This window comes from Tetrao urogallus (genome assembly GCF_951394365.1).
Source record: "Tetrao urogallus genome assembly, chromosome: 5".
Classification (NCBI taxonomy): domain Eukaryota; kingdom Metazoa; phylum Chordata; class Aves; order Galliformes; family Phasianidae; genus Tetrao; species Tetrao urogallus.
This window is the reverse complement of record NC_136818.1, coordinates 47,288,155-47,360,243: the sequence shown is the minus strand read 5'-3', so window position 1 is coordinate 47,360,243 and position 72,089 is coordinate 47,288,155. Positions and strand designations below refer to the sequence as shown.

General features: G+C 39.0%; 1 protein-coding gene across 1 annotated transcript; it reads left to right on the top strand.

Moving 5' to 3' along the window:
* Window positions 1–59,792: 59,792 nt before the first annotated feature.
* GDF10 (growth differentiation factor 10) lies at window positions 59,793–71,309 on the top strand (the record flags this gene model as incomplete). The annotated part of the gene is made up of 3 exons (XM_079535604.1): window positions 59,793–60,084; window positions 64,500–65,404; window positions 71,118–71,309. The coding sequence occupies 3 exons, from the start codon at window positions 59,793–59,795 to the stop codon at window positions 71,307–71,309; spliced, it is 1,389 nt and encodes a 462-aa protein (XP_079391730.1).
* Between the last annotated feature and the right edge of the window lie 780 nt (window positions 71,310–72,089).

Below are 72,089 nucleotides of genomic sequence, written 5' to 3'. Positions count from 1 at the left end.
ACCTGACCTATGTGATTATAACAATGGCAAATTCACACTCTTTAGCTTTGATACATTGTTTGACATCATACTTTATTAGTGTCTTCCTGTCTAAAGGCACACAGGGAATTTTCCAATGCAGCTGATGGCATTTGAACCAGGTCCTAACAGTATATATCATGGTATATATGAACTGTACCCCTTTTTCTACATTATTTTTTAAAAGAAAGAAAGCTGTTTAGAAAACATTCAAACTCTGCAGAGCGGAGACCTGTCCAACCACTGCTATTTTTATTGTCATATGTTGTGCTACTTACACCTTTAAATTTCAATTTTTATTTTTACCTCTCAAATTTGTACTGCTATCCATAGATTTATTATACATATCCATGTGAGCTCATTGTTGCCTCACACAGACTACGAAATCTCAAACAATTGTTTAGACTATGAGCTTGTTTATTCTGGTCTACAATGACTAAATACACTCTCTGAAGCTAATGTGATTAACTTGGCCAAGCTGATTAGGAAAGAAGAATGTCAAGAATTCCTTGTCCAGATGTAGCCTGAGCAGCTCAGAACTTTCTCCAGCAGGAGCACAGTTCTCAAGCTCCACCTAACTTCATATAGGTGGAGAAACTTCCAACATATAAAATTAAGGATGCAGAAAGGGGTGAGAGAAGGCAAAGATTGCCTTAGACATGTTCACACTTAATGGAATTAATGTTTACTGATTCAATGAAAGCTAAAGAGGCAGCCACATCATTTAATGTGTTAAACTTACAGACCTTTGACTCTTTTATGGTTAATTAGCCTTTAGCTTAAGAAAGCCCCAGGTCATAGAACTTCCATCAGCTCTGAATTCAAAGCTTTGCCCTCTCTCACCCTGGCAGTTTACAATGTAATGATGATTGATAGCCAGATGAAAGCATTAGCTGAGGCCTGTCTTTTTTGCATTGTGCTGGGAAAGAAGTGTAATGATCAATAGCTGCAATGGTTTCAGAAACCATTTAGGTTGACTGTGACCTTAATTACCCACTTAAGCAGGCTTTGGTCAAATTGATTTTATACTGTGTTATGGTGCAGCAGGTTAAAAATTAACCCTACAATCTAAGATGCATTTTACAAGGGTTCTCCCCGCCTTGTTACCTAAAAAGCCCCTTGTCAGTACTATCTCAAGCTGACATTCATGAGCTTAAGTGTCAGATTTCTACTATAAGAAGATATTGGGCCACATACTTATCTGCTACCAAAGTTCTACTCAAATGTCCAAAGACTTTCTAATATTTGGCTAGTGAGCAGAATGTGAGCTAGATTTCCAACCAAACTAAAGCTTTTTTGCTTAGACCCAGGAATCACAGGCAGCTTTAAAATGCCCCAGGCAAGTAGCAGTAGATGCTGTTGTGATGGGAAACCTGGGCACAGGAGCAAAGTGGCTGACTTTGCTAGAGATCAGCTTGGCAGAGTATTTGGAACACAAAGCGCTAACGTTCTGCTCAAGAAGTCCTGCTTCCCCACATCACTTAAGGAATATCTTGTACAAAATCCATTTAGAGAAAAGAAAGGAACTAAAGGACATTATCCTACCAGAATGAGAGAATCCTCCAGAACAAGCCATGGTGCAAAGGTAGGAAAGATGGGACTTGCTTTGTACTATTTGCATGAAGGGTACCATTCAGAACTTTGCTAAGATTGCTATAACAGGATTGAAACTATGGTCAAGTCCAAAATTGATTTACATCCCCTCTGTGAGGGCAAACTTCTTCTGACAAACAGAATTCCATTCTATAGTTCCTCACCACACAAAGTCCAGAGTGCAGTTGGAGAAGGCATAGTGATCTATTCCAGATCTGTTCTTATAGTTCAACCAGTGAGAGCAGACAACATATCATAGTACCCTTCCGGAAGGAGTCTTACAACTGTCTTTCATAAGAGCTGATCACTATTTGCACAGAATTTGTGCTCCCTCAGGAACACTGTAGAACTCTACCTCTAGATGGTGTGGACTGGGAAGACCATTGAGCTCCATTCCTCAACTAGGAGCCTGTAATTCCCTGCAGACATATGTTAGTTCCTAGGCAGGAGACTACAAAAGCTGATGTCCCCTATAAGTTAATGGTAGCAGTCACTTCTTAGTTTAATGTAATCAATTACTCAAATTTCGGCTTTAAAATGGCTCAGAACATTCTCACTTCCACCAGTGGCATTTCCCAGTTGGCATAGCAGGCTGCCCCAGGTTATAGGCTAAATACTGACTGTCATTTTCATACTCAGCCCTTTGCAGAAAGCTATCAGGGCCTCGTACTTGTCCATGAATAGCTAGAAAGGACAACTCAGGCAGAAAGAATCATACAATGCTCAGCTTACTGATACACAACAAATGGCAACACGTTCCCTGACAACCAGCTTGCACAACAGGGAGCATGGAAGCAAGAGTTAATGTGAAATGAATACATTTTCTAGGTATGGATTTGCAAAGTAGCTGTTGCTCACGGCTGGAGACATGACATGGTTCTGATCCTCCAGTCTCACTCTGCAACAGTGACACACTCCAGCCAGGGCAAATATCTGTACATGCATTTCACTAAAGCCTCGATCAGCTTTGATAGTTGTTCCATAGAACAAAGTATTCTCTTGTCTTGGACACAGCACACTCTGAAAGATGCTTTTGCCACCTGCATTTTAAGGAAAGCACTTTCTGTTCTGTTTTATTCCACCTGACACTGATCTCCACATGGCCCTGCTCTCAGTGAGACAGAACAGCTGCATGGTGTCAAGAAGAGACCTTCCTCAGCCATTATTTTGGTGCAGCTGCATGCCAGCACCTGCAGCTGCTACTACTTTTAACTCCTATCTTACATTTCAATCTACTGATTGTATTCCCAGTCTCTTACTGTATTTTTTTTTGCTTTTAACTTAGAAATTTCCCTTTTGACATGAAGAAGAATTTGCAATTTTGCCTTTGAAATGAAAATGATTCTAGTTATATCATTTGCTATACTGGTAATGAAATTCAGACAGCAATGGTACTAAAAATTTTAGCTTCTCTTACCTGGAGGCACTGCATGGTGCAATGTCTTTGAAGCCTAACATCCTTCGTTGCAAAGCTGATCTAAATAATCCACCCAGATTAGAAAGCTTTTGTTAAAATTATCGTGATCACAGATATTTTGATGTTGTTCTCTTAGACATTTTTAGGCAGCTCAATTCAATGCTTCTGGTCTCCAATGGAAAATGATCACAATCAATAAAAAGCGAAGTCTGTACCATCTTGCCGGTGGAACACCAGTAATATAATGTGCATCTCTGGCCCTCTCTGGTGACCAAGCCACAAAGAGCAGCTCTTGAATGTCATTTCCTCAAAAGGACAGAAATAGCTCGCACCAAAAGAATAGATGTTGACATACTTGGACACTCATTTTAATTTCTTGAAATAACCATGCGTTTCTCTTTGGATCAGCCAGAAGACACTGACATCATCTCACTCTTCTGTTTCTAAGCTAAAAACGATCCACTTAGCACATTTATTTCCTGGAGTCAGTAAGGGACCTTGCAGCAGACACACACAGACTAATCTGCCTTTATATTGGAAATGTTTCTATTTAAAATGCAGTTTTTGGTTAGAGTGTTCTCACATGTGCCATTGCTTCCTCCACATGAAAGAGGGTGCTTTGATATTCCCATTCTTGAAACACATCACCGTGCATTTTAATAATCCCAGCACAAAACTGTTAAAGTTAAACCAGCCCCTGGCCTCTGTATTGTTTGATTATTGACACATGCAGAAATTCTGAACTCCATTTGTGACTTTATCTGGATGCAATGAAGAACAGATTTGCTTAAATTCTCAGTGACAGAAGTAGAAGAAGGATAAAGGAGAAGTTATTTTCCATCACAACTGCTCCTTACTTAAAAGAAAATCTCCCCCAAAGCAAAGTTATAATATGATATCTTGGAAGAACACTACCCCATTCTTCATTCAAACACCGTTTAACTCCACATCAACAAGACAGAATCATATTAACTTGCTAAGGACTCTGAAGATATTGATCAAATCGTTTTAAGTTTCACTGAGACTAGAGCTGGGAAAGGTTAAGATGCACTTCTCTGAAGAAAGCAGAAACAGTTTGCTGCCAGGGCAGCCAGAAAAGTTACCCATGATATTGATAACAGCTATTTTGATGAAGTCACTTCTTTTTTCCTGCAATCCTTTTGCTGTGGGCTGGAAAGGTAATGCCAAAGGAACACATTTGGCAGTTGGAAAAATATTCCATGAACATAGGAACATTCAGCAGAGAGAAAATTGACTGATTGAAACCAGATGAAGCCAGCTCAAGGTCTCAGCTTCCATTGCTGAATTAGTAAGTCCATGTAAAACTGCCAGATTGTTGTCTGATGTTCTCTGCCATGTGAGAAACCCAAGGGAAGACAGGGCCTTTGTCTTCTTCTGACACATACAGAGGTGAGCTTATTATTGACCGACACTAGGTCCACAATTTACATCACTCCCCTTGGTTTTGGTGAATATTAGTATGTCTTGCATATTTCAGTCGTGGACAACTATCAGGAAATCATTATGCTAGAAGCCCCGTTGACTGACAGTCAACAAACCCCTCCAGTGCAATATTATGATGTTCTGTTGTTTCTATACCACATAGAGGAAGTACTGTCAAAAGCTGCAGTGTAAATCAGATGCAATTTGTGCATATGTTTGTCTCTGAACGATCTGATCATATAGAACTATAAGTCTACGTGTATGTAGTTTGATACACAGATTACCTGAGAGAATCTTGGCAGTTTGGGTATTTAACCCGGATTTGTAGGCTTTACGTGGTCTTGCAGGTGTCACCTCCTCTCTCCATGCTTTATCTGCTGCAATAAGAGTACACTGATACAAAACTATCTAGCTGAAAGTTCGGATACCCATGTTCCTACAAGTTGCAGCCTCACCTTTGTCTACAGGCTGGCATTTTAAGACCTGAGGGTTGAAATCTTTTTACTCTGTAGAGCAGTGAAGAATGGCTCATGAGGGATAGTTCTAAATACAATTGTAGCAGAAGTGATAATGATAACAGAATTACCTGCCAGCAGTAATTTAGGGACAACAAAGCAGCTTGTGCCCCTCTTCAAAATACCTGTCTCAGAGAAAGGGTCTTTCAAATTTTCTTCTACAATTGGACAGCCTAGTCAAAATTTTCTAGTCAAAGCCAGAAAATCAGACATCTAGCTGTTTGGAAGATTACAAAATCACGCCAACAAAAATCGCTGTTCTAAACTTTATCCACTAATAACATGAATATCTGAGACAGAAGAAATAGACTGTCCTAATATAAGCTCCTTTACACGGTATTAGAAGGAACATGAAAAGGGAAGAGAAAATGTGATACTTGCCAGAGATATCCAAGAAGGGCCATACTTAAGACATTTCCATCAGTCACACTTATGACTTTTCCATCAGCGAACCGCACTCCACAAAGATTTAGTGCTCCACATGAAGTGCTTTGAATAAGTAGTAATGGTTGGAATGTTCTTCTGTGTCTTTCCCTTTATAAGTCAGTCAAGAAAATTCTCAAATCTTGCTGACTGACTTCCCACTGCAGTTTTAAACAGAAAGGGTATCCTCATAGATGCCAAGCTGATAATTTGGTAAACAAAATATAAGTACAGAGGTTCAGAGTTCTAAATGGAACTGGCACCAACCTCTAATGATGTGTTTTACCCCAGTGTAAGTTCACATGAAAGAGTTACATAAATTATGTCACTGTGTTAAGCAATGCTGATTAGAAATTACCACGTAACTTGATCCATGAATGACATGTAATCAAAACAGCAATTCCAAGGATAGTGAAATGAGGTGGCAGCCCTTTTCATTCCTGCTGTTTCTATCCAGCAAGTTTTCAGCTGAAGAAAATTTCAACATCCACTACTTCACAGCAAGTCTTTGCTGTTTTAGGCTGTATTGAGGGGTTCAAAATACCAGCTAAATTATATCCAGACAAACTGAACAACCTGGCTTAGAAAATGTAATTCATAATGTAGGCCACTCGAGGGAGTATATGAGTGGCAGATGAAAAGGTCAAGATGATAACTTTTCATGAACTATAAACAACTATTTTGCTATTGAAAAAAAAAAAACACAAAACAATAGTACAATTACCAAAGTATTATGTTCTGTGAAGATCAGACAATACATCAGACTTCAAATGATTTCATAATATCTGTTTCTAATAATTAGAAATTGTTTGAAAAGTAGTTACGGTTATGTAGGCAGAGCCAATGGGCTGGAGCCCACCTTCCCCTTGGCCTACAGACATATTCCTTTTGTTGGATGGCTGCTGACATGGAGAACGTGCTGAAAAGACTGCTTGACACATTTGGATTCAAAGTTTTTACTAATAGAAAAGGATGTTTCAATCGATACATCTCTGTGGAATTTCAACTGTGGTCAACATCTTTTTAATTTATTATTTTCTACTTTTCTTTCATTTGTTTACATTTCTCCCTTTGAAAGAAAGGAAGTAAATGAAAAAAATATATATTTCAATCTAACCTGTTCTTTTTCATATATTTTTTTTTAAGAATACAGACAAACAATTTGAGAATGAAACAAAAGCATGTTTCACACTTCTAGATTCTCAAACAAAAAAAAAATCAACTTACCTTTTTCATCTGTTCTGCTAGGAGCAGAAATTACTTGGAGGACATACCTTGGAAGATAAAGGCTTACTCTGCAGGTGCATATGAAAATACCAGCATCTGGGAAGGGCCTAACAGGTGAAGAAGACAGAAGCAAGAGGACAGCAAGAGCAGTAAGGGTAAATATCTTATTCCTGCATCTCCACTTATGGGTAGGGACAGACCCTGTAACTGATAGAGTTCAGTGCTGATTTCACCTGCACATATCATTCTCATCTTTCAAGAGAAGGAGAGAGAAATGGGATCCTCATCCTTACCTTCAGGCTACAGGAGGGAAATAAGATATGCTATCCAAGGAGGAAATATCTCAGAGTTTTCTTTGGTGACACCACCAGCTGCATGTGCATCCAGTCACCATGTGCTGTTGCAGATGCTGGGTATAATAGTACAAAGGAACAAGCTCAGGAGGTGTTCATGGGATTGATGCTGAAAGTTACAGAGTTAACTATACCTGGGCTTTCTGCACTCTCATGTTCTGTTTACGTATTTTTCCTTATTAATCACTGTGGGGGAATGACATCAGTCACTCAAACTCTGCTAAAGATCCCCTCTCCAGTCTCAGAAACATCTGGTTTGCATGCTGCAAAACTTATTTATTTAAAAATAGACAGGATATTGAACCAGCAAGAGTGGGGAAAAGAGATGCAACCAAGCACCTCAAGCTAAATCCCATGAGAGGAACATAATGAATTGGTGCAAACTGGATGAAGCCCATACTCAGCATTTACCTCTTCGGTTTCCAACAGGAAGGACAAAGAATGGTAAACCAGTAGCATGAAAGACAGAGGAAAAGAGACAGACTTTTTGTGAACAGATGCTGTAACATCTCTATCAACTGCAATTTAATACCTTAACTTAGCCTTAGCTGTCACAGGAAAAATAGAGAAACACAAAGATAGTATCTCCTGCCATCTCCTCAACTCCACTAAAAACAAGATACGGGTTGCATGCATGTAGAAACCTCAAAGACCTCTTCTGAAAGTCTCACTCTTAGTTTCTCTGGAACAACCTGTGCAGGTTGGTCATTCTGTTACTAGAGTTTTAGCTGTGAATTCAATATGCATGCTCCATTTCTGTGGTGTGGGATGGTACCACCAGGCAAGGTCACAGATACCACCCCTACAGTCCTGCTTCCTCTGTGACAACAAAAATTTGCACCTGAGGTGCAGTGATGATGGATCCTGCTTTGTTCTATGTCAAAGTTAAAACAGGAAAGAGGAAGTCCTGCCCCATCCATTTTTCCCTTCCTTTTTTTCCTGTTTCTCCCCTGTTTGGAAAACAGTCTAGCTTGCAGGTGGTCTATAACAACTAATTTCTTCCTGCTGATTTTAAGCACTGGAATAATTTCTGAAAGCATAACAAATGGATAAAGCAGATAGTGAGAAAAAAGCACTTACTTGCCTACAATCAGGGGCTGCTGATGTCAATGGTAATATTCACCTTGCCCCTCTGTGGGCAAGTTGATGAGACAAATATCCACCTCCTGCACTCACAGACAGTAAGTTCCAGAGGAAGCAAATACAGTACGTTTCAAAAGCAGAAAGATTAATGAACAAGGCAGCTTTTTCCAAAAGTGACTGGTCTTTCAGAAAGAAGGTGATAGATTTCATGTCAGGACTGGTACTGCTACAACGGAATGATCAAAAAAGAAAAAAAAAAAAAAGCTCTTGCTGATTTAGTCAAAGTCAAATACTCTGCGTACATAGTTCTATTTACAATCTCAGAAGTTTTCCCCAAAGACTCAAAATTATTTAACAGAATTAACATTTAATTTTTTTCTCTATTCTCTAAGCCTGATGAAATCATGAGTCAGGGATTGCAAACCTCACACTGAGCCGGAGAGTCTCAAAAAAGGAGATTAAATACAGAAATTGCTCTTAATTAATGAGGTTCTGAGCACTGAACTACTAGGGTTCAGTTGTGTCAAAGAATTATATTTTTCTCTACTCTCAGAAAAACAAAATATTATTTAAAATAACTAGAGATTACATTTCATATGATTGTGGGAGTAACAAAAAAACATCTTGATACACGTGGAAATAAAAAAGATGCTATTCAATTCCACAGAAATGGGGTGAATCCATAGAGCTGTCAAAGATCAACCGGCATAGCCTTTCTTTTATATTAATTAAATAAAAATGCCATAAAGAGCAAAAGTAATGCCACTTAAAAAATCAGAAGGACATCCTTTAATCACTTACATTGTTTTTACCAGGAGATTTAAGAAAACTTGACCCATTTTGTTGCCTGCCTATCTCTTAGAAATGACAATGACTAAACATGCAGCCATGTCAGAGTGAGAAAGGCAGCAATGCACAAAAAAGTCAACTAAAAAAGAAGGCTGAAGGAATGAGAAGAATTAATTTTCTGACATGCACTGTATTTGGTTCCCTGCCCTGGACTCTAGCAATGACCAGGGGATCATGATTCACAGCCAACAGGGAAACACTCATTGCCTTGAATCTCAGCTCAGGCAAAAACAGCAGAAAACAATCAGGCTTTGGGCTTAAAGAAACCATACCCCAATGCAAATACTGATATTTAGCAGTACAAGTAGCTACAAAGAAATGAATAGCAAAGGGAACAAGTCTGGAGGTCAAGCAAGTTCGTAGACACTGAGGGGAGCTGATTGAACCCCCCCATCATATTGCTACAAGCTCCCTTACTTTCATGGAACTAATTCATAATTCATACCAGACACAGCAGCATTAAAACAGCATTCCAAGCCTGAAGTAATGGGTGAGATGCCTCACAGGCCACCTCCCTAGCAGGTGCACACCACTGCAACCCCAGCAACAAGCAGCCTTCCCAGCTGGTGTAAATCAGCGTGGCAGTTCTGACATCACTGCTGATTTACACTGAAATGGAGGACCTGTGTGTACATACTTCAGATTCCTAATGCCTTCCTTTTACTAAAATGGAATCTGTTCAACTGCAGGATCTTGGAGGACAGAGATGGAGGAAAGCAGTTTAAGCTCTCCCCTGTGCGCCGATGCATTGCACAGAAGTGTCTCTACTAGCTTTATTGGTCTCCAGGGACTTCTTTTTTCTTTTTTCTCAGAACAACAGGCAAGTGTTGGGAGAAGGGCTACATAATTAAAGTAAAACATTAAAATGTCACGTAGCAATTAAGAAATAAAGAGCCGCTGTACTATTTGACAGTATTTTTCCACATATGCAGGCCAGGCAATCATTGGCTTATCCAAGCCTGACCTTTGGAAAAACAGAATCCCCCTCATCTCCTGTGCTGCCTGCAGTGCTGCTAAAAAAAATACTACCAAAAAAATCAAAACAAAATAAAACAAAGAACATGCGACCACCTGCATATGTAAGTAGAGATATTGATCATTCTGAATGCAAAGGCATGCATCTTTTTGTTGTGACAAATTTGGGAGAAGGAAGAAAAATATTTGATTAACTTAGTAATGAGGAGTTTCCACAGCTAAGGTAGTACATGATAATATGGAACGAACAGCAGCTCATTGTTTGGGAGCAAAATGGAGCCCTGTATGGGATCACTGCTGGATTCAGCACACCACAGATGGAAGGGGGGAATTACACCACACAGTTGCTGGGGGGAGGAGAGGGCATGGTTCTTTTATAGTTTTATTGGCCTTGCATACAGGTCAGTAAGTCACGCGCTCAAACACACACACTCACACACACTGACACATGAACACGCTGCAGCACAGAGTATGTCAGGGCTGGGAGGCAGCTGAAGCTGAAAGTTTAATGAGAGCCTGACACTAAGCTAACAAAGATTTCAAACAGTGGCTAACAAAAAACAGGGATCGGGGAGACTTGTTTGGTGCCAAGATATTTGTTTAATATTAACAAGGGCTGAATTCAGGCAATAAAAGACAAGGAGAAAAATAATATCTTCTGAAAGTGCTGAAAGCCAATCTGTTCAATATTTTAAATAACATATGTGTTTAAATGAGAGGTTTTTTTGAGGATAAGAAAGAAAATCCTTGAGCATGATAAAGCAGAAGCAAGCGGTTAGCAACACAAAACTTCTGCAAATACATAACAGCTAAAATCATTTTCTCTCCCACACACCTTTAAAACCTGACATAATCTTAGCTGTGGGATGATTTGTGTACAACAACCCAGATCCCCAAAGAGTCACTCCATATTCCCACAGAGGTCAGGAGAAGATAATTTAATAAGGGCCCCATTCATTGTTGCTGAATATAACATACTCATACTCATCATATGGTTATATATAACCATATAATACTGATTCATTGTCTAGTTAGGTGAAAGACATCATTAAGACCTAAACAATACATCCCAAGATTTTTTTTGAGTATTTTAGGATCCAAACTTAGCCCTTTAAGACATGCCAGTGGCGGATGATCTATGAAGAGATTAGACCAGGGCACTAGTAACAGATATCAACACTGATAACAGGTACAGACAGATTGCTAAGGAGGGAGTATCAGACAACTTTCATGGGTAAAGAAAATATATAGATCAGGACTTTTCAGGTTGGAAAAGATAGGACTGAGGAGAGACATGCTAGAAGTCTATAAAAGCAAAACTGATGTGGAGAAGTCAAACAAAGAATTAGTATTCTAAGAGTTTATAACCCAGAAATTAGAAACCCTTATCACTTATGCACCGATTAGGAGGAGTAGAAGTAGCTCTTCTTTCCAATATACTCCTGACTCTAACCTTAGCAAGTAAGTCTGATACCACGCTGTGATTCCAATGAGTCTGGTGTTAATTGTGACTAATACCAGAATGAGAAAGGTAGCTTGAAGGTTTTCGTTTTGTTTTCTCATGAAATATGCAAGCTCTCCTAAGCATATTTTTCAAAGATAAAGCCTTCAGAAGTACAGCAAATGGACTAGTTTGTTGTTAGAAGAGTTATGAAGCAAAGCACAAAGAATGGTACTAATTTGGCCCACATATGGTTATGTATCAGCTTTAAGAATTCGTGTTATCAGAACCTAGATGAAAATCCTAAAAATTTTCAGGCAGGCAAAGGCAAAAGCGCACAGTAAATTTTTCACCTTGAAGCTGCTCTACTGTTTTTCTGCATATTGCAATACCACAAAAAACATGGAAAACTGCAGAAAACCTTAAAACTTACAAATTCAATGCGTTATTCCATATTTGATTTTATTAAGCCATTTTTTTCAACATCCTGAAGGGCAACTCCAACTAATATTTGAACCAGCATGACCCATGACCCTAAACTCATCTGAAGTATTGTATACCACATCCACTCAAATTTTACTAATTCTGCTTTATTTAATCTGCATCGTGCAATTACAGATTCTCAAATAATTGAAATATTTGTAGCAATGTGACTTACAGTTGTTAAGGATCTGGCCAGCAGATAATCAGAGAATGATCCCCACAAAAATAAATCAAGAAATGGTTACTCAGCTCAAACTGCAGACCGCTAACCTATTAGATTGGCTGAAAAAGTATTCTCTCATACATGGCATGTTTGCTCAGAGACAAATAGAGCATGTTTAACCTGAAGCGCTGTTGTATGCAGTCTTCTGAGTTGTCTTCATTTTACTTCTTTATGATAAAAGACTGATGTGTATGCTTCTGGTGTCTTTTGCTCTGAAGGTGTAAGAAGACAGCAACAGGCTTAGCAGTAGTGATCTGCTGCTGTCTTCCTGATCAGTGGCAGGCTTGTCATTGAAAAATACTTACAGGAATGTAAGAATCAAATATGTTGATCTTGTAAGAAGACCTGCAATATTAACAAAGTCTTATCTATCCAAATCCACATCTTTGGGTTAGGTAATTTCTGAAAGTCCCTTCCAGCTGAACTATTCTGTTCTATATTGAAACCACACCACGCCTAATTTCAGAAACTGCATTGGACTGCACTGCTTTGTAACAGAAAAGACCATCTCCAGTTGCACCTCTGTTTCAATCCATCATGACTTTTTCTCCTGCATCAGAGAAGATGTTAAACTCTTGCCAAAACCACTGATGCATTTTTTAGAATAGTGATTAGTAATTCAGATGTTCAATTCAAACAACTTCATATACCTGACGTGATCAGGGAACCTGAAAGTTAATTCCAGTCCTAGAAAATGTTATCAGTTAATAAGAATAGAATATGTCCCTGCATCCAATTGTGCATAAAGAAATGATACAGCTGTCATCCAAAACTCATCTCAACATAAACCTGAATGGCCAGATAACTGTTCACAGTAGGATCATCTGTAGCAGCATATAAAATCTCCCTGAAATCCAGCCAGTTGTTATGCAGAGACTGTTGTCTGAATTAGTGACCAATATTGTCTCAGTGATTCCCCATGATCCCCCACACTTCCATGCAAGGCAGCCCTCATCATTTTTGGTAACTCAAAGCTGACAAGGCTGTAGCTTCATCCATAATTTAAACAAAATTTGGTTATCCCAAAACTATAATTCAATTTAAAAACTATGTATTTTCTATCTTTTTATATGGATGTGGCAGCTGGAAACTAGCAGAAGTACTGACAGATGTCTGAATGGCTTTGAAAATAAATGCCCTAATAAGTATCAGGGATTAAATGGAATGAATTTAAATCAAATTTTAAATCATATTTTTAGATCAATCTGGTTCAGCAACATTTTCTCTGAAGTTACTCTAAAAAAAATGGAAATATCTAGGATGTGTTATAAGTAAAGATGGAACATTTGCAACAGCTGACATGCCATTAGGCAATGTAAAATGAGATGATTGAAAGAATCCCTTCACCAAACAAGTACAGAAAGAGAAAACTTTAAGGATCTACAATCATGTGAGCAGCAAGCCAGAGAAAAGACAAATGGCAGGGACTTTTTTCTGCCCTTCTGATTACATAGTCTCCAGCAGGAACTGTCGAGATGTTCATGAGTATGGATTTCCCTCCTTTCCTACATGTAATCTTACACAAAGCTCTGGTGCAATAATAATCATCCCTTTTTTTTTTCTTCTGTGCTGACTTTGATGTGGACAAGACCACGTAAGCTGGAAAGTTATGCTACCCAACAGATCTCTAGATGCATTAATTGGAAAACATGGCCACACACAGAGCCTATATGCTCTGTCTTTTCACTACTTACTTGACAATAATAGAAGATGAGAAAAATTTTGAAAAAAAGGTCCTTCAGTCTAGCAAAGACAAATAGAATTGTCAAGTATCAAAAATTTGAGGACAATCAACATCTGTCATTGGACATTTGGTCATTTGAACAAAGTGGCAATCTTATAAACTTAAATATGTAAAACCTAGAACAGAAGTAGCAAAATAGTTCAATTGCTCTATGGACAGAGCCAAGAAGCACCTTGCTTTGTTATCAAATAATGCAGTCATGCTCTGTATCTTCAACAATACTAAGAATAGACAGTTGCTACTTCTTGAAATATCAGTGGTTTGCATTTTGAAAGCAATTTCTTTCTAGCATACTGATCACTCCATCCTCCCTTTCAAATCCAGACATGGAGACAGCTGCTGACAGTAAAGGGCAGGAAATTTCTGAAGCCAGAAATGGAAAGATTTCTGAACAGCATGAAATGACTTGTCAAGACTCACCACCTCAACAGGTCACAGAATGAGATTAACTGTGGCTATGTACTAAAGAAAGGTTGGGATCACTTTATGGCCATTCACATCTTTAGCCACGCTAGGTGGAGATAATTATTTCGGTAATCAGACCAAGCTTCAGGCAACAAACTGTGGGACATATTTGTCAAAATAGAATTCTCTTTCCCTCTCCAACATCAAAGTTTTGAACAATTAGCCTTCCACATTAAGTATCATCCACTTCTTTCTCCAGCAGTGGGCATTATTCAGTGCCAGACATACTGAAACTCTGGACATTTTTCAGAATGTGTGGTTTCTGCAGTTGAGACTATTCAATGTGACATGAAAAACACAAAGCACTGACCTACAGGAAAACAACTCAGCCCAGAATACACTTGAATCCTAAACACAGCTTGCCATGTACATAACATTTGAAACAAATATAGCAGTCTTGCAAAATTATACAAATTTTTTGCCACTGTCAACCGTTAGAATTTCTCTCAGCCTCACCCTTCCTATCCAAGTTTTCATTGGAAACACAACAAAGATGGTGCAGTTTCAGAAAACAGCTACATATCCATTTATCATTGCCTTATGGACCACCAGTTGTCCATAATCCACATTTTAGGAACTTCTGGCCTAAACCATCACAGAAAAGCTAGGAAATAGCAACTGAACTATCTGCATATTTAAGCTATGAGAAAAAGTTATGGCAAATCTCACTCTTCTTTTTTGTCCATATCTTCCAACAAATTGTGACTTAGATTACTTTATTTACTGCTCACAATTGCTGGATAAATAGAATCCACATGTCTTTAGACATTGCTTGATCCCAGCTTCTCTTGTTAACACGAATTGCAGCATCACTTTGTCCTTTCAAGTAGGTAAGAATTCTGCTAAATGCTCTGTGCTGTTGGTCAGTCTGACAGTTTTACAAGAAAATTCTTGTCAGTAGTTATTTTCTGTATTTTACTGCAGGGAAACAGGCAAAATGATTTGATGACTGCCTACTGAACTGGTGAATAATGTGCCAATTAGTTGACTTGCCTACTGGAACTCAATGTCAGACATGAAATTACTGTATATACGATGCTTTTGGTTTTCATTTCTGTGCTTGTACATGTAAGACCATCACCTTGCAACTGTTTATTTTTAAAATTGGTACTCATGGCCACAGTTCCACACTGCACTGGCAGAAAGTAATGTCACACCTGCTTAAAATGATTGTTTTCTTCCTAAGATAACAGCTATGATAATGCTGAACCACTGTAATTACCTAGATAGTGCCAAAATACAAACTGTCATGGTTTTTCCTTGTTTTGCTTTTGCAGTTATACGGTTTAGCTAACGCCTACTCTACTGTCCCTGCAGCTTCTCAGCATACTCAGAATTAGTTTGAACACTTATATGTCTTTTCATTTTAATGGAAATCTGAGTGCCAGTCACTCACAAATGTTTCTATGTGCCAGACTTTTGGCAAAAAAGTCTTCAGCAAAGGAGTGTTATGATGAAATCCCCGCCTCCTGCACTTGTGACATAAATCAGTGCCTCCTAGAAGGCTACTGTACATCTTTTGCAAGGAACAGGAAATTAGGCCAGAAAAAGGAGGAAAATGATCCTAGGAAATGGAAGAACTATTCATTAAGATAGATTTTGCTCCTGTTTTTAGTGGGTCTGTGATAAGAAGCTGCAGTTTTGGCTTCTGTTGCTTTTCATTACAATACTCCCTTCCTCATCCAGTTTGGTATGAATAAACAGCACAGCAAATGGAAAATAGCAGCCTACATGTCATAAAAAAATATTCCAAACATCCCATAATATGTGACCACATAAAAATTGTTGATCATAGCAGAAAAACAGTTCTGTAAATTTTCCATTTTCCACACACTTTCTATAGCACTGGATGGAAAAAAAGAGGGGGGGGGGGGGGGAGGAGAAAGTTCCAATATTGTTGTAATGATTTGTTTTGGTTTCTTTTATTAAATATCATTCTGTAGTTTCCTTTCTGGAAGTGAATTGAACTATGTGAGTTCAGAAGGTTTTAGGTATTTTTCTACAGAACTGAATTATTAATACAAGGAGCAGCTGTGGTGATAAAGTACGGCAAAAATACTGTTTTGTTACTTGAATTCTGATTATAGGATAAACATTTTAATGAAAACTTTTAAGTTGTTCTAGGAGCTAAATCATCACTTTTTGATTTAAGTTTCATACTCTATCTTTGTGACTGAATAACTACTACAAAAAGAGCTGGGAACTGGCCAAAGAGCAAGTGTCAGGTTGAAGTAGAAATGTATTAGTTTACAGTATTGCCAAGTGATATGGAAGCTCTGAAGTACTGAGAATTGCACAGATACATAACAAGAATGCCTGTAGCAAAGAAGGTTGTATGAGGTCCAGAGAAGCTGAAGAACAGAGCAGGGAATCGGGAATTTTATCTTCTAACATCCAGCCCAGTGCCTTTCCTCAGGACTGTCTCAAACAATCCCTTATGATTCCTTTCTCCCATCATCAAAGTTCCTTCTCTGGTTTTCCACAGGAGCACTGCTGCGCTGGAGCAGTCTGGGGTCAAACTAGTGTAACTTCCTGACAGCACTCAGTACCGCGTGTTTCCAGAAGACATTCTGATCTCAAATCTGCTCGTATATTGCAAAAATGGTAAAATGTAATGACTAGATTGTCTTCTGCCAGGCATTCTCATGTGCCTTTTTACTGCCTCTATTATTTTCATTCTTCAAAATAAGCTGGTCTGTTTGAGAACTGACAGAAAAACATAGAAACGCTCAAATACCCTCTGAACATTTCCTAACATGCCTACCTCTTTCTACCTGTATGCACCAATTTCCTGTTACAGAAAGTGGCTGATACAGGGCAGTCCTATTGGCATCCCTACTGCCATTCCCTCACAAACGGGCATTTCTGATGGAAGATTTTGAACAGATTCAAATTTCTGCTTTTTAGCTTCCTTTGGTACTCAAGAAGTTTAGAAGAAAATAGATTTCAGCAGGACTAATAAGCAAAAAGTTACTATGAGATTTATGGCTGTCAAAAGAAATTGAAATTTGTCTGGACTACCTACCTGCACTGCGGCTCATTTAAAAAAGAAAACAAATTAAAAATAGACAAACCATCAACAGATGGTATCAACTTTCAGATAACTCTAACTTTGGATTGGATTGGTGCCAGTAGTTTAGTTTAAAGGCATATTCATTGCAAAGGGGCAAAACCAGGCAATGGAAGTTGATTACTACAGTCTCTCTGAGCCCTTCTGAACCAGACAGCTGCTTGATCACGAAGCTCTAATCAGCTGTGGTCATACAATGCATCGTTCCATTTCAAACTTGAAAAGAACCCTTACTCTGTGCATGCACTCCAGTATCATCACACATGCATTTAAAAGTAATGAAACACTAATTCAGTTAGAAATAATATGTGACCATGTGCTAGGAAATTTCTGTGTTTTCTTGCTTGGCTGCATGTGCAGACATGCATAAATTTCCCTTATAGGCATCTGCTCCCCCACAATGAAATGGAGGTAACAATGCTGTTCTGCCCTCCAGGGCTGCTGGGGTTTGAAAGTACTAGACACACAATGATAGTACAGTAAGATATACAGTAAGATAGTACAGTAAGAGATCAGCCAATTTAGAAGAATTCTTTTTGCTAAAGGGTAACTGAGGTAAAACCATACAACCCTGAATTTGGGGTTGGCCAGGGATCTGAGCCTCATCTCCATTCCAGGGTTAGGGCTGTGCCTGCAGCAGCAGCAGCTGAGCCAAGTCACAGCTCCAAGCTCACTGTAGAGGTTGTGCCTTTTTGGTTTTGATTTGGGTTCCTCTACTGGCCCCAGACCAACTTAAGAAAGCATTGAGAGAAGCACAGTTGTCATAAAAGTGCAGACAGTGTGGTTGCAAGAGCATGAGATAAAACTTGATCTTTCTAGCTTAAAACTCCTTTAGCTTACACAGCTTATAGAACCTGGACTTGGCCAGTAGCTTATCTATATAAACACCAGTCTCCTGCTCTTTTCTATCACTAAACTCCTACTTGGTCAGGTATGATTTTTTCTCTCATCCTGACACTGCACTTCTGAATGCCTCTGCTCTTCTCCCCCAGCACTGCACAACACACAACTCCATGTACAGAGCAGAAATCTCTGTATCATTTTCCCCTCCCTCTAGGAATTACACAAACTCATCTGTGGCTTTTCCGGACGCACCTAAAGCTCTTCTCATTGTAAATAAATAACAACAACAAAAAATCTGCAGACACAGAGCTTTGTGGATTCAATCCGTGCCTCACTAGCACACACATGGCTCCCAGTGTCCTTTGAAAACGTGATGCATGGATTAACTACATCAGCATGCAAAGCCCTTTACATACACTGAAAACAGGAATGAGGTCGTTATTTTGTAAAAGACCTGCATGGTCACTGTCTAGACTTATCAAGCACCCATTTCATTTCAGTGTATCACCGCAAATTTAACTTAATGCACCTTAACAAATAAAAGCTCCCTGAACAATATACCAGCAACAGGGCATCAGAAGTTCAGGCTCAACATTTCTGGGATTATTTGGTGTTGCTGTTCAGCTCATATCCCCAGGCAGAGTGCTGGGAAGTTCCCCTCACTGTATTCAAAATGAAGGTAGATGGGCTATGCTGCTATTTTTTTCTCACTCTGTTTTTATTTTTGGTCCTTTGCCTTCTGGCAGGTTTTGATCGGGAAGGAGAAAAAAATGGAAAGATACTCAAAATATTTATTAAAACATAACAATAACAAGACACTACAGATTCTAAATGAAATACAAACAGAAACAGCAAATTCTTTCCAGTTTGGGGGAAAATATGTGTAGCTATTTATAGTTAAAGTATCCCAGATGTCATTGCAAGGCATGCTATACTTCTGGCACTTCCTGTCATGGGGTCAGGAAAAAGAAAACTGATTGCTATGGGTCCTCAAAAACCAAGGGACATGACACTGATAGCATTCATGCACACATATATTTCCTCACTTCATTCCCTGAAATCCAGCAAAGCAAAGCCCAATTGTTTCAGTAAAAGGGACTCAAACCAGTATTTCTGCTACCTAAGCAATCAGTCATATTCTAGAATCGCTCTATGAATCTTATCACAGTTAGACCAGGATATCTTTTCCCCTGAGTAAAGATACTGTCAAATATTTCTCAAGCAAAAAGTTGTCAGACATTTTTACAAAGGCAAGTATTAATTTCTTGTAGTGATTGAGATTGGTACAGTTGGGCATTGTCATTGCAGTACTCCTTTTAAACACAGCTGTCTGCTCAGGGACTTGAGAAGGTGTGGCATGAAAGATGCCTTTCCAAGACCACCAGAAGCAGCCACACCACCAGGGGCTGCGAGTCCGCATTCAGCCAAGAAGAATTTTGTTGCTTCCTTTTTCTTACTATATCAGAAATATGAAAGTGGTAAAGGGCCCTCTTTTATAGCTCATGTTCAACGATGAACTTCTACCATGCTCAAGAGATGTGCCCGACTAGCATTTCTCAGCAGTTCTGCATTACTTCCACAGTATAAATTGTCCTGTTCTATGAAACTTCATGAAGGCAGCGAAGGAATCCATGCAATACCAGTTTTTTGGAGGACTGCGAAACCTACGGACTAATACTCCCATGCCAGGAGTCTGCAGCAGAAGTGACTTTTCCACTGTTGATACATCATAGTTTTGATATTTTTTTTATGGAATTTGACATCTTTCATGGTAAAACATTTAGAGCCAAACTTTGACTCTAAGTTCTTCTGCTACTCCTTAGCACACGTGCTTGAAAATCAATGCTTTGCTCTTCTTCAGGACCTCCTGATCTGGCTGCACAGATGTACTGGTAGATTTCTGAGACTCCACGTGGACAAGAATTATTCTCCTTTTTCTTAAAATGGCAAAGAGGGTAAGTTTGACCTGCAGCTTTTGAAGCAGATTTGTTTATGGCTGCTGGAAATTCTGTGTGACCTTGAGAAGTCAATTAGACCCGTCAATTTTCAGAAGTGCTGATCTTTAGCTCTGTGGGAAAGGTAACTATCACTGATCCTTAGGAAATCAGTCCCTTAAGGAAGGCAGCCAAAGTCCCAGTTACTTTCAAAAAGTTACTCCTCCATGTTTCTGCTTCCCAACGTTAAGGAAGATCTAAATCATGTGTGTGTTTAATTGAAAACAAATCAATGAGAAATGGGCAACTGGAATCATGTAAGAACTTCAACAGACAGCTAAGCCACAAAGACACTCAATTCTGCTCCCAAGTTACACAAAGCGGAGCAGAAATACAAAATGGCTATCTGCAGTTTACTCGAGTTGCAATTCTCAGTTTTCATTGTTGAATTATGGGCCCTCTGGTACCTTATACTGAAAAGAACTGTGTTTTGACTTTTCCCTTCAGCTATGCTGAGCACTAAATAGAGATGAGCGTGGTTTTGGCTTAACTTTATTGAACTTGGTAAGAAAAAGTGGTATTAAGAACTTAAAGCTAATTATTGATCATTAACTTTCTGCCCAAAAAGAAAAATTAAAAAAAAAAGAAAGAACACAAAGTTTTTTGAAGTAAAGTCTACAATTATCTAACCTTCTATGAGTTTACTAAAGCTAGGAGCTCCTTCTTTGCGTTATTTTCAATACAGAAGAGATGCAAAAATTCCATTTTTAAAATATTTTTATTATCTTTGTGAAGCATGAAGCAGTGAAATCCCCTTTAGCATAGGTCAACCTGACAAAACATCTTACCAAAACAAATAAGAAAACATGAAATTAATTTGTGTTTCTTTGTGTTCTGTCATTTTAGTTTAGCAATTCTATTTTTATTGCTATGCCAAGAAACTAAATAATCAGTTACACTGTCAAACATACTGTGGCTGTTAGTAGCACAATCCATACAACTGGCCACTGAAAAGAACACAGTCCTAAGGCTAACATCCAGATCAAAAGCCTAATAGGGGAACTTCTTGAGTTAAAAAACAAGACTCCTTTGCCTCCAAGAGGAGCTGAGGCTTCTGAAATTCAATGGCTGTTCCCCACATAGTGAGAATATTTTGTACTCAGAAGTCGTTTTGTGGGAGTCACTTTGACTGGATTGCCCAAACTAGCCTGAATTATTCTGTTCTTTCCTGAGATATGGAACTCACCATGCACTGGAGTCACTCATGGCACTTAAGTCTGCATGTGAGGAATACTTAAACATCAGTCTTTCACAGACACAGCGCAGGTATAGCAGTAACTGCACATTGTCCCATTATCAAGTGACAAGACTAAGACTAGACTGAGGCAACAATCTCTTACATACATCATAACAAATCTTTCCTTGGTGACATGGTATTTTCCCATGCTAACATTCAAATAGTTTATCTTTCACAGCTGCATTGGGTACTCTTTCTCACAGGATAACCTGGAAAGAGGTATCTGCCTGAGATTTCATTAAAAAAAAAAAAAAAAAAAGGCTCAGAGGTGTATGAAATGGTCACTTCTTTATAGTGGAAACAATTTTTTCAGTAAGTTTTGCAGCTGCTTTGTTGTTCAGATTACAGCTAGAGTAATAATGCAGTGAATTCAAAGAATCTCTCCCACTGACTTTAATGGAAACATGATTTCACCCTTAATCACTGGGTAGAATAACATATGGACACAGTCTAAAATGTGCAGAATGAGAGAGGTCATCACTGCAGTACCTCTATTTATTATGTTTTGCTAACTATACAGTTTTAAAGCAACAGAACTTACAGAACCTACATACATGTTATTTGCAGAAAGGTGCTATTTTTCTGTCCAAATCCATGTTCATATCTCCCTTCAGGTAAGATATTCTATAAGCTGAGTTAACATTTTCTAAATATAACTAGTTTTAGAACTAGAATCTAAATAACCCAAATGTGGTAAAGCAAGTAGATGTGATCATCTTACACTGGAGAAAAGTTGAAAAATAATAGTACTGCTACATAACATTTGGACACTTTCTTTTGCCACTGCGTTTCCCTCTTTGAATACTGGCAATCCTGTCTTGTGGTTGCTTTAATTTCTGCTTTGAATGTTTCCCTCCCAGCTAAACTGGCTGGCTTTTGATTTTGCTTTGTTTTGTTCTTGGTTAAATTGTGGAATGGAAACCTCCAGATGTCAATATTCTAGTAAAATTTAACCTTGGTACAGTCCTTCCCAACATTCACTTTAAAACCTCATTCCCATTGACCTGGTTTCTTCCATCACTGATTATCCTGCAATCTTCTGGCTGGACAGACCCCCAGAAGAGCACAACCATGCACTGGCTTGTTGCTCTGCTCCTTGCTATTACTGCCACATATCTCTAATAAACAGTAGCTTGCACAGCAAAGGAGGTCACTGTCCCACCTTGCCCAGAACTCTACATTCAGATGTGACTTTTACTTTTAGCCTTGTTCCCCAGTACCTATGATCTTTGCAGACAAGTAATAATGAATAATTTGCATAGATGCTAAGTTTAGTATGAAAATTAAAGCTGATGTCTACAAACTAAGAGTGTTAATGGTGAGCTAAAACAGTGTATCTGTGATTGGTAGAAGTGAAAGTGGAACGATGAGACAGGCTGCATATATGTTCATAGAAAGTTTGTCTTCTCACTGCATTGCTGTACATCCATGGATGAAAAGGGCATCCAAGGCTACATAGAATTCACTTAATGACAAATGAACTTAATGGAAGCATGAGTTTTAATTTGTACACTGTTCATATTCACTGAGCACCCCTGCAGTGTCCCAACATTTACTGACTCCACACATTGGAACCTGGCCATGTTTTTAAAAATGATTATAACTGCAGAGCAGCTGTACATTAGTAGAAAACTGTATTATCAGGTCAGCTGGTAAAAACCAACAAAATATAATTTGCATTGAAATTAATACAATGTATATGAATCAAGGATATGTTCCACTGACTTTATTAGAAAGGTCACTAGTGAGGCCAGCATAGTATATTCACTGCTTCTAGTTAACCATCACACCAGACTGGAATCAGACTGTGCTGCAAGTCCTCTTAGCTGGGAACAAACATATCATGTATTCTGGAAGAGTGGTGAAGGAGTTCCACAGCGTGGGAGACCATTATGTCAGCAAAAATGAGTTTCCAAATTTTAGAAGATGCTGAAGAGTTTGCAAGAGTGCTTTCAACAGACTTCAAGCCCAGCAGAGATGATGGCAAAAAAAATTGTTGTTTGCTTTTTTTTTCAGGCAATATTTTATATAATTGGCAGCCTTCTCTTGCCTAACAGAAAAATAACCAAACAAAAATTCTAAAATATGGCTTAAATGAATTTTCATCAAAGAACTGAAGAAGTAAAAATGGAACTGACCAGAGAGAAGTTGATGCCAGTTGTTATGCTGCAACATAATTTATTTTGAAACATAATTATAGATAAAATAATAAACTGAGTTCCATGCATAAATCACAAATCTGTAACGCATAAATTATAGCTATGAGAAAATAATTAATGTAATGAACTCCATACAAGCCATTCCCTTGCAAAACATGACTTAACGTTTAAGCAATTAGTTACATAAGCAAGTACGTGATTGCTCGTGTATTACAAGTAATCTATTTACACATTTCCCTAAAAAAAAAAAAAAAAAAAAAAGAATTAATTGGAAATAAATAAGTATGCTCTGAATGTAGAAAAACATGGCAAAGAAATGGAATGCCTCCTAACTCATGCTGGTTTGGTAGCTGCACCTTAAAATTACTCCAATATTTATTATCGCTGACGTTAATGCTATAACAATGCATGCAATATAACCTATACCTGCTAAGATAGTGAGCCAGACCCATGGAAAGGATGTACCAAACTTAACAGAGTAGTCCTAAATAGATGCTTTGCAGCAAAAAAACTATAATAACTTTGGCTTTGGAATTGCTCATTCCCAGCTCATGCTTTCCTCAAGTCTTTACCTGCTAACAAGGCTAGTTGGAATCAGTACCTAGAATCCTTGTAAGAATGGTACTTCCTATATGTCTCAAAGGAAAAAGCAGTTCTTTGGATGCTCAGTTGCTTATTCTACATTCACTAAGAGTGACATTGTTTCTATTAAAGAGATGGGATTATCTGTATCTCTATAGCTTCAGTACCTACATGTTCTAACATTAGAGAACTACTAAAAACAGTTTCTGCCCCCATGATTTTACTCCCTAAAGCGTAGAAGACAGGATATTACATCAGATAGAAATAAGCTCAAATTAAAACTGAAGGGAAGTAATTTGATCAACATCATGCACTAGCTCTATCACAAAGCCAGGACTATAAATCCAGTCTTCAGCTAGGCCCAACATATTCCCAGATCAGCACTTAAATGACAAAGCCAGTGTTCTTTCAAGAACACTGATGCAGACCTGGGGGGTTTTCAGACTGACCAGCAGTATCACAATTTTAGCTATTTAAAACCTGTTTTCAAAGAAAGCCAAAGATTTTGATAAAGCATTGCATTGTATGCACCTGCCATTCACAGATGCAAAGGGATGGAGCAGTCAGTGGCATCAAGTTGTACTACAGTATTGCAGCCAAGCTCCCACTCCTAAGACATAATAGGAATGGATCATTTTGAAGAGCACATGCACAACAGTATGTTTTCTGAGCTTTTACTAGCTTTGAACTTCTGAAATGCCAACAGGAGCCTATTTGGATAGGCTCTTCTTCCTCTCTTCTTGCATGAGCAACTGACTGATTTTGTGCCTAAAGTTTACAGACTGGAAAACAGTATTCAATTCTGGTTTCTCGGCACTCTAGAAGGTAAGACTGATTGTGAATGAAACATTTTCCTCCTAAACATGAGGCAGCAGGAGGTTTTAGAGTCATCTATGGCATGACATATCATTAGGTTCCCACTCTTAGGAATCAGGCTGTTGGGAAGTGATTTTTGTCTGCAAAAGCATGTATTATGTCCTTCAGTATATTTTTTATTGCTGTCTGTTATTCTGTTTTCGTACAATTTAGAAGATTTGATGGAAGGAACAAATCATTGCCAGGCAAATGACCAAGATGAAAGCCTCATCACTGTGCTATGCCAACACAACTTAGGCTTTCAAAAGTAGTCAGTTCCCATTGTAATCAAAGGGAGTTATGTGGTGAAAAGCCCGCTGCAATCTATTGGAATTGAGTCCCTAATTGTTTTATAAATGCCTGCAGCCGCTAATAACTTTCTTTCTCAGTACAGTTTGCATCTTTATTCAACAGCCAGCTGTTTTTTGCAACTCAAATCAGTGATCACAGAGGCAGAGTAAGTTCTCTGCAGGCATTCACAGCAGCTAATGCTGGTTAGCACTTCACAAGATTCGCAGTGGCAAAATTTAAAATCTATCAACTATCAGCAACTATAAGCAACTCTGCTTAACCAACTAAGAGGGAAACAGATTTGTTCATGATTATCTTGTGAACTAAGCACAGAACTCAAGCTCTTGTTGGGTTTGAAGCTTTAGAATACGGTCATTAGAATACACTGATATTTTTGAATCATTGCATTAGTAAACATTCATTTTGTAACTCCTGATAGTGTATTTATATCTGAACACTGGCTATGCAGTACACTTGCTGAAGGCCTTCTATTGTGCTTCCAATGCAGCTTCCAAATACCTATCCCACTGCCTTCATGAACTTACCTAATCTCTTTCCTTCATGCTTGCAGCCAGTTGGGCAACATTAGAGAAGAGTGAAAACGAAGATAGGCTTCTTGGACATACTGTTAGAATACATTTACCTGTGTTACACATGTGCCTCTTCACTAGTAAACTATACCTGGCTAGGGCACAGGCTCAAGCACTGGCATACCACCATTCCTACTGCTGAAATATTAGCATGCTCCCTGTCATGATTTTGGCTCATGTCAGATGGACACTGTCTCTGGCAATGCTTGGGCATGGTATGAGAATTTTACAACCTGGGATTGTTTTCAGCTGCCACTTTGAATCAGGACACTTTGCTGTGGGTGGAAAAGAGCAAATGGGTGTGGACATGAGCTGTGCCATGCTTTCTGCTACAGTGCCTAGAGGATGGCCTTTCACCACTTCGTTCATATGAAATATCCTGAGAGCACAGTGTTAGAAACAATGGGGTTTGGCAGAGTGTAATTCAAGTGCTTCCCAAACCATAACCACGAGCTTAGCTACATGGCTTTCTATTGAACATATTCCTGCTGCTAGCTGCCAGTACCTTGGTGATCATGAAAAAGCAGTTTCAGCTCTGGAGGTGTAGACCCCAATCCTTCTTACCCACATTATTGTTGTTTTTTTTTCCCCACAGGTCATATTGGCTGTGTGAGCTTTCACTGACTTCAGTGCAAGTGATGGTGTTCTGTAAAGATCTGCTATAGTATATGCTTGGCTTTTCAGTGTCTGGCTTCAAAACACCATGTAATGCAGAGATAGTTCATATAGATTTTAAACTATCCTTTGCACAACAGCTTACTAAATTTCCTCTGATGCTTCTTTGTACTAAGCCATATAATTAGCAGTTGATTTTTCCTTGCTCAGAGCCTGAAAGGCACAATTTTAGCAAAAACCATAATCACCATTATCACTTTACCCAAGTACAAAGTCTAGGCTAAATCACAAAAGATCCCAACATGATATTTTCTGTACCTAGAGCAACTATGCTCTTAAGAAGCAGTGAAAGACTGCTGTTTGTTTGATAACCACCTGATGGATACAAAACAAAGGCTGCTAATTATAATCTCAGAGCAATTAGATCAAATTAACAAGAATGAATAGAATTCATCATGGGAAAATATCTGAAACTCTCTCTTCTGTAGATGTATATCCAGGTCATGTTTTTTAATGGCAATTCATTAAAATGGTAATGCAGATTTATGTAAGTTACACACTGGGTGACTGGAGTTATTAGATACAGATGTTGGCCAGATGCAGGGAAATAGTTCATTCTGTCCTGAGTACTCAACATTTACAGATCTTTTGTTTTCACTATACCCCAGTGTGGCTCAGTATACATAGAATCCTTATAACATTGTTTTCTCTCTTATTTATTGAGATGCATGTGTTAAGCTGCACATGTATACATAATTTACCCTCCGTACTAAGACACAGCCCATATACTCCATTACAGAAGGAATGGCTTGTTTTTATTTTCCCAAGCCTCTGTACCAGCTAATAGTTTATGAAGTGAATTGCATGGACTCTTAACAGCTACCTGAACTGTGTGTTTTAATAAATTTTCTTGATGAAACATTTTTCTATCCATTTGACTCAAAGTAATCACCTATATTCCTTTTGAAAACCTGTTTTGTTTTATCAGCAACCCCGTAATGCATTTAGGATGGCTTTTGTTTCCTTAGTAAAAATATATTTCTATCAAGATAAATCTGCTGACTGTTAGATGCAGATTTGGGAGTCAACTTCATTTATTTAAATCACAGAAAATAAATCCTCTCCCATTATCATTCAGTACCGATGTTTAATACCAAGATAAATGTTGCTTTCTTTGTTTTGATCTCCTAACCACAGTGTCTGAGGAAGAGGAAATCAGTGTTTTGGTCAGACAGTGCTGATTTCAGAATTTGGCAGCCCAGCCTACCTAACATAAAAGTATCAGTTACTGTGATCCTATGCTTTCTTATTTAGATCCCTTATTTGTAAGGGAAGTCCCACTAGGAAAGATTATTTTTTTTTTAGAAAAAGAAATTCAGTTAATGTGACACAGAATGCATTTGCATGGGTAAAAAATCCAAGCAAAAATAATTAGGCCCAAATTCCTGTTATTTGCTTTGGACACAGTGCCGTGGAGTGATGCAGATGCTCTAGTGCAATTGCCTCATTTTGGACAGATACCCATTTCTTCCTTCTCCAGATGAAGCCCCTAACTAAAAAATTCCTCTTCAGAACTACTTCCTCACATCCCGAGGGGAAGCCTGGAAGATCTGATACAACCTCAGAGGTGCAATCTATGCTTCTAACAAAAGTGAGGAGCTGTTGTTTCACTTCTGCCAAGAAATGCACACACACCTTACATGGCCTCCCAGTATAGTGATAGACAAGAGGGAGAAGGATTCGGAGTCAGAGCATTTGGTGGAGTTTGGAAAGAAGGTGCCAGGAAACCCTCTGCTTACAAAGGTTTTGAAGTAGTTTTAATCCCTTGACATACTAGCTGAAACTGCTGTGTTTATCTTACGATACTGTGAAATCTACACCTTAAACTGAATGCTGGAAACATCTGTCTGTGGAAGGATTTTGCTGCATGCCTTCCTCAGAGCTTGAGTGTGCTTTGAGGGGAGGTACGTGGAAGCATGTTCCATAAGAAACACCTCTGCTCTCTGTGAGTTACCAGGGCTGCTGTTGAGATAAAACACAATTCTTATGCTAATACAATTAAGTTGGAAAGTTTCCTGAGTTCCTTTCTAGCCCACAAAGTTTCAGCTCTCTCATACTATAAATCATGTTACTGTAACACACCCAGAAAGAGTAGCTAGTATTTGATAATAGTGTAAAATAAACAAAGATCCATTCCCTACTAATTTACTTTTGAACATCTCAATTAAAATAGATTTATTATTTTTTTTGAAAGAGACTACCTGTTGTGTATTCTATACTACAAGTGAAAATGGGTCTCACTCAGAAGCACAAAGAATCAGACTAACCCACCTGACCTTCTGCATGGTAGCACTGATCACAGCCATTTCTGGCTGAAGCATTATCTCTCTGAGAATGGTATCCAGTGTTCACTTTTCTTCCTTTCTAGGGAAAGGAATGTACTTTCAGAAGCCCAATTAAGTATTTCCATTTATGAACTACCTCCATGTTTAAAAAATGTGCACCTTAGCTCTGTGTACTCTGGTGTGGCTCTCTTTGTCTGCTAACATAAGAAGTTCTTTATTACCATAAATATCCTCCTGCCCATGATTACCATCATATGGATCTTATCCTTAATAGCTACTTATTTTGTGTATGTTAACCTCTCTGTGTAAGATATAAAAAGAAACAGTTCTTCTTCCTAAAATATGCCATTAAGCAGAAAGTTCAATTACAGGCAGTTTTTCACCATAAGGGCACACGAAAAGAACAAAAGGACTGTACTAGTCAATCTTAGCAAGCTGAAATAAAATTTGCTGATTTTAAATACAGACTGGACAAAGACATAATAAGTACAGTGGATGTGCACCAGGGAAAGCACTGCTCAGGGAGCGTGGAGCCCATACAGAATATTCACAGAACAGCCATATCGTTTAAGTAATTGGAAGAAACAATTATAAAAAAAAAAGCCGGGGTAAAAGCAACTTCTGCATTAAATGCTACAGAAACTGAACAGAGGTCCCAAGAGCTTATTGCTCACACAAGATAACTAATTTACTTGAGGTCATCTACTGTGCCTTCAGTAGAGCCAAGGAAGGAAACTATTCTGGAACCACACTTCAGTGATCCAGGCATTGCATCACATTGCTCCTCCTTTGCTGGAGGGCTATACTTAAAAATCAACTTCTATATCACAGCTACCAAAAAATGCCATCAATTTAAAATCATCACTCCAGCTGCAGTGTGACTTCTATTAATATGTTTCACAATTGGAAGACCTATGATCTACGTAGCATGCTTCACAAAGCCTGATTAATCTAGCTGATATGCTATTACAAAACCTCAAAAAACACCTGTGACTTAGAGAACTCTTATCTGTCATTACCCTTATAGAAGTACAACCCTCAAATATAGAATGGAAAAAAATCAAAGCACAGAAGTTAATGTACCTAACACTGTAAAGTACATAGGTAGGAATGTGCTCCTTTGGTTCTAGAAGAGTAAACATAATGATTTTAAACCACATTCAAAACTACTTTTGTGATATCAAGCATGCAGAAAACCATTAAATGGCAATATGAGCCACAGCTTGGTTGGGAATTGTCCAAATTCTAGCACTGTTCCTTACCCTTAATTCCTCAGTCCACATCTTTATCATGGCAGCACTTTGGTTCATGAGCTGCTTCTGCAGGTAGGATCTTTGACCAATAACGTCTACATAGAAACTATCAAGTAGAGGTTAACATTATTTTAGGCATGTTCACATAATATTAGGAGGAACCAAAAGCAGAATTGAGAACTCATACTTTCCTGACCATTTGACATCACTGCATGCCAAGTGATTTTCGGTCAAGTTGTTTATAGCTATTCAACCCAGTAATTTATCCAAGTGTATAGGGAAAAAATAAAGAAAAGAAAAAAAGTTAAAAAATATTAATTTCATAAGAGAGAATCTCAGCTAGTAATCATTTACTACACTGTTCCTTTGAATAGGGGCATTTGGATTTCTTTGCTCACAAAAACATTTTATTCTTTGCCCTCATAGGCATTCATTTCAGAGAGTGGGAAAAATAATAAATTTCACTTCAGTTTCAAGCTATCTGTGACAAATATATTGTGACATTTGATTCTCCTTGTCTTTTTGATGCCACCCCTGAATAAATATTGATGGTCTGTCACAGCTTGGCTATAGACAGAAATGTTTCCAACAAAAAAAAATTCAGATTTTTAAACAAAATGTGATGGGCAACAGAAAAGATATTTTCCCAGCGGCTTTTAAATTTCACAAAAGCTTTCATCTTTTGATTCTACAGTTGTTACAGAGGGAACAAGCTGGAGCTAAGGACAGAAGGCAGCCATACTTTTGTTTTCTATTAATGATGTAAACAGAAACAGTAGTGGAGAACATGTAGGCAAGTTAACTTGCACATCACAAGGAATGAGATCAGATCTTACTGACTAAACACATGTTAAAATCTTGGGGATGTTCCAACCCTTCGATCAAGCCTGAATTTCGTGGCTTAACGCTAAATCTTGGGTTTTTATAGTAGCCTGAGGTTGAATCCCACTGATTCCATCCAAAACCAACTGAACTAAATTCACTGGCCTTTGTTAGAATGAAAGTCAAATTAGATGGTCCCTTCAGGCCCTGAAATGTGTGAAGCTGTAACTTTGTAGATCTCTTGAAAACTCTTGATTTTACACACTAATCCCAGACAGTGAAATAAAATAAATAAAGAAATACATAAAGATATTTAAAACCTGCATTTTGTATCCACCTCCACAACCTGAAGTTAAATGCTCCTTCTCTTTCTCTCTTTAAAATAAAGAGTAATTACCCAGAGAGATGAGACACATTTAGCAAAGAAAATTGCTTGATATGAACCCTGTGTGTTCCAGAGTAGCTTTTCTCCCAAAGTATATTCTCAGAGAGTAATTTATGCAAACTATCCCAGGTAAAATGCTTAACAGTACCAAAATGATTAGCCAGTGCTGGAGAGAGAATTGTCATTCAGACTGAATTTGGGCATAACTACATGGCATTTTATTATGCCATGAAGGCAGATCTTCTTGTACAGCTTCATCTAACATGATGAAGCCCTAACTGCATTGGAAGGAGACACATACAGGTGTCAACTTGTCAAATCCTGCTTGTCAGGCAGTGTCATCATTTTTTGCTTTTTCATTAAGCATGTCTTCATTATCCTGTATATTTGGAAGAATCTCGAACCAGACTGACCAAACAGGATTGTTCAACAACTCCAATTTACACCTCTGCTGGTTTGCAATATATCAGGATGAGATGCATCATCCATGGCTGCAGGAAAATGTCTCATGGAAGCTGTCACAGCCCAGTAGCTACTGGAAACACAGGGCACATTCATAAGCAGAATTCCAGTCTTGACAGTGAGTGGTTATTGAAAGTTTGTGTTGTAACAGACTAAAAGTATCAGGGCTTAGTTGAGTTCTAGAGGATAACAGAATGCCAGCAGAGTAAAGAATAGATAAGAGAATTCTTTCTCTTTACACCAAAGAAAAAAAACCTCTGACATTATTTTTTGTCCGTGGATTTTTGGTAATCGGTGTTTTCAGTTCAAGATTTTTGTTGGCTTTTTTTTGCTCAGTGTAGTCCTATGGTTTGAACAATGGATTCAGCCCATAGTTCCATTCTCCTTTCAGCCAATTGCCTGTAGATAGACTGCAGACGATTCTTGCCTAAGCTTTATGCCTCAGTTTCTCCTTTCCACAATTTAGAGTTAGAATAATTGCACTGGAAGTTTGCCCAGTGAGGTAGTGAATGCCCCTTCTCAGGAACCATTAAAGGCCAGGCTGGATGTGGCTTTGACTTGGTCTAGAGGGAGGTGCTCCCGTCTGCAGCAGAGGGTTTGCAACTAGGTGACTTTAAAGAACCATTCCAACCCAAAACATTCTATGAAATATACTTTAGGATTTATAGATACAAAGTCGCTTAGAAAAATTGTGTATAGTATTTGTATGTTACAATGCACAATCACAGCATGCAAAGGGCTGACATCCATGACTCCAAGGCAAGTCAAGATGATGCCTACCAACTAATATTAATTTTTCTTTATTTTTTTCCTTTTCTTTCTTATACAACATGAGACCTTCAGGTTTTTTAGGAAAAAATGTGCACATGACCCTTAAATCTATGTGAAACTATGTTAGACAACGGAATCCACTTATGTGACCCCCAATAAATGGCCAAACCAATTATCTCTCAGTAGCAAGTTGTGCATGTGCATTCCTGATATCTCTATCCTCCATTTTCCTCAGTAGTTTGCAGTCTGTTCTCCTCTTTCCTGCAGCCAGCCTTTTACCACAACATATTCATAAGAAAACTATCCTAATCCTAGTGAAATAGTCCAGTAGTACTGGGAAAAGTTTTTTTCTGTATAACATTTTCAGTTTTATTATTTTTCTTTATTAATTTGCATATTGAGTTTGTGTTATAGTAAATGGATTTTAGGTCTATGGATATAGTAAATGGATACTAGGTCTATTAGGCCCATAGTAAAATTTTGCTTGTAAAACTGAATAATAGCAGTTTTTATCTGTTAGCTATAAAACATTGTTGAAGAAGAAACTAACTTCATACTGGCAGAAAATGCTCGTAATGCACATCAACGCCACAGCAACATGTATGTTGCACTCATACTTGCTTAGCAAGAGTGCATAAGGCTGCCTAATTAAGCTGTGCATAGGTAAGCTGGTGTTGATGAAATAACCAGGCATGTTCAATCTACAGCCTATAGGCCACATGCAGCCCAGCGCCTGTCCCACCCCATGCCTTCTGCTCCAATGAGCAGTCCAACTCAGCCCCAGGTGCATACCCGTTGCTCACGACCTAACAGCATGATTTTAACACCATCTGGGCTAAAACTAGGGCACGGGGAGGGCACAGTGCAAGCCTAATTCAAGTGATAGAAAATAAGTTTATGCATTTCAGTTTATCGGCTAAACACAGTCCTGTGAACAGCAAAAAATATACAGTCTTGTTTTCCACTCTGATAAAGGAATTTGAGAACAGGTAAGCTTAAAAAAAAATTTTGGGGAGCGGTATATTTGCTACTTCATTTTCAGGTAATAAAGTATATTTTCAAATGGATGTATAGAGTTGCGATAAGACATTCAACTCAAAAAACTGATCTCATCTTTTTGCTTTTCTAAGTCTTCTCTTACCAGAGAAAAGCATTCCTCACTTCAGAGTCATGTCTTATTCATACCATTGCCTTTTGGAAATGTGCACATTTTGAACAGCTGTTTTCAAGGATGAAATACAGGAGAAATAAAACTTCATCAAAACTCTGACATGGAAGTGCAAATGAAGACAAGTTGCGAAATTGAATTCCATTGCGTGGAAGAAAAGGCACCACTGACAATCATCAACACTTGCTGAATGCTTATGGAGATCAAATGGTGGATATGAGTGCAGTGAGGCAGTGGTGGCACATTTCAGTGGTGGCAACAACTGGTTGCCTCCACTGGTGCATATTTTTATGATTGTGGCATGCAGGCTGTTCACGGTTAGTGAAAAAGCATAGCTAATGGTAGTGACTATGTTGAAAAAGAGTTTTGTAGACAAGAATTTTCTGTGTTGAATTGTGATATTGTGCTCTTTGTTACTATTATGGTTTCCACAGAAACAAATTGGAGGCATTATTTTAGGAGCAACTTTTGCTTATATGACCCAAGAAAATTCCTGTTCAGTCAACAGGGCTCATGCAAGCCAAAAGGCTGGACACCCTTGGAATAATCTTACATTGCATGTATGTAGCATTCTTCTTCCCTAGTTAATTTCAGTTAATACATATGAACAAAAATACAAAGGTAATAAAACTTCACTAATGCAATAAAGGCTAAGCACTATTTTTTAGAAAGATGTGCCCTTGTAGTTTGTTACCGTAATATGAACAACTAGCAGTTTGATCATTATGAATAAGAGTGACATCTTTGAATTATTTTCACTTTACAAATCAAAGCACTCTGTAGGTCAGAGCAGCTAAAGTCTTCTAAAACAGCACCTGAGTGGGAACGGATCCCTGTTCTACTATGAACAGAAACTGCATGTCCAGTAGTCTAGTTGTTTAAGTGTAATTTAAAGTTTTCTTCTGGAGAAAAATAAAAAGAGTTTTCTTTCCTTACACGCTGGAAGAGATGGCAGAGATGCTTAAGTTCCCCCAAAACATGTAATGCAGCCTTCAGCTTTTCATGGCTTGCTTATCCAGGTCCTGAACCAAACTCAATAATTTACACTTGAAAAGCTATTTAAAAATATGTCATCACCTGCCCAGTACATAAAACTCTATACCAGTACTGAGACTTGATTTTCAGCACAGAAGGCTGAGCAAAGACAAAAATGACCACTGTGCTTGTGTGGTTGCACAGTAATTTGGGTCAGGGAACTAATCCAACTGAAAAACCAACCTTCTCCTTTTGCAAAAGGAAGTTTTCATCCAGTTCCCCAATCCAGCTCCATGTGCAGCCACATAAGCACGTGTCAGCACAAAGGCAAGTACAGCATTTTGGACATCAATTGCTGCTTTAAAATTCTTCCCCCTTAATGCATTGTTCCTATTATTAAGCAAACCTTTCTGCACAGGCTGCTTTGCCCATTTTTCTCCCATACGTTTCTGGCAGGAAAACATAGCTATTGAAGCATACAGACCAAACACCAGCATGCTGGCTGATATTGAGGGTGAAGCAGCTTATGAGAGCAAGAAGGAAAAAAAACCCACCAGTTGTGACTAGGAAAGGGAGAAACCTGTGAAATAGTATCTGAGAAATGTACTTAGAAGCATAGAAATGGGGAAACAAAGGGCAGCCAGCCACACAATCATCAGATGACCTATTAGCACCAAACATGCAGGAAGTCAGCATTGACAATAAATCACAAGGAAGCTGATGTCTCTATACACCTTAACCAAGGCCATTAACCAGGCATTAAGTGGTCAACCCAACTGCTTGGAAACAGCTGCTCATGGCAGAAGATTAATAACACATTTCATAAAATCATCTTTTCTCTGTAAAAATAGTGGAAGCTGCACAGTTTCATGGAAAAAAATAACTCTTCATAAAAGTCTTCCTGAAAAAAAAAAAAAGTGCTTATTTTTCAGCAGATGATATCACCATTTTTTCAGTAGTTGTAAGAATGAGTACAAGCCAGGGACAAAGACTGGCGGGAAGAGCAGCCCAGCAATGAGAAGGCTTGTAACAAGTCTCCACACTTCTAAAAGAAAGATTCATTTATTGGTACTCACAAGAATTCATGAGCATTAGGAATTTGTAAGTAAAACAAGTGACTGCACTTGGCATTGTAGAGGACAGAAAAATCCTACCACTTTACTATCAAATGACAAAATCATGTGGATTTCAGATAAGTCAGCACTCTACTTTGGATTATAATTTTCAACTCCGCAACTGCCTCTCATGACTAGTTTGTAGTTTTTGTTTTGCTGCCTCTCAGCTGCCTATTTTTCTTGCCTAGACAGCTAGTACTTCAACCTGAGGGCTGAGGTTGTTTCTCATGATGAACTTCAGATACTGTGATATGGAGTACAGAGTTAAGAAGAGTGCTCCAAGGACTTCTGCAATGTAAACAGAAGTGACTATATATCACTCCTTGATAACAAGTTTTTCTAAGCTTGAGAAGTTTCTTCTGTAACTGAGGCTTGCTTGCCTGCCCTTTGTGCTTTCACCACACACCATGCACCTCACATATGGTACAGTGTCATGTTTTTTCTGGAAGAAGTTTTATTGCTGGCATAGTCACGAGACTGCTAGGTGAATATTTACATTGGCAACAATGGACATCACTTCCTAAGAGAGCTCTCATTAGAGGAAAATAATTTTTCAAAAGCCTAATCCTTCTGGAGTGCCATCAATTTGCTGTTGTCTGAAGTCTCTAGCACAGCATTACAACAAGAATGTCCAGGATTTGAGCAAAAAGAACTTCCCAGAAGATTAATGATTCAGAACTAAATACTTAATCACAGACCTTGAAGTCTTACAGTTCAAAGCAGATTTCACATGCCACACTACACGCTCTCTTTACGCTCCTGGAATGCACATTTTTCTAGTTGAGGACTATTGTGAAATCTGAGGAACAGCAGAGGACTTTTCATTCAGAATACAAGAGAAAAAGCATGTACAGGAAAGAACTAGAAATTAGAAGGAAGGTCATGCTATGCTTTGGTGTTTTTTTTTTTCCCTTTTTGGATGATGTAGGCATTTTTAAGACATCAAGAACAAATTAGTGTCAACTCAATTATAAACCAACATTTTCAGTCTTAGAAAAGTTAAAAGGAAGCATCACTTCAAGACAAAGATTGCCATCTTTGATCCAAAACAAAATACCGTAGTTACATTTGAAAAATAATTGCTTTCTCCATTAAAAATTTAAGGAACAATTCAGAGTTTGAAGGAGTTCTTTTCTGAAAGAAAAAAAAAAAAAAAGGAAGCTTCATTAAAATATTCCCTTTCAAATAATCAATTTTTTGAAAGTAGAACTGCAGCCTTCCAAGTAAGTAGAGAGATTAATTTGAGGCACCAACTTTTCAGAACACAAATCTGCTTAATATTCAGCAGAAAAAAATTAGAAAGTTGACAAAATCTAAGTACGTGCTGCCAGTGAAAGCCAGCAATTCCAAGTTGCAGTTCTCAGTTCTACAAGTAATATGCAGAACACCATTAGGGAAAGTCAGTCTTGGGCTTTCACTCTTGTGTGTGTTCCACAGGTACTGCATGCTTGTAGGAACTGCCAGCTGATGGATACTGTGGTAGACCTGGAATTATTTAACATCACACAATAACCAACGTTGTTTCTGGTTTTGCTAACACTAACTGCCCAGTTTGGAACTACCTTTGTTTTAAGTGTGTTCCATATCCATATACAACATGGCTGAAATAAGGATCTACCAGTCAGTATGGACAAAATTTAGTTTACCTGCGCTTGCACAAACTTGACTCAATAGGTCCTGTCACACCCAGCATTACAACAGTATCTTCAACAAACACCCTGAATCACGTTAGACATGCTGCCTTTATTCGTGCTTTCTTATTCTATCTTCTGCAAAGGTCCAATGCCAAGAGCATGACATAGCCAGAGTCCTACACTAGCAGAATTGCAGCTAGCACCCCAGGCACGCTCCTAAATCCCAGTTTCAATGCACAAAGCACAGACAATACTGCTTTCAAGCTTGTTAAGAACACAGCTATGTAACAACTGTAGAGTTCACAGTCCATTTCCAAGATCTTTTTAACATCCCACATTCTGACTATTGGCATGTGGCAGGCAGCCTTTAATTTACTATTTTGTTTGTCATGTTTCTAGTGGGGGTTTTCGTATAGCTTCTGCTGCATTTTTGGATCCTTCTTAAAAGAAAAGGAACAATGCAGAGAAACTCTCTTTTCCTTCGGAAAGCTGTCTGCCTTGATGTCTTTGTTAGATGCTTCTAGAGGACTGAGATAATTTAAAAACAACAACATGAATTTGATCAGCAGCAAGAACCAAAATTATGTGAGTTACGTCAGAGATATTTTTTTTTTTAGCTGAGACAAACTGGAGTGGTAATGTAGCCTACTGCCTGGATACCTAGCATTCATTATGCTTTTGCTAGAGATACGTGGTTTTGACAGCTGCAGAAGTTAAAAAGGCTGTTACCACTAATTATGAGGTATTAAACAAGATTACGCTTGTAAAATAACACCAGCAAAGTTGAGGGTGAACAAAGAACTTAGATGTTTTGACTGTTTGTTTTAAAGGACCCAGGGCAAGTGGGTGGTCCAGTATTGGAGAGACTATATGGCAAGATTCAGCTCAGACATTTACCTTGAAAATTAAAACAGAGATGGGTGCTCATTCATCAAGTGAAATAAACTGATGAGCAAAAATAAGCATTGGCGAGAGACAAATATTTGCAGCACTGAGTAGTAGATTTTGTAACATAGACTATTCAGAATTTATAAAAAAAAAAAAAAACTATGAGAAGTGTGAAAAAAGCCAAACTGCAGATTAAGCTAGCCACCTAATTCCCAGGCTTTCTGTGGCCAGTAGAAGAATAAAGCTTTGTGCAGAAGGAAAGTGACACCCCACCCAGAAGAGCACATTACAACTGTATTACTGTCATATCCAGAAACTTAAGGTGAATTCTATGCTAGACATACACTATTGGTTCCCTCTAGAATCTGTAATTTAAGTGAGCAAAGAAAAGGCTTATTGCCTGAGCAACCTAAAGATGAAGAGATTAAATTGCAACCCCGAGGTCCCACTCTGAGTATATGACAGAACTTGAAGAAACACACTCATCAGATGTCCTTATCAGGACTAGAGGCAGCACTCCCTGAAGGAGGGCACCAACCAGCCTTTCCCCTGAGCTACGTACAGTCATATCTAGTGTGCATGACACATTGTTCCTAAGTGTGAGGAAAAAGCATCTGCTTTGAATTAAACCAGATCTTTTTTTGCTTTTCCAATTCGTTCAGAGAACAGAAGTAATCGCTTTAGCTTTGGTTAGAGAGCCAGCATGCATAGACCTAGTGCCTGTGAATATTTAAACAAACACTGAGCTTCACACATGGAGGCAATCACAATGCTTCACACAATTGTTCTGTATCTTCCATTCACTTGGGATAAAGAACATAGGCAAATGGAATTGCATAGCCTGAATGCTCACTCTTTTCAGAGCTTAGATACACTGGTAAAATGAACTGAAAATGAACCCCAGAGTAAGCTTTCTCCCTGAGTTGGGCTGTCTCCTGCACCTTGTCAGACTTCCATCCAAGCTTTGATTACTCTGCCTTAGAGGCACTATTGACAGCGATGTGAAGAAGCAGCGTGCATTTTAACACTGTGGAATAAACAGGCTCATCTGACACTTTGCTTTTGCAGCAATTATGCCACTCCTACCATAAAGAAGCACAAACACAAACAAAAGGAGCTGGGATTCAGTTTGGAGATCATGGAACAGCACTGGAAACCAAGGAATGTTCTCATAATGAAAGGGCTGTACACCACAGCCACCAAGTAGTTATTGGAGTCTGTGCTATGAACAGGAGAAGACATAATAATGGAAAATCCAAGAATTTGTAATATTGGATGATTCCTTTCTAAGCCTTCAAAGGCCGTGAACAGGATGTCTTTCAAATACATCACTTTCAAGTTTACAATAGCCTGGAAGTGATATCTGGAAATGGAAGGACAGGAACTAATCTGGTGTTTGCTAGAGGAAGTCTTTCTACTTTCTCTCTACACATAGTACCAGATCAGCATTCTGTTTTTTGCACCATCCTCACAAGAAACAGTAAGGAGACTTCAAGACAAATCGACATCAACTTTTATAGAACTTCCCCATGCATACTACTGAACCAAGTGTACTGGTAACTAAGAGCTATTATTTGCACTGCAGCATTGGGTAAGATCCTCTGGTGGTCTTACCTGCACAAGGTACTGTATTTTTTTCCTCTACACCTAACAGAGTCTCCATGTCCACTCTGGAAAGGCAGGAGGTGTTGAATGACCCTTTTAAATGTCATCTTTGTACACCCAGGCCAAGAAGATTGATGAGGAACATCACCTCATCTGGAACTCAGAAGTAGAACTGAGTCCAATACATCTAACCCTGAAGTCAAATTGACCACCCCCTTATATCTGAGTGGAAACGGCAGATAGCAAGGCCTCTGGCATTTTCTGCAGGAAGCAACTTTGATAGGATGTGCCTTTACCCCCTGGAATGGTAGCTTTTAGGGACCTGAATCACACAAAAATCTAAACATTAACTAGTATGTTCTCCTCCAGACTCCTCAAAATTCATGTAGATCCCTTTGGACTTAAAGCAATTTACAATGTTTAATTTCAGCTCAACTTTACACGTTCCCTACATGAATCCCAATAATATAAAATATAAATAGAACTGAAGAAAAAAAGTTGTAACTTTGAAGTAATTTGTAATTTTTCCAAACATTTTCTAGTACTTAGTCATCAACTTTTGACTAGCAACAATATAATGGAATTTAAATTTATTTTTTAGACTGCTGAAAATGCAGGTAGAAAATATTTGTAATATTTTATATACATTTTTAACATGAAGAAATTGAACAGTCATTCTTTTCCAGAAAAGCATGACTCTTCAGTTCTTCTCCAATGAAAACCAGCATTCACTTTGATGAATATTTTCAACTAGACATAAAGCCAGGTTTATTCTGAGAACTTAGTGAATCCTGAGCAGCTGTAGTTATTTATTTGTACAGTGTTTTCAGTACATTAATAATGGGCATGAGATGAACACAAGCAGTGAAGATACTGTGTAAAGACAGAACATAACCTGGTAATACACAAGTCAGAAGTGAAACTGAAAAACAGTAAAGTTTACTAGGCAGTGAATTACAACTTGTTTCTCCAGCCACATGTTGGGTATGTCCAGATGAATAGGTGCAGACAGTTGGGATTTTACTCTGCCACACTTCACACAAGCCAGATGTCAGCCAGCTCCCCAGAAAGCCACGTAACCATATGAACATGGCACTCAGCCTGAGCTAATATATCTTGCTTTTCAGCACATGGCTTCTGAGTTGGACTTCTAGTATCTGGCAGACTCAAAATAGGGCAAAGCAGATGCACAACGGCCTTCAGTCACCCAGTAAAGTATCTCCACAGAAGAATCATTCTTATACAGTTTCCAAGTGAGCTCTAATGTTCTATTATGAGGTATTTGAAGACCAAAAGAATCAAGACCCAGTGCATTCCCATACAAAATCCGGTTATTCCAACCATCCCCATTGAACTGTCTCATCCTCTCTTTTCTTAAATGCATAAAATTCACAAGTTATAGTTTGAAATGGCAAACAGTTACAAGTTTGGAATGGCACTGACAAGAAAACAACTCATTGTGAAATTGAGCAATTCTACAGTTAGAATATAAGGTGAAATTCAGTTAAGAATTTAAGAACTGGTAAATTGCTGACCTGAAACTTTCCAATGAAGTACCTTTTTTTTTTCTTAAAAACCCTGAATACATTGGAAACAAAATTCACTGTACTTAACAGAAATTTGTTTGCATTCTTAGATCTCATACCGATTTTCTGACCAAAACCACACACATACCTGGATGGATAATGATCTTGTTTCAGATGCTTTCTATGCCTGATCTGAAACACAAACTTAACACTATAACTCATGATCGATGAGAAGCCAAGACATGTAGCTTAGCTTGGCTAAAAGGATTCCCAACATCGTTTCTTATGAATTTTAGAGTACAGGAGAATGCAACTGCATTAAATCTAGTAAAAACTCATACTACCTTAAACAAGAATAGATTATGTCCTGATTTATAACACATCCCATACAGCAGGATACATAAACAGTTAACATCATTGATCAATTTTCGCCAGGATTAAGGCTCAAGTAAAAATCTTCAGAAGGGAACAGCTAAGAACAGTGGATAAAAAAATTGCTATTAGGCATTCAGAGTAAAGAATGAGAACGCTGAAATTACAGAGGTGAAATTCACTTTTTTCAGTTATTCAGTATTTAGTTTAGGTATGAGGACTCTGTACAGTAGTATGATACTGTAACAATGCATTGTATACTGCTGAATGCTATTAATAAAATACAGGAACTACTGATGCAGAATCACTGTGAATATGAAATTTGACTGCCATGAAATAGAGGTATCACTTAGGTCTACCCCACAACACACTTTTACAAGCTTCAAGAGTTTTATTTGCAAGTCAGCTTTCCTCTGCTTGGAATCTTCCTTGAATCTTGAAGAGTTTTGTATTCCTCCTTTTGATCTTCTTTCCTTAAGAGCTTGAGAAGCATTATCTTTATTTTACACATGGTAGATTTAGACACAAAGAACATGATTAAGTCAGCCAAGATCACAGAGCAGTTCAGAGACTGCCTAGAACACCAACCTGACTGAACATCCTATTCTCACCACTTGACCAGATTTCTTCTTGTTACTTGAATTGAAAGAGAGGAAGCCAATTAGGCACCTGTTGCATTGTTCAGCATTTAAGACATTTGACATAGGCTAAGCAGAGAAATGTGCTGCACACATACAGGACCTCCTGAAGTTTCACACATGACCTGGATCTTTCACTCTGTAAAAGAAATTGTACGCATTCCAGACTTCTGTTTGTATTAAGCAAATGTTTTGACGGAGAGCACTGGTTCTATTTCACCTCTGTTGTTTCTGATTTCCTATTGCTGTTTCCTTTCTTCCCACTCCTCTTCTAGCACTGGCACCAACATGCTGGCCACACACACACAGGTCATGGTTGCTAGTAGCCAGTTGGCAGGTGGTAGATATTTTTCTTGAATATGTATGCGTGGATGACTGCTCTTGCTGTGTGACTGACTGAGTTGCTGGCAGTGCTTTTGGCCAGGATATGCTCTCCAGCATTATTTTAGTTCCAGTCATTTGATGGGTTGACTCTCCTGTTTTGTTCTCCTAGACAGTATTTTTCAGCATTTTTTTCAGCCTGAGAGTGTCACGGCCTGCATGTGTCTTCTAATGATGTTTGCACAACTCCAGGCCTTTCTGCCACTGTACACAATTTTGGGAGAACATACATGTATATTCAGTGTAAAACCATTCACTTGTGTGAATCTGTATTTGTATATGTGCATGCATGGCCCTATGTTCTGTATGTCTGTGTGCACGTAATTCCATCTCTGCTACCATTTCTATAGTCTGCAGTATGCCTGAATACACATCTTCCACAGATGCATGCATCTTTATGCACCACATCCTTCTAGTATATACAGAAATATTAACAATACTTCTGAAGCAAAGCTAAACAGCAGATATTTGAAAGTGCTTTAATTCAATTTGTATGCTCATTCTGAATTCTGCCTCTGGGTACTTACATCTGGGGATCTAAAAATCACATCCAGAACACTGTTTATCTATAGACTTTTAGTTAATTCACTGCTTCAGGCAGATTTGCTTTGAGAAGGTTGCATGACAAAGGAGACTCCTGCCCCATTTGTTGCAGAGGTAACGGCAGCCATGAAAAGAATTAGGCAAACGATTACAAAAGGAAGACTCTGGACCCACGATCCAGTGTCCCATTGCTAGAGATTTTCCTTCGCAGTCTGTATATGCTAGACTCAGCCTTCTCACCTGGATTTGTGGAAGTTTTTGTTTGTTTGTTTTCCCCCCCCCTTCCTTTCCTCTAAACTCAAACTCACTTTCTAACCATTTCCAGTTTATCCTAGCTATCCATTCCCTTTCTGCAAAACTAGCTGCAGTCTCCGCACCAGAGCTCTTAATCCAAGCATCCTTTAGTTACATACCCACACTAACTATTCCCTTATTTTCCCAGAACACCTAAACAACTTCCAATTCATGTCCCCTCTGACTGAGACACATCTCATATGTGACACTTTCAGTGCAGTATTTGACAGCCAAAAGAATAAGCCATTGTCAAGAACATAATAGAAGTAGATTCTTACTGCAGGCAGTTCGAGATCCTGTAACACTTGAAGGACAGACAACTTTGTTTGAGAAGCTTTGAAGTAAATGGCACAGAGTATGTGAAAAGCAACACCTCAACTATTGGATTCAAGCAGCAATGAAAGTTTACATAATTGCAGAACAAAGGAACTCTCTGAAGCTTTTGTTTTGTTTTACAAAATTAAGTGTCATTTCCCACACCATAAACACTACTCTTCCTGGAAAGATTTTTAATGTGTATGGTGATGAAATGGTGACACCAGTCAGCAAGCAATCCGTAAGGATGCTCACTGTGTTCCATTCTGAGACAAGAACAAAGGGAAAACTTCTCTAACCACAGCCAGAAAGGTGAAGAAAACACTTCAGGGAGATCACATCCTCACCTCCAACAATGAAAAGACTGGAAATCATGATAGATTAAGAGCAAAGTAGTCCATGAATCTAATTAGATAAACAAAAACCAAATGCCAAATTCAGATCACAAGTCCTACAACATGTCAGATATGCAAGTAGGCAATGACCTGCAAGTTCTGTGAGAGACTGTAAGAATATAGCCCAAGCCAGAACTGCTTGAAAAAAAAAAAAAAATACACTCACAGAGAGTCTTAATAATATTGGGTAAGGGCTGTAATGCTTTAAAGAATACAGCAGTCTAGATTGATACTTGATACTACTCGATTAATTGGGAACTCTACAAATTAGGCTTTGAGTATGCCAGAGCTAGAGTTTTCATGCTCTAAGTACATGCATGTAGTTACCTGATAACGGTGCACCTTCTGCAAAAGTCTTCCAGTCTCACTGAAAGAATGCACACATGCAATGCACCACAGCTCAAAAAAATTATCGCTACCCTCTACAGTTACAGTGCAAGAAACTTGCGGTGCTAAGTATGCGGTTCAAGGGAGGAAGTGTAACTGGCTGTACTGCACTAGTGACATTTATAGAAACATTCAGGCTATTCTACTAGGGGCTTTTCGGAAAGGAAATTACTTCTGTTTGCTCTGGAAGATTTTATAGAAATTTTTCCTGCTCACGTACTACAATTACACTGTACAAGTTTTCCCTACAACAACACAGCCATTTTTCTTTATATGTGAAAGTATACTAGAAATAGAATTGTTCACAATGTCACAATTTTTTTCTTTACTTTTAATAATATATTTTACTTTCTACTGAAGATCTGTTACTGCAGTTCATCCTGCATTGATTACATTACACTTGCTTAAAAACATAAGTTTCAGGAATCAGAAATGAGACTGAACAATGAGAACCCTAAATATTCAAAGCTAGGAACTTAGTTTGTTAATTTTCTCATCAGTCTAGATTAGACAGACAGAAATAGAATTTTCAATCCACAGAATACATTGAAGCACATAAGCTTCTTTCCTTCAAATCTTCCCAGCATATCACCTGCTGTTCCACAGCAAACCCCAATGTCAAGAGACGAGCATTCAACCTGCTTTGACCATTTGCTGGCCTTTATAATGCCAGTGTTTTTTTTAGTCATTATTTGCATTGAAATATTAGCTTGGAGGACACACTGTACATACAATCCTTGCCCAAAGGACTTTGTTTGAATTGTAAGGTAACTACGCTGTTCCATTATTATATTGTTTGAAATATATCACTCTTCAGGCATTCTGACTTAGTTAGCTTTCAGATCGCAAGCCAATACTCCCTTCAGCAACTTACAACCAGATACACACATTTATCTCTCCCAAGCTATCCATATAGTTAACGGGGTTTTAGACTCATCTTCAATTCTGGCACAGCCTTTTTATAAGCAACAATCTATAAATGATTTCTGAAGCTTCCTCTTTTCATTCTAAATGGTTTTCAAAATGAATTTATAAAATAAGCACAAAATTTAAGACCATGAATGCAAACATCAGAGTTATTTCATAGTATTTTAAAGCTGTATTAATTTATAAAATCCTGACATTAGTGCCCAGCTCTGCATTGTTCTGAGTAGTTCTATAAAAACTTTGAGTGATTAAGTACCAAATTAAGTAACTTGCTAAAAAGCCTTGGGTTGTAAAGCTAACTGATGTCATCTGTAGGCTTTATCCAAACAATAGACAAATGCATCTTGCAAAGTGCAGGTACATAACTGAAGGATGTACGTAGCACTTACTATACACATACATATACTGAGGATAAAAATAATTAAAAATGAATTATAAAACTTCTTATAGCAAAGTCCACAATATTTTTGATAGAATGTTTTTGAAAGAATAATGAAAAGTCAAAATGACACACTGAATAAAATGTTACTTTGTCCCAAGGGAAAGTACTAAAGCTATCAATTACATCTTAAATTGCAGGAACAAAGCATACCCAATGGAAAGCACCACACTGCAATAAAAGATAAACAGCATTTTCTGTTCCTGTTCCTCTGTGTATTTGAGACAGCAGGTATACGTGTTCCTCTATGCCTCCTGATGGAATATTTCTAAATGGGCTACCCATATTTTGCAGCATAACTGCATTTTGATTTATGGAGCCAAAGTAAACGATATGCTTCACCAATAAAAATTCCTTGCAAAGGCAGCTTTTTCCATTTCATTTTTATGTGAATACAAAAAAAAAAGCTTTTTTTTAAATAAACATTACTATGTGAACTATGTGATACAAATATGAAAATGTATGCACACAATAAAACGTTCTTTACTTAAACTACTTTTAATGAAGGAAAGATGGTGAATCACTTTGCATTTATTCAGGTAGCTTGAACAGAACTTCCTGTCTGAGAGTTGGAAATGGTCAATGAGACTAGTTTGCTGGATTGTTTCACAAGTGAATGAAATATCCTCAGTAGCTGCATAATACTTAGTGTTAATAGGAGGCACAATGAGAGGGAGGTACCCACGTGCCAGCTGTTTGACAGGTGACAGACTGTGGGCAGATGATGGATGTAATAAACGCAAATCACCCCTCATCAAAAGACCACAGCACTTGATACACTGATGATACCGGCATTGTTAGCACGTATTCTTCAACTTGCTTAACTTTCATGGCTGCTAGTTGCCAGAAGTAGAATTGTCACTAACCCACTAGGTCTAGACAGTTCAACTTTCCCTCGCCCTAAAGGGAGCATACAATTTTATTCACCTGATTGCTCAGTTTGAGCAGTTCCCCTACTTGCACTGCACTAATCTCTTATTACATCATCTTGTCTTTCAGTTCCATGGCATTGTCTTGCTCCTTTCTACCTCTCCTTATCATTACTGATATCATGTTTGCTCTGGCAAATCAACTCCTTGCGACATTAGAAAGACTAAAATCACATTTGTCCTGTTCAAACCTCAATAACTGTCAAGTAAAAACTCACTGTATTAAGACACATAGCCAAGTTGGAATTATTGTCTACATTTCCTGATAAAAACACAATTCTCATTTACAGCACCTAAAAATACTCACTATCAGGAAAGGGGAAGAGAAGAATGTTCATGAACACTGAATGAGACAAGTGAACAAAACATTCACATAAGATTTTCCTTTTTTAGTAGACACCTATTCAGCTTTGTCACTTGACATACTGGTGGAATTACATCAACTACGACTACTTCAAGAGATGAAGAAATGAAATTTCACACCAGAGCAGCCGCATTAATCTTATTTTCTACCTCCTTCCCATTAAGCAGAGATGCTTCCTCAGAAGGAAATCATTTTCTAGGAACTGCTTCACAATGGATCCCTCACCTTCATTCCCAAGCTAGAAGCTTTTTAAAAAAGAAATCTGTCAGCTGGGGTCATTGCCACCTGTGCTAATTTATCTTCCCCAAGAAGGCTAGCTATCATTTCAGAACCTCAAAAACACATCCTGTCATTAGAAGGATTTTCTTCTCTGTTCATCATTCTACTGTTAAATCATTTTCCACGGAAATAAAGCAGGGGTTATTTTACATCCATCTGTAATATGTTATCATTGACATTCATCACAGCTACCTTCTGCTATAAAAGGTCCTGTAACACGTGGGCCATGAAACAGAATCCCTAAATGTATCAGCTCCCTTTGGAATAGTTTCCTAGAACCCTTCTTCCTTGGGAACAAAGAGGAAAGAATGAGTGAAGTTAATTTGGCAATAGCAAGTAACCCCACGATGAACTTGTACTCTGAGTCACAAATGCAATTGCTATCAAGTGTAGACAGCAGGAAGATGAATGTAGTACGAAACCATCTTGTGGATAAAGCACAACTGCAAGCACTGGAATACCTTGTGGTAAATACATCCTTTCTGAATGCATTATCATCACTGGATTTACCCTCATGTCTGGATCATATTGAGAAAGACCTACATTGGTTTCCAAGAGCTTGTAAAATATATGAACAAATTAAGTGAATAAAATACATTTCTAAAGAGCTTTGATCCTAAAGCTCACAAGGAACCCAATATAATATTTTTAAGCATTAAACAATGCCAATTAGTGCCTAGTAACATCTTCTAAATTTTTTAATATAGGTATCAGCTTCCTACTGAAAATTTCATTAGACACATGTACATCTGCATCTAAAAAACACCTAAAAACCTGCAACAATGAAATACTTGGGATGAGTAATGATCAGTATCAATTACATAGCATTAAGTAGAAGAGTGAGGTCTGTAGATCAGTAGAGAGAATTCTAAATGCTGCTACACTAATCTGCCCTGGGACTGCAACCTGGATCTATCTCAGAGCTCCTGTAAGTGAATATGAGAGTAGCATTGTTTAAAATACATTGCAACTACAGTCAATTTCATTCTTGAGTGATTTTTCCTTTTCTTTACTGAAATTCCTCACCCTATTTTTCAATCTAGTGCTCCTTTATTTCTATGATGGCCTTTCAAAACACAGTCTTAATTATCTCCCTTCTCACCTGGAGTCTGCAAACTACCATCTTATTTCCTAATGAAGTCAACCAATAGGTGTGAAATCTAGACCAGCCACTGAGCTGAGATCTTTGAAAATGAATAAAACACATCCAAAAATCGAAACAGTTTTTAAAATAGAATGGGCATAAAATAACTGAAGTGGATAAGGAAGATATGAAAAGCACAGCATTAAGCTGGCCTTTGTTATTTAGTGTTTCCTAGGGACCCACAATGCACACAGCAAAGAGTTGCTACCGACTGCGGAAATGAGGCATGGCAAGTTTTTAACATGCTTTGTTATGCTTTAATAGTGAAACCCATTAAACTATAAAAACATAACGATGCTCATAAAAACTTGACACTCCTCACGAAAGCCAGAACCATTGGAAGCTGCCTCTGCTCCAGCCCAGCCCTGGTGAGCCACTTTACTAGCTCTCTGACTCCTGGCTCTGGACATGGTGGCACCGTGGCTGCTTTCAGCTCCTATGGAGGGAGCCTGGCCCACCAAAAACAAAGTAGAGGCTTAGAGCTTAGTTTGACTACAAACTTTTACTGCCTGCTGCAGCCCTTTCCAATTTCAGAACATATTGCTTCATGGTTTCCCAGTTGTCTCACTGAGCAGAACTCTGGAGGTTAGACCTTGCATAAAAAACTTCAGGCTCCACCAATGCCTGCTTGTTTGACCTGCACCACATCATTAGAGAACATCTACTTCTCCAGTGGAGCTCTAGGATGCTGGCAACAAAGGTCTAATTCAAAGGTTCTTGTTCTAGAGCATCTGTTCTAACACATATTCTACGTCATCTTAACACCAGAATGCTATCCAATGATTCCTCCAGGTTATGGAAGTAGGTTTTTTTGCAGTTCTTACACATCAGCACCAGCCACGTGGTCTTTTGTTTGTGAAAAATTGCACCATGTCTTAGAAATGCACCTCCCACATACAGCAAATGCTGGTAACTGTTTCAGCAGCCTTTCATTACTCAGAAAATTCTTTCTACTGCTTCAAATAGAGCCCTGAAGACCTTCCATCTCCTGAAATCCCCAGAAGATAATATTCAGCTGTCACAGAACTGCAGCTGAAAACTTTAAACTGATTTTGAAATAACCAGATAAATCAGATATCCATCTGATGGAAAAAATGTGAGGAAAGTATCCATAAGACTACCATTAATAATCAGCAATTGCCAATTTACTTTGCAATTCATTTAATTTACTGTTACTTATCTAATTATCTCATACACAAAGCAAGTTACCTATTTACTTATCAGTATTCTTTTCATGCAAGCCATGGACAATTTGTTCTCCACTTCAGAATTCTTCTAAAGAAGTTAATGGTGACAGATCAAGCCAGCTGAATTACTGAAATCAGATTTAACTTTTTATTGGATCCACACAGATACAGAGACCTTAAACTAAAAGCTGATAAAAGCTCTGCAACAGATGATACAGATCTTCGTGAATATCAAGATTACAAAGAATTTAGAGACACCCTTTAGGAAGTCTGTGGGAATCACATCACATATTTAGTGCCTAACGCTTCCTTCCACTTCCATTTTACATTAAAAATTATGAAATTCAAATCAAATTTCTAAATTTAAACTTTTGTGCATGGCTTTGCCAAATTCATTAGCCAGATTGTTCTGTATCTCTCCATTCCTTTGTAAATGCAAGACCAAAGGAGACTTCTTCCATCTGCAAAGTTATACATGAGAAATAATGTTGGGAAGAACATCAGGAGGTCACCCATTCCATTCTCCTGTCGCATGTCAGGTTCAATTCCACCTAGCCATTCATCACAGACGCTTGCCTTTCATGTCTGTAAGAGTTCACATATACTCTAGTTCTTCAAGGCCTTTCAGTAAAAAAATTCCATTAGCCTTCCCAGTGACAACATACTTGATACAGCTATTCTTCACTGGTTCTGCAAATGTTATATTTATGAAATCTCACAGACATTCCATTGAATGCAAGACTTGGAATACTGGACAAAAAATAATGCTGAAAATCATTAATGCATGCAAGCAGTCTCAGTGTAGCTTTCCATTCTAAGCAGGAAGAATTTCAAATAAAATAATTTTCTCCTTGCACATCTTACTTGCAGACATTAGGGATAAAAATGTTGATTGTTTTTACGCCCATATGCCTTGCAAATGTAAATTTTACACCTACCTGAGAGCAGTATGATAGTTCACTGTGTTCTAATCACAAGCTGATTATCCACATTTCTGAATTTCCCATCCATCCCAATCAGGAATGCAATACAGCTGGGAAAGGACATTCAAGTTACCAGAAACTTACCAGTGCTGTGAGAAAGATGGAAGTAGCTCTTCACAGAAATCACTAGCATTTAAAAAAGCTATGAACATACTATATCTTTATGGATACATAAAGTTACTGCCATACCATTAGATCAGTGCACCTTTTAATCCAACCCCAGCTAACTTATCTATTACTGATAGCAGACTTTCTGGAGACTGTTCCTTGTATCACTGACTTGTTGATATTCTGAAAAGTAGTACTGGAAGGAAAACAACATTCAGAGTAGAAATGTATACAATTTTTCTGCAATTTGTCCTCTAACTATTGAAAAAAACTCTAGCACAGACCTTGGGAGGATCCTGAAGGTGAAAGAAAGTATTTTTGAGTTCATAAAATATGCCATGAATGGGTCTTAGTTTACTTGGATGTATACCTGATTAAAAGGCAACAGGGCAGCCTAAAATTCGCAATTGAAAATAGAGACAACAAACCAAGAACTATTATGATCTTATTTGGAATCATGTTTTTATGTTCTCCATTAATATTTCAGCCCATCTGATGTTGTAACTCAACTCTACCCAAAAGCTTCAGAGTTATATAACATTCATGAAAATTTAGTGTGAGAGTAAAGAACAAAGCATTTTATTTCACATGGAATAAGAACATTGGTGGAGACTCAACTGACGATTTCTGTGTTTGCTGTTCTAGTATAACCCCTTTCTGAGAAAGTAAAGATAAATCACAGCAAGTATTTAATAATGACAGGGCCAAATTCATTTTGGGTGCAACTTCCATGTTAATGTAGTTAACTTTCATTTTGGCCTGTAACTTAGTATGACTGCAAAAAAAAAAAAAAGAAAACAAATCAGAAAACATCCTTTCTCTGTTCTTTTTATAATGAACAGAATACCCACGCAAAGCCAAGCTGCACAACAGTGATCGGCCAAGTCAATTTTAATATGTGTGAATTCTTGATACTAACAGGTATTCTGTCTATGAATATCAGAATAAGATCTTCACTTCCACTGTGATAACTTTAAAAGAATAACAAGTATTGAATAAACAGCAGGGATAATGAGTAACTCTTTCAAATGGAACAGCTGAATAGCAAATACCTTAAGTTCCCTCAAAAAGAATTGACAGAGATTGGCCTTTCCCTTCAGAAGTGTTGAATCTGAGAAGATAAACAAATATGAACTGAGCAAATATGGAAAAATGGGGATCTCTAAACAAAATATTTCTGCCTAGTAATTTAAATGCAGGCAGATGCAATAGCCCCCTTTAGATCAACAAGTACAGCTGGAAAAATCAGATAAAAATTCCAGCCTCCCCATGCTAGTTGATCTAATACAAAACACTAGATCTACACACAAACCTTGCTTTGTCTCCATTTTTTTCGCCACTATGGCCAGGATATGATTACCACTGGATTCAGAGAAAAGCAATGAAAGAGTCCTGCACCACTAAAAGCATTCTGACATAGTATAAAATGTCCAAGGCAAATATGGAAGCAGTAAAAGTGACATGTACGTGTATTTGCACTTATCTGGAACTACGTTTGTTGTAGATTTTTAAAGAAAATTTGGAAACCTGTCAAAAATTCTCAATTGCTTCTGTATGTCTTGAAGTCACCTTCACATTCAGAATGCCTATATGACTGAGCTCAGGAAAATAATGTACCTAAAAAATATCCATTTTTATATTTGTAGTGTGGAGAGAAGAATACCAGTACAAAACCAGACAACTATAATGGTACGAGCACGCATGCATTTCTAATAGTAGAACAAAGAGCACTTGCTCCAAAGACAGACTACAGGCCATGTAAAAACTGTTCCTGCATCTCAAACAAAGGGAAGATGAGCATGCAACAAAGCTGTATTGTACATAGTTTGAAAACAGATGCCTGATAAGCTTTTACAGAGAGGAGATACCCTTGTTATCTGTCATAGTTACTATAGCTACATTTTAAGTCAAGCTTTTGTACTTTCATAGTTGCCTTCATTCATTCCTGCAACACTGCTTCTTCTGGAAGGGCGTGAGAACTCATTTGTGCACTGACACCATGCTCTGATTCTGAATCCACAGAGGAACCAAAGCCCAACAAGTTTTAAACACAAATAACACGTACATCTTAAATGATGATACAGTTCTAGTTTGTTGGATCTGTACCACTTGTAGAGAAGTTTACATGGATCCCAAAAGCAGCTACTATAGTTCAAGGGAGAGCCACAAGCACTATGTGCATTTCATTGACCTAGAGTCTCCCAAAAGCACCCTGCAGAGGTCTGCCAAAGCTATCATGATGGTCTCCTAAGGTCTGGGAAAACTATGAATACACAAGCTGGAAGAACTGGTGCTACCTGACAGTGCTACTCACTGGAAAAATGCTACAGTATCTTAAAAGATCCTAACGTCCTAAGGACACAGCAGTGTCCAACGCCCGAGAGAGCAATGGGTTAGATTTGACTTAGGGACACGCTTGCCATCTACTGGTCAGGAGCAGCTCATCATGCTTCTAAGATCTCCCAGCATCTGGCTAATCTAGTCCACCATGTGCAGAAACCCTTCTCTGCAATCAGCTCAATACATCCTCTTGACTACAGCATTACTCAGGCTATGAAAATCCTGGAGAGATACCAACCCAATTTGCAAGAAAATCTTTGCAAACCCAGATGTAACCATCGATTGTTCCCAGCTGCTCTTGCCTTCTTCTAAATTCCACATATAACTCCCCCTCCTCTTCTACCCCACCAGCCCAGCCTTTCCACAAATTTCCTCAAGTTCCACTTGTAAACAGGGGTGTGGAGATGCAAATCACAGCTGGCCATCACAGAACAGACACTTCCTATAATGGCACACTGCAGCCTTATCCAGCCTACCCCATCTCCCACTCCTGCCAGTTCTCCCAAAACACACCGGTGTTTACTTTGGCAACTTGCTCAGCAGGTATTGATCTCACTCTGAAGCATACCAGGCTGAGTTCTGAACTTGTACTGAGTACTGAATTCAGCAAGAGCCTTTGCTTCCTAGGAAACAAACAGAGTAAAAGGACAGAACATTCAAAGCTCTGTAGGCTGCTGGCTAGAACATAAAGACTGGTTCTAGAACTGCGGGAAATATTTCCTCAAAATCGCTTTTGAACAGGAAATTGGATTCATCTCCCCACCCACCTCACACTATTCCACCTGAAAAATCTGTCTATTTTTGCTACAGCAACAATCTGGGTGCATAGATTCCTTATGCTCTCCTTCTCCTGGATGGTCTGTAGCTTTCCAACCCAAAGAAGGAGACAGCACATACTCCAGGAAGCACAGCAACCAGGTACATCCTTTCACAATAAGATGTCTCCAGAGACAGGAACTACTTCAGTACAAGAGAGTTCCAAGGCAGCATTACCAACCTGGTTTTCAGCTTGCTTGAGTTACCATTGGAATTTCCACTGGGAAAGTTTGCTTCCATTTCTTAATGGAAAGAAATACACTGTAACAAACAGAAAGATCAGCACTGTGGAACAGCAGTACAGGAGGTGCAATAGCAAAGGGACAAACACAAATGGAAAGGCATTAAAAGGAGTTCTCACCCAACTCTGGAGATGTAAGCTGACAGGGAAAACATCACAAGGGAGGATCTCCAGCCAGAGACCTTTCCCCTGTGCCAGTCAACCCTTAAATGAGGTCTAAGAGAGGTGCAGCCAGGTTCCACCCCTTCCAGTCACACAACTGAATTGCTTTCACCTGTGCTCTCAGGGCTGACCGGGTCCTTTCCCCAGGTGCTCAATCAGCAGTTCAGGCCATGACTCAGCAGTTAACATACATATATATCCTTTTTCTCCCTACATAAGTGTGGTGGTTCACAGATCACTGAAAAGTTTAAATTGCTTGCTCTAAAATAAATCATTGTCTTTATTTCAGGCCAGTTCCTAGTAACACCACAGAATTACCTTTTTAGCTCATACCAGCTGGCTAGCATCTCTTCTAAATTAAACTACCGAAATGAAGGGATTACATTTGGTAACATACATCTGGAGAAAATCTTCCAGCAGATCCTGGCAGCTGTGGGTATCAACAAAATTAGTTTATCTGCTACTAGTCTAGACTATCCTTATCAGAAGCATAAACAGTGGACCATAAGGCAGAAATAGAAGACTAGGACTCCAAATGGACAAGCCTACCATAAGTACAGCATTTTATGACATCTTTCAAGTATGAATGAACATATCCTGAACTCTCAGTGAAATAAAGTCAGAAAAGAAACAATTGTGATACTTTCATTACTTCTGGAAATAACGTATCAAAATGCCAATATCTGTCACTTACAAATTACATAAAGAGAAACTATAGTTAAACCTACAAAATACTAATCCTGAGGCTGGATAACAGCAAGTTCCATCATATTCCAGCAAAACTAAGAAAAAATGATAGGTGCTCTCCACCTCACACAGCCAGCCCACACACCCTAGCTAGATTACTTTTGTAATCAGTTGAAAGCTACAGACAGGCCAAGCACATAGACATAAGTATACCTTTGGACACATATTACGCAGTGCTACCAACTATGATAAGTCAGACTCAGTTTCACCCCCACTGACTACAAAGACATCATAACTTGATTACTCAGATGCAATGCCAGCAATGCAAACATTAGAACAATAGCCTACAACAATGCTACTACTTATGATTAAGAGTAACATCCCTTAGGGCTTTTTTTAGGTTTCTCTCCATTTATACGGCCTCAGATAGCCTGGTAAGTGTGCCAAGACAGCATATGTATTAATTAATGAATACAGATTTATTTAGCAAAGATTTGAGAAAGCCTCACACTACCCATGAAAAGGCCATTCTAGAGAAGGCCCAGCACAGCCCAGGCAGTAATCTCCCACTCCAAGGATAGCCTGACAGTACCTGAGCTGGGAAAGCACAGCATGGCAGCAACAGCCACAGGTCCTACAGATACTGCAGAATGAACAAAGCAACAAATAAGCTTCAAGGTCCACCCAGAAAATCCAAAGAGCAGCTCACAAGCAACACCAGAGGCAGGAGCTCTTCAAATCAACACACAAATAAGAACACAACCCTGAAGTCTGGGCTTAAATAGTGCTCCTGACCATGTGACTGGTAGCCCAGGTGAGACTGCTCAAGGCAATCAAGGTCTACCAGTGCACTCAAAACCTGATAAAACGAACTATGGAGCTGATCTTTATAGCTGTTTATATTCATTCACCTTGTTTATTGTACATATGAACACCCAGTATTTGTGAAAGCACTCAAAAACCACACAAAGCAAACAATCCTTAGGTATGAACTACTGCCTTGTCTGGAGTCAGTACATTTCACACTTGCATTTGTCTATCTTCACATCACATATCTGAGGTAAAGATAATCAGAGCCATTTCACAGATGCAAAGGCACAGTGTATTATCTTCTATTTCCCGCTACAGCCTATCCTGATCTCCTGCACTGAAACATTCTAGCAGCAAAGAGTGCCAGAAGATGATGGGAACTGAGTCTGTGCATCTTGGTTCCTAATTTCTTACTTTTTGTGATTATATATTGTAGACAGTGTGGTAGCATAGGAATACAGGCAATTCTTGCCTCATAGCAAGATAGACAGAATATACTTCTGTCACTAAGAGGAAGGATGGGAAGCCTGGCAGAAAGGAAGGTTGTGCTTATCAGAGACCAGAAGAAGAGAGTGTGGATCTAGAACAGAAATCAAAGGTGGAAACTTGTTCTTGAGTGATGGAATGGACTGAGATGGCTTTATTTGAGAGGTAAAGCTTTCTGTACCAACAGCAGGCACTGCATTATATGCCCAAAGTCTTCTCTCAACATTCTGAGCCTTCCAGGGCTCTGCATGAGCTCTGATCATCCTACTTGCTCTAACACCTAAAAAGTACTGATGCTGCTTTGTTTATTTTCTGAGGTATGAAGATAATTTCAGTATATTAGAAAAAAAAAAAATGAACATACAAGAGCATTTTTTTACTGACCATGTATCATTCTTGTTGCGCTGTGTGATTTTGGATGGAATGTGAAAAGGGTTTTAGAGTTCTGCCATCAATTTCTAAGAGAATCTGCAGCCCACTGCATTTTATCCGGTTAATTTCTAATTAATATATTATATACTTAAGGAATGGTGCAGTATGGTCCCAACTAATGGTGTAGCATTACACATAGCACAATATTTTTGTGAGTGAAAAATGAATGAGCTGTCCTACAATAAGTAGCAGACAGAAAATTGGACTGAAGCCCAAATTTAGTAATAATTTATGTTTCATCAACTTCCCTGGAGTTCTAACCTTCATTATTCCTGCTACCAACTTTACTACTAAAAGAGTCAGGCAAAATTATTTTAATATAGTTTTGAGAGTTCTAAGTCTGAAGTGAGTTAATAAGTTACTTTGCCATAGAACAAAAAGATTCCCTTCCTGATGCTGTATATCCCCTCCTACATTTTCCCTATGTATTTCCCACATCTATGTTGTATGACAAAAGAGGCATGGATCACAATAGTTCCTTTGTGCAGATGTCTTTAATTCCACAAGAAATCTCATAAAAAATAAAAAAGCTGTTATTAATGATATGTAACACTATTTATATCACGATGATTTTAGCAGGAAGCTTAAATCTGCAGTTTAAAATCTTGAATGCATTGCTCTAACTATAGAGAGACTTTCTCCAAGTCCTGGCTTGCAAAGCTTTGACTTGAGCTATTTAAGAAGAAGAAAAAAAGAGACTCTACTTGGCAAGAGCTTTAATTAGCAGAAATTTCCACGCTAGGAATATTATTCTGCATGAGCAGAAATTGCATAGCTCTTGCCTCTAGATGCCTTAGAGATGCCATTGATTGACCATATTCAGAACAGGGGAATTATGTGACCCAGTGCTAATTTGAATTCCTTTACCAAACACATTTTTATTTCATCATCTCAGATGCATAAAAGAGTCAAAGTACCAGAGCTTTAAAGACTCAGAATTCCTGCTGTTCTGCAATAAAATAAGGCAAGAAATATTAGACATCCCTGGTTGATTCTTTAATTCTTTCCCAACGGTGTCAAAGTATCAGTGTCCTACAGGTTTTAGTGCAGGTTAAAGACTGATACAAAGTGTATGCCTGAATAGGAGTTTGGAGTGAGTTAAGGAGGGAGAGAACGTTTAATGGGACATTGGTCCAAAATAGCCCAGCTTGTTCCTACCTCCTGCTGCCTCTTCCTCCTTTTCACAGGACCTTGATTGTATAGAAATAGTACAGACAAAAACCACAAACAACAAAAGGTTCGCTCACACCCCCAGTGGAGGTCATGAGCGTGCTACCATGGAGAAATTTAAAAAAAAAAAAATCCATCAAAGGCTGCTTTGGCTTATTTATAAGCAAAGATTAATTAATAGGAGGTTTGATACTTCAGTAACTTACATTTGGACAAATTTGTATTTGCAAATTGTTCATTTCAGACACTGAAGGGGCACAGAGTAATGTGGCCTGGTGCTAATTTTAAAAATGAATCAAACCTTTCTTTGTAATGGTCCAAAAACTACAAACTTGCGGTTCAGAGCCTTTCAATAGTATCTGCTCAGATTCGAAACTCCAAGGTTAAAACATCACAAAAGAGTTGTGTTATACACAGCAATAGTAGCTTTTTCCAACAATTTTTCAATTATTGCATTGTATACTCTCCAAGAAAAGTAACTGTCTTGGCTACTGGAGGATAAGATTTGAAAAGAGAGGCAGAATGAACAAATTCTCTAAAAATACACTGGCCTCCATTATACATTGCCTTAAAATTGCTGTTCACTGCGACAGATCTTCTGCCCACTGGGTGACTACAAGCTAGGATTCAGAACTACCTGTGTCACATGATGGATAAGTGCAACACGCACCATTCACTTTCAAATGAACGCCCTCCGACCTAAGCCATGTAAATCCTTCAGAAATTCACCCTGGTATTCTCCTCCTTCAGATTACACATGGAAATAGCCCAGTGACGAAAGTTTACCCGTGCACATCCCCTTTAACCCCTACTATTTAAGCATCTCCTCGGAATTATCAGTGACCCTTGCTGCACTCTTGGCTGCTTCACACGGGGTCTTCCTGAGCGCCGACCCGACGGGACCTCACTGCTCTCCGGACTGCTGGAAACGACCGCTATTTTCGGCACTCCTTTTTCACGGCAGAGCCTTCAGCTCCGCCGGTCCGAAGGGAGAAAGCCCCCGCACCTCCTCCTGCATGCGTGTATGCCCCCGCTCCTCACACCACCCCCGTCCACTCGCCCTTCGCTCCCTTGGCATCGCCCGTTCTGTGCTCACTTCTGCCTTTTAGCGGGGATTTCTCGCCGCTCCCTAGCCCCCACCCCGCTGGCTCAGGCAGCCAAGGTGCCTGCTCGCTGCCGCGGCGAGGACATGCGTCTCCAATCAGCGGCTGAGGGCTGATTCCGTTAGAGCTTTTCCCCGCTACGCTTAAAAGATCGGGGAAGCCCCACTCGGGAGCGACGCGGCGTCCGCTTCGCGGGTACCCGCACCCCTCACAGCCCTTCGTCCTGCCCCGCCACCCCCAGCTCCTCGCCCCGCGGGCGCGGGGATTGGCCCGGCGGAGACGGCATCAGCAGCGGGGGGAGGCCACCCCCACCACCCCCTCGTCCCCGTGTGGCGGAGCCGTGCGGGACAGAGCGAGCCGCAGGCAGCGCCCGAACCGCCGCCGCTCCGCTCTGCGCCCGGCCGCCCGCAGCAGCAGCCCCCGATGGCCGCCCGCCTGGCCTGCTGCCTCCTGCTCTGGGCCCTGCGGCCCGCGGGCTGCCGCTGTTCTGCTGGGCAGGGCGCGGGCAACCAGCTTGGCTGCACCGCCGAGCCGCCGCCAGCCCGGGACTCGCCCGGCCCGGAGCCCCGCGGGGGCGCCCCGCAGCCCCTGGCGCTGAGTAGCATCGCTCAGGACATGGTAGCTGTCCACATGCTTAAGCTCTACGAGAAGTACAACCGGGAGGGGAGCCGGCCCGGCCACGGCAACACGGTCCGCAGCTTCAAAGGCAGGCCAGGTAAGGGGACGGGGGGGGGGGGGGGGAATCCGCCGCCGCCGCCGCCGCCCGCTCGCTGCTCCTTCGCTCTGAAGCTCAGGGCAATCCCCGTAGCTGTCAGTGGCCGCGGGGTGTCCCGCTCCCCAGGGGTCTGCGCAGCCGGGGGGAAAGCCAGGGGACCCTGTCTAATATGCGGATGCGACGCCTCTCCTCTGCTCCGCGGGTGGTTTCCCATCGCTGCTGACAGTACTGTCCACCAACAGTATCTGCCCCGAAGCGGTCAGCCTCTAGAAAGCCTCTAGAAAGCCTCCGCTGCGGGAGATGCGAAGTGTCAGCGAACGGAGCGCCGTTCCCAGACCCTTCCTGAGACGCCCCGAGCAGCGACTGCTGCAGCTGCCGGCGCAGCTCCGAGGTTTCTAGGAGTGCCGCCTACGGGACCGTCTCAAACTGCTCAGCATCTCGGGCTCTCGCGTCGCCTGAACCTGAGGCAGATGCTTTACTTCCTTCTTTACTTAGCTGGAGGCTGGCCTATGGAGATGCAACAGCACACATACTATTATTTCCCTCGAAATAAGTTCTTTACTTAGTTGGTGTTCTTCACATTTGTTATCTGTTGACGAGGAAACTTAAAATAACCATCTGGAAAATGTCTTCCTTTGGTTGACTCTTATTAGAGTTAGAGATCATAACTAGAATGTTGGTTCTTAGAGAATGAGGTTGGTTTCTAGAATGTCACTTGTTACACTTACAGAAGAATTGTTTTCATAGGCACAGATAATAGGTGACTTATCAGCGAATGGTCACTAGACTACTGTACAATAGTTCATACTCTATAGTGCATATCAATTAGATTTTTATCCAGTGTCAGATGTAATATTAAAAAGTCATCCTGTCCGTTTTAGAAGGAGGGCATCCTGTGGAAGATAATGTGGCTAATGACAATGTAAACCAGGAGTAAAGTTGTACAGTATCTGCAGTCATTTGGGAGGAAAATAAACCTTCGTGCTTTACATCATTAGCCAGCTGCTAACTAATAGGGGTTAGGAAGGAGCTTTCACTGTGAGTGGTTATTTCATGAGCTCCCCTTTCTACTTGTACTTTTCCTGGCAAACTGATACTCAAGTGATACTTGCTGCTATCCAAGCAAGGCCCCATACCACTAAGAGTGATTTGGTAAGAATAAAATACGGAATACTTTTTCTTCTTTTTTTTTTTCCCCCTCCCTCAGGTAACTTACATCCACATGGCTAAATTCAGTTTCAAAATATCAAAATAGCATTTCCTACCCATACAGGTGGCACTGAACAACTGCATGTCACCATTTTGCTCATCTATCAGGTCATGACAGATTCTTGCAGAGTAACTTGCATAGAGTCATGCAGCAGGGATAAAACACACCTGTGTCTAAACTCATTTCTCCTGTATTCCACCTGTATACCTTCTCTACTGGGTTCTGTCTCTCCCCAGTAATATGTGCAACGTGAAAGCAGAAGCTCCTTTGCACTTTTTTGTGACAAAAAAAAAAAAAAAAAAAAAGATGTTATTTCTTTTTAATTCATTGGACTAGTGATGAATGGTCTGAAATGAACCACAGAATGACACAACATAAAGGGAGGGGAAAAACTTGCCAGTCAGTATGGTTTCCTTTTCCCTCTACATCCTCCAAGAAATTCTTGTGTTCTTCTGAGAGAATAAATCAGTATGATCACCTAACAAGATGTGGAGCATCTCATCTTAATGAAATATAGATGACACTTCTTATCTAGGTAAGCAAAACAGATTCTACCTACAATGACTTTTTCTTTGTTGTTCCAAGGAATGGGCTTTAAAAAAATTAGTCCCCTTCAGAAAACTTGTAACCATTTATTTTTATTCTGCAGCTTAAAGCCCCTTGATGTTGCACACTCTAGCATCTGTGATAAAGTGGACCACAGTTACAACATGTCAGTCCACACTTAGTTTGTTCCATCATCATACGCATTTACTGAGGTCTTCTCAGCTACAGAGTTGTACTGCTATTTAGCCCTCAGAAAGCATACATCCCACATCCCTTAAAGGGTATGGACTGTTTTGACTGGGTTATGATGTAACAGCAGTCCATACTCAGTGTGAGCTAATTGCTGCATAGCGTATGAATTCTGCACCTGTTCCAAATATAATGTTGTTTCTCTGGCAGTGTTTAGTATTGTCTAGAGCTTTAGGAGTTTTCCACAGACATTTCATCACCACTTCTCAACTCACTTCCACGTGTGTTCACAAGAGTTGGTTACTTCTCTGATAAAGTGCTGAGAGATAAGCACTTAGTTCATAGTTCAAGTTTTGTTTTAGTTCAGGACAAACAAGTCTGTAGATATTTTTTCTTTAGATGTTTTCCAGTTTTCAGAGAACTTTGTAGCTTTAGAAAACAGCACAGTTTGACCAAAGTTAGCTGCACAGTCAAGTCATAAGTGGCTTTGTAATGTAGTTTCTTACCAAATGTGAGATATGAAGTTATTGCCCAACTTCATCTAGGTTGCTGAGACAAAAGAATTGGTCTTTGTGGCAGCAAACAGCTGCCTAAGCCACGAAACCCTCCTGTAAATTGCTTCTTAAAGTTCAGTCTCATTCCCTGAATGCCATCCATCTTCTGTACTAAATAAAGCACAGGCTTTGGTGAAGACTAGAAAATAGCAGCAATTTAATTAAGACTGTTTTGTGCGTCTGTAAAAGAAAAGCAAATAAAGATTTCTCACAAAACTGTAGTTCTGGCCTCTAGAGATTTACAGTTGCTTTAAAGTAATTTCATAGCTTAAAAGCATTTTAAGTTAGGTTTTCTGCATATTGTTTTTCATATATGTTATCAGTAAATCTGCATTGCTAATCTTCACTTACTGCAATGCACTGTTCTCCTAGCAGGTGGATTACCCCTAAAAGCTACTTTCTTTCTTTGGCCACTTCCTTGTTCTTTCTCTACCCATCTCTGCATACACCTTCAGTACATCTTTCCTGCATCCTGAACTCGAAGTTGTAGGAAGGTAGATACAATCAGTAAAATATTAATAACTTTAATAATATGTATAGCTAGTACCATTCAACTAAGAGTAGATCTGTAAAGCATAACAATTCTTGGCTGAAATACTGATAAAAGCATGAATGATATGATTAATTATTATTATACTACTATGCTTTCTCCAAAACTCAGATTTCCTCAGTCTCTAACAAAAAACATACTTCCAGGCATTTTCCAGCTTTTCAGTAGCTGTAGATGGACTCTTTACTAGAAAGAGATTTGATTTTTTTGTAATTTGTTTCACTTTGGAATACAGAACTAATTTAGAATAGTTCAGATTTCCTTTCCAAGCTCTAATTCCAAATTCCCTTCTCATGTGCAGCCCACATTTGAAACACTCACATTTGAAACACTTTTATCCCAAAGATGCATAAGCTTGAGAGGTTTCTATAGAACTGATAGTGCTAGGAGAAAAATACTTCAAAGACTCGAATCTAAACTCTTATTTTTTCATAAACTGAGCATCTTTGGACATGACTAGTACTGGTGAAACGTTTTCTGATAGGAATCCTGTCTTGAACTGCAGAAACAAGCAGGGTTGCATCATGGAATGCCACCTGTCAGCTGCTCTGCCATGTTTGAAAACGTTACTGAATGGGTATCGGTACAGGCTGTTCCACTTCACTGCATTAGCAAAAAAATACAGCTCGTGTGGATGGAAATTTTCTACTGAACCACTGTTACTACCAGACTATCTATGCAGTCTTGGGATTAGTGAACAGTGTAACTCACTGTGGTTTAGTCCAAATGATTACTCTAGCCAGCACATATCGGAACTGGAAGACAGCAAGCACCAATTTAGTGGTTACCCACTATTGTCCTTTAATGCTTTTTATTACCAGTCTGAGCTTAAGAAAGCAGGGATCACCTCCTAGTTCTGCTACCACTTTCCTGTATAGTTTTAAGCTAGTCTTACATATTTTTCCTATGCATTTTATTGATCTGTAATAAGGGAGTAAGCAGTATGCCTCTGAAAAAGGGATACTTGTCAAGGGCTATCTTCTCTGCCACGTGCAGCGTATGTTTCACTTGGGCCAGGTATGTTACCAAGAACACTATGCATATAGTGAAGTACAGAGAACAAGGGAGATGCTGTCAAAACATTAATGTCAATGGAGACATGATGCTCTATCTAGACATGTTATCTGCTCATGTGCCATAGGAAAAGTTATGTTTAAGTATAACTGCAAAACATTGCTTGCACCGTTTTAAGCTGAAGTGACTCCAACAAGCTGAATCTACTACCCGGATGGAAGAGAGTAAGCAAAAAGCAAAGTTAACTCATCCACTTGTAAGGATGAGTGGTTTGATTGATGGTGTTTTGTTTGTTGTTGTTGCTGTTGTTTTTATCTTGGATATTTATAATGGTTTCCTTGCTCTTTTGCAGAATTCTTGTCGCAGAAGCCCCTGTACTGCTTCAATCTAACATCCATGCAGGATTCAGAGATGGTTCTTGCTGCCACTTTTCACTTCTATGCCGACAAACATCCTCGGCACCGGGAAATGTTTTGTAAGCGATCCAAGAACTCATCGTGCCGCCTCCTACACCTGCCTCCCATTCTGCGGCTCAACCTCATCTTCCGAAGCATCCCCCAGAATTCTGCCTATGGACAACTGAAAGGGAACATCACTGTATTTCTTCAAAGGCGAGGGGCTTGGCATGCCAAGGATATTTCACATATCATAAAAGAATCAAAACGATCCGCAGAGCTTATCCTCTGTGCTGAGCTTGATTCGGGGGAGAAACACCAAGGCTTCCCTGAGCAGGTCACCAGTCATTTGCCTTACATACTGGTTTATGCCAATGACCTTGCGATCTCTGAACCTAACAGTGTGTCTGTCACCCTACAACGTTATGACCCATTCCCTTCCAATGATGGGGATCGAAGTCTGTCACCTAATGCTTCTGCTGATACTCGAGTCAGAAGGGATACTTACCTTTCTAGTTCTATTCAGAACAATGAATTGCCAGACGTAGAGTATAACAATAAATACGATAAGCATGACATATGGAAGAATGCCTACAAGTCCTTGAAGCCAAAAGCCTCTCGTAAAGACCGAAGGAGAAAAGGGCAAGAAAATACAGAAATGCTTGCAAAGTCTCAGGTGCTAAACTTTGATGAGAAAACAATGAAGAAAGCAAGGCGAAAACAATGGAATGAGCCTAGGATTTGCTCAAGAAGATACATGAAAGTTGACTTTGCGGATATTGGCTGGAATGAATGGATCATATCTCCCAAATCTTTTGATGCCTACTACTGTGCAGGGACATGTGAATTTCCAATGCCCAAGGTAGCATGCCTTTTCATTGCTGTTAGCTTGCAAATAGTAGACTACTGGTCTGCCTACCCGGCTACTTTGTTAGCTAGATTTTACCTTTAGACTTCTACCCATCTCACTGCCTTCTGATGCTCTGTTCAACCTCATTTAAGCAGCACTGTTTCTACTCTGTTTCTACCATTCATCAGAGTGCAAAAAAATTTAAAAAGTTATTTTTAATTTCAGCTGAAGAATAAAAGATCTTTGAAATTTACCTTGGGGTTACACACTAAACCAAATTATTTTGGTGTGGTATCACCACAGTATTAAAACTAATAAAACAAGGTGCTGTACCAAAATATTTCTGAATTCCACTGGTACTACCTTAGGAAAAAATTGAGAGATAATGACACATTTTTAACTGAAGAAACTGCTTGTTACTTTGAAAATAAGAATGCCAATTGAACTGCTATTTGTCTCGAAATTCTTAAGTGCTTCCTTAATTTAAGTCTTAAAATTAAGAAAATCCTGCTGGAGCTGAAAAAAAAAAAAAGCTTTCTTTTCCATATACAGCAGAGAATGCCAAGTAGCTGTCTGTAACACTCTAACTCCGGTGTTTTGAATTCCTTCTAGAGAAGCAGTGTGAAATTTCCTAATAAAGAGGCAAATATGAAGTTTTTGAATTCTAGTGGAATTCTGATTTGGCCTTCTCCCAACTTACTTACTCTATGGCAACAAGCAGAAATTTTGGCAATCCTGTGCAATGCAGAAATTCTTTGCACTTTATAGGGCTTTCAGATAAAGGGCAAAGGTTTGAAGCAGAGCATAACATTCATGTTCAGAAAGTAATTATTTTGCAGTTCAACCTACAAATGGTCCAATTATTCATTTAACTGCCTTTTTTTTATTTATTTTTTTTTTCATGTGAACCCTCTGCCCATAAGTAATTGATAGTGTTTTCCAGAAAAGGATATCAAAGCTCTGAGACAAGAATCTGCCCTATAGGGTCTGATGTATGCTTATGTTGAAATCAGTAGTATGACTGCAGGAAGAGTAGATATGCAGGCTAGTTTAAGTCCAGGAACAGTGAAAATCCAGATTTCAGGGTGGGGTGAAGAAATGTGTCCAGACCAAATATTCTCATGTAACTGGCCAATGCTGACCCAGGTATACATAAACTGATGGATGAATCTGGAATCTGGCAAAAATTAAACTTGCAGAGGCTCACATACAGTTCTCACTTTTCTGTTGTAGTATAGAAAGATCACTCAAAATACAAAATGCAGCTTAGGAATATGGGTCCTGTGCCATGGGCTAATGCATTATTCATACATACCAAAGAAATGGAAAATAACACACCTGGCTTCTTGTAAGCAAAACACTATGGCACAAAGAAGCTGACAGAATCGAGGGAGATTTGACACATTTTTAGTTGGAACAATGAAATAAGCTCGTATTGCTGACTTATTTAATATTGCATCTAGAAATATTGCTTGCTATAAAATACAGATTTTCTTGGAAATCTAAACCATTTTAATTCTCAGTGTGCTACTTAGAGAAGAATTACTGTAGCTATACTAGCATCTTGGTGTCAAAAAAAAAAAAAAATAGAACACCCAGATTTGGGGGTTTTAGTTAGATTTGTTTTGGAGGTCTACTTTTTGTTAGCTTTGTATTTTTAAGGGAAAAAGCATACAGACAGATTCACAGTTACAACTTATTAAAAATCATGGCTTCCAACAGAGCAAGGACAAGTAGGATATCTGCATGCTTGAATGAAACTTCGGCTCGGGTCAGAGTATGAAAATTACTATGAAGATTGTGGAAGGAGAAATAGCCTTTGCTGTTGCACATATGTCTGAAGTCAGGAAAGCATGCATCCAATCTTTCTAGATCTACATCAAAGGCTGGTTGTAGCTCTAAGTCATAAAGACTCGGACCATGCAGTCAGCTGGTGATGGAGAAACAAAACTTATTTCCGAGGAACTCTTAAAATTGTGGAGAGAATCATATGCTTGGGATGTTGGAAATCATCACACTGAAAGATTATTTTTATTTAGTACATCTGTACATCTAACTTGACTGCATTTCTTGATACAAAACAGCACTTGTACACGTTGCTTTGTCTCAAGTTCATTTACCTTGCCACTGAAACCCTTATTCCCTGACTGTGCATTGTGTAGTACAGTCATTTAGTAGTGCAACACTTTGTTGTGCCGAGAAAAGTTAATTCTGCCTCTCTGTTCTGATAGGGGGTTTTGATGTCATGTATATCTACATGCTAGAAACTGAGCTTGACCAGCAGGAAAGGGTAAGATTTATTTACACAGAAGGTTTAAAGTGAATGCTTCATGAAGACAGTACAAATTATTTAAGCCGGAAGATGCTGAAGCTTACCCAACAGGACTCTTAGATTTTAACTTATGCATAGGAACAGGTAGGCTATAGCAGCTCGGGGCTCATTTTGTGTATTTATCCATGACCTCTTTACTCTGAAATATGAGATCAAGTTCTATGGACTTCATGCTTGTAACTTTTTCATGCAGTCATCTTATTTAAAGAAAATTTATATGCTAAGAAATATCTTGAGACTTCAGTCTCATTCAGGTATGTAGACATATTTCCAACATTACCTCTAAGTTAGCATCAAGATAAACTGCATTTTCAGCTGCCATAACAGGAATGCTGCATTAGTTTTGATAGTGCTTTACTGACTTCTGTTGCCATGTCATGCCTCTGGTTCAGTGTCCATGGTTACCATTAAGAAACCAGCATTTGAATACATCTTCTCCCTTATCAATAGTAATTAGAATAATCTCAATTATGTCCTTGTGAAAGCATCATTTATGATTTTCAGTTTTAATTCCACTCCCAACATTAAAAAACAAACTTTATTGAAGCTAAGAAGTACTGCTTATTAATATGTGGCAGAGGGTGTTCTTTTATCAGTAGGTTCATGATAAAGCAGACATTAAAAGGGACATAAAGCAGGAATAAGGAGTGAAGCCTGAAGAATTTCAAATTTACTTTTCAACTACATCAACACACTCTTGTTTTCTGAGGTTAAAATTTCCTCCAGCTAGGATTGTCCTAGAGGTTAAGAAAGAGTAGAACCTGCCCAATGGATAAAATTAGTAGCCAGCATTTAAGACATAGTCCTTGCCCAGTACCATCCCTACTGGGCATTCAACTCAGACTTTCCATCTTTCCACTTCAGCACTTTGGTATAAAGGTTAAAGTCAAGCTCAGCCCAAGGTCACTGAGTGCTTGGGCCAGATTTCCAGAAGGGCTGGAAAATTTAGAGCCTGGCTGGATGTGGGATGGGTGTGCTGCTTGGCTCCACTGTGGGTATAGGACTCAGGCAGCCAGATTCTACACAGTGTAATATTCCATAATAGGCAGCTTTCTCTTTAAGCACTGTTGTTCATAATATGCACGCTTCCAGGCATTAGAAACCTAATTAGTGCTGTCATCTTGGTAGCCTGATTTACTCAGGCTGAATTGTTTCTAACTAGTTTCAGGGGTGACAGCTGCTCTCACTGAACTTGGCTCACATCTGTTTGTTCCCCACAGTTACCAGAGGCTGTGTGGCTGGAGAAGATCCTTGCAGGATCTTCTGCATGTTCATATGTGGGGATTCTACAACAAAGTAATTGGCATGGAAGGCAATGGTGGTGGCTATTTGTTGCATGGGGTAAACAAACTCTGTTTCAGTAGTAGATTAAGATCTGTGTCTGTTACAAGTAGCACTATGAAGGAATGAAGGACCATTTCAGGAGGTTTGTCATACAGGTTATTTCAAGAACTAGATTCTAGGAGCTTCAGTTCTTTGAATTTCTAAACTCTGCAATTGCTTGTATACATAAAGGCTACTTCCATTTGTCTTGCTGTCCAGATTTGCTGACACAAAACTTATTTCTTCTTCATATAGCAAACACTAGACTAATTTACTGCTGCTTGTTTGAGGACAGCTTTGAAATCCTAAGATTAAGGGTGGCATGAGAGAGTAAACTGTTGCTAATTATGCCAATGCACGATAAATACAGAAAGGCTCTTTTCAGGATTGGTCACCTGTTGGGACCATCTTGACAGGGATGCTGTCTTGAAACACTGAAGAATCACAACTGGATTTCACATTCTGCCCTTGTAATGGTTCACATGAAGTCATTTTAAATAAGGAACAGCTAGAAGCATTCGTAGAAATTGAGGTCTGTTCTGAGTTTCTGGTATGATGTCATACTTAAATGTATCAGAATTGAATAATTCTTAAAAAAACATTGTTTGATTTAGCAATGCACTGCATAACTTCTCATGGTCAATAATGCTTCATATATACTTCATAGTTATCTGAAAAATAAAAAGCACATGAGACTAATTCTTCTCACTTGAAGTATCTGCTTCCATGTTGAGATTTGCAAATTTCCTCTTTTTTGCCCCCAAGGTGTCACTTGTACCAAATCTGATGAAAACTACTAAAACTGTAGCAAAATGCCAAATATGACCACACAGATTTGATCAGCTGTTACTGCACTCATTTTTGGGATTATTCAAGCATGACATATGAACAGGAGTCACTGAAGCTTCACCCTCAGTGATGGGTTGCATGCCTCACTACTGCATCGTGTACTTGGAGAACATTTATTCCATGCTATGCTGAGGCAGTGACACAGAAAGGTTGACACCTGTCACTGCTTCACTGGTAAACCTCTGCTTGACTGTATGTACCTGAAGCAACAGAACTGGTAAAAACTGTTTAGTACTATTCCATTGCTCAGATTACAAGGGCCAAGTGTAACTTCTCAATATGTGCTTTAAAAAAAAATTATTTTATTAAAAAAAAAAAAATAGGAGTAATAAATAGTACACTATTTAGTAGCTAAACATAAGTCTTAGCTCTCCTTCTTCTAGTCTCAGAGCCATTACAGCTAATAGCATTTCTCAAATAATTTTCCACTGTGTCAGAAAATCAATAGATAGGGTGGTTCAGCACCCTAAACAGTATATAGATATAAAGCTGTGGTGAAATCTCACTTCATGTTTTTCCTGCTCTCTCAGCCTTTTGTTTTCTCCTCCCACTTCAAGACTAGCTAGGAGCTTGGGTGTTGGGGGAGTCTGCTGAGGAAGACAGAGGGTAGCAGGCAGACTGCAGGTATCAAGTATTCATTTGCAAGGGTCCTGTGATTACCAAATGCTCTGTGAGATCATCCATATATTCTACCTGCTTCTAGAGCACTTATTTTAAACCACAGTAATTGCTCCAGGAAAATGTAACTAATTCCAGCATAATTTATACGAGAAGTATTACTACAAGACTGAAACAATTTTTTTGGAAATAATTACAGTAGCCAATTTTCCCAGTCGGATAAGAGATAACTTAGAGCTAAGAAGCGTGCCCCCCCCCCTAGCCCTTTTCTCCTGCATACCTGCCTCCAGCATTTAATAGCTACCGTCATGGACACAGTTCTCTTTCCAGGCAGCTAACTGCTGCCTGTGCCACCAGTGCCCTCCTCTGGTATTTATGAAGGCAGCAGAAGGCGTACAAACTTGGACACATCCTGAGCAAGAAGGCTGGAAATGTGAGGGCATGACTGTGCTGTGTGGCCTTGTGACTCAATCACATATATTTCTTTTTTGATAAACAAACAAACAAGAAATCCCACAAACACACTTGTAGTCATTTTCCAAGCCCTCTTGGGAAAGAGACTTCTCATAAATGAAATAATGACCATTTCCTTTTCTCTTCCAGGTTGTCAGACCATCAAATCACGCCACAATCCAGAGCATCGTGAAAGCAGTGGGAATCATTCCTGGCATCCCAGAGCCCTGCTGTGTTCCTGACAAAATGAGCTCACTCAGTGTCTTGTTCTTAGATGAGAACAGAAACGTTGTTTTGAAGGTATACCCCAATATGTCAGTTGAAACTTGTGCCTGCCGATAAGTTCATACAAATACATCTTCAAAAACACCTACAGATCCTGCCTGACTGCACTGGGAAGTTGTAAATGGGAAATGAATCCTCTTGAGTTGACAGATGAATGCAAGTCTACAATTCTTCTGCAGAAGGTGTGTAAAGAGAAGAGAATAATACACGTGCCCACCTGAAAGGATATGCCTTAGTACCATCATTTGACTTGTACATTCGCCTTCCAGGCATTCAATACTTTTACAAAATTTTCCTAACCCACCTATCCAAGACACGTTGGTATTTAGTGAGAAAATTATATGTAAAGTTTTCCATAATCAAAAGACTAAAACGTGTTTTTATATGCTATTTCTATATTTTTATCTCCTCGATTACTTAAGAAGATGGGAAGTGAACTTGCAAAGGCAGGCTTATATTAGAATATCACTTCTGTACACAAAATATTTTGCCTAAAATACTCATAATCTGCATATTTATACTGAAAAACATGCTGTAATAAAGGGCTTAATATGTATATTTTCTTCAGGAAGCAAGTATATTACACTGTCATAGAATCATACAATCATGGAATTGTTTGAGTTGGAAGGGATCCTTAAAGGTCATTTGGACCTTTATGATGCTATATATATATACAATGAACAGGGACACCTACAGCTCCATCATGCTGCTCAGAGTCCCACCCTTGAACGTCTCCATGGACAGAATATCCACCACCTGTCTGGGCAAACCTTTTCAGTGCCCCACAACCCCAATTGTAAAAAAAACTTCTTCCTTCTACCCAATCTACATCCCCCT